This window comes from Zonotrichia leucophrys, chromosome 6, assembly GCF_028769735.1.
Source record: "Zonotrichia leucophrys gambelii isolate GWCS_2022_RI chromosome 6, RI_Zleu_2.0, whole genome shotgun sequence".
NCBI lineage: Eukaryota > Metazoa > Chordata > Aves > Passeriformes > Passerellidae > Zonotrichia > Zonotrichia leucophrys.
The window spans coordinates 6,094,548-6,166,636 of NC_088176.1; the positions used below are offsets into that span (position 1 = coordinate 6,094,548).

General features: G+C 40.2%; 1 protein-coding gene and 1 long non-coding RNA gene across 4 annotated transcripts in view; both read left to right on the top strand.

The window, feature by feature from the left end:
• The window catches only part of FAM204A (family with sequence similarity 204 member A), a 16,324-nt gene extending 11,235 nt beyond the window's left edge, over nucleotides 1-5,089 (top strand). For all 3 annotated transcript variants that reach the window (XM_064717254.1, XM_064717253.1, XM_064717255.1), the window contains exons 7-8: nucleotides 4,273-4,379; nucleotides 4,726-5,089. In XM_064717254.1, the coding sequence (XP_064573324.1) occupies nucleotides 4,273-4,379; nucleotides 4,726-4,777 (159 nt within the window). In that variant the 3' untranslated portion in view covers nucleotides 4,778-5,089. The remainder of the gene's footprint in view (nucleotides 1-4,272; nucleotides 4,380-4,725) is intronic.
• A 32,104-nt stretch (nucleotides 5,090-37,193) lies between these two features.
• LOC135449802 (uncharacterized) lies at nucleotides 37,194-48,924 on the top strand. Its single transcript, XR_010440845.1, has 3 exons — nucleotides 37,194-37,298; nucleotides 42,675-42,863; nucleotides 48,660-48,924. It is a non-coding gene; the product is annotated as an uncharacterized LOC135449802 (long non-coding RNA).
• Nucleotides 48,925-72,089: the final 23,165 nt, after the last annotated feature.

The window sequence follows — 72,089 nt, forward strand, 5'->3', positions numbered from 1 at the left end:
ATACAACAAAGGTATTACAAAGTATTTTAAAGGGGAAGTTGAGCACATCATTGAAAGGGGACAATTTTCACTGCAAAATCCACTCGGTATTCTTGTTTGCTTTATATATTTTATATACGTCAGCAATGGATAACATTCCATAACATAAAAGGAGAAAATCATTGCTAGAGGCAAGCCTGAAATAACTAGATTCATATTTGATGAGAAACTGTAACACTATATTAAAAGGCTGTTTGGCTTCTCTGCTATGATCACAGGATATTTCAGGACCTGTTTGAATATAGATGTTTTGTTGGAGCTTTTGTAGGTTTAATATTTTGTATTTCATACCTCAGTATTTCTGGAGCAGTTCTTGATTCCGTTGTCTCGTACTTGTATCGTTCAGCATTTACATTTTACAGTTCTATCTTAAAGGCAAGTCTTTGCTTTGTGATATTTAATGTTAAATGTCCTGATTTGCAAGGAAGTTTTCTGGAAGTTACAGTAGATTCTGTTGCAACTTAATAAAAATGTTTACTCTTCTGCCTGAACTTTACATTCTATTTCAACTTCAGCCATTTCTTTGCTTGTTTTAAAAGTGTTTTATGATGCTGTGCAAGAAACACTAGAAAGGGATAGCTGACAAGGAAAAAATTAAAAATTGGATAAAAAGTAAATGAATAATGTCATATTACTAAAAAGATGAGAGGCTAATTTGTGCCGACTTTTTGCTAATTTTGTTCAAGCCTCAAAATGAGGAGCTGTCACCCGTTCTGTGTAGCACTGATGACAGTGCCAATGATCCATGAAATAAGCTGCCGCTGGCTTTGTTCTGATAAGAATGAACAAATCTGCACAATGTACGGCTCCCAGAATCTCATTTTCATACTTGCATGCAGGCTAAAAGAAATAAGCTGTTTGCAGGCTTGATTAATCAGACATTTGAGGGTTTTTTGTCTCTTTGATCTCTTTCGTCTCCTAGGTAACTTGCTTGACATTAATGTTGAGCTTGAGTAAAGACAATCAGGAATTGTAGACCAAACTGATATAAAAATTAAAGACCTTAACACTTTAAGTACTCCAGTAATGGTTCCGCTTTACTTCAGAAAACATCTGTTTTCATTTAATTAAAGAACAAAAGAGAATGGCATAAATATTTTTCATACAGACCTGTTATTCCACAAAAAGTTAAAGTATGATAATTGGTATTTTTAAATAAATGCCTTGAAAGTGTTCAAAAAGAAGCAAAGCTTCAGATATTTGTTACAAGGTAACAATTTCAGATGAGTAGGAAATTTTCATTTATGCTGCATTAAACATCTAGAGTAAGATATTTGACATGATTATTGGTCAACTTCAGAATGGAAAGGGCTTTGCCCTGTCGAAACCAAGTTGTTTTTTAAGTTTGTCTCAAAATACAAATATATATAGTGTTACAAGGATGAACCATTATATCAGCTTTACTACCCAGTATGATTTACACACTTTAAACCTGTAAAATTGAAAGGAATTTAAAAAAAAAATGTCGCAGTGCGTTTGCTTGAGGTTATGCAGACGCTTTTACAAATCTTCCAAGTGGCTGTAAAGATGAATGCCTCAAGGGTCTAGCCAGGGCCCTGCTTTTCCAACCAGCTAAAGCCCTTATCTTAAATCCAAGCAAAGTACCATTAATCTTTTTGAAAGACCTTTTATGGCTTTTAATATATCCCAAATTAGAACATTTTACACCCTTGGTTCCTGAAATATGGTGATAAAAAGCCTTTAGAGCTTAATTTTCCTTACTGCGTGCTCTGACCAATTTGCAGTTCTTTGTGATAATGTTTAGACACCTTAATTAAAATGCAGCAAAATATTGGATGTTCTATATGGAAAATGCTGATACTTTGACTACACAAGAAATTGTTGTATATATTTTTATTCATGCTTTCTTACTTCTTTTAAGATTGTATTTTATTGAGTTATCTGATGACCTGAAATGTTAGTATGTTTTTTTTTTTTTAATGTAAAATCCATTGACCAAGCTTTTATGGATTTCTTTTGGGGGGGAGCAGGGAGTGAAGATGTGTGTCTGGGTTTGGGTGGGAGCAGAAGACATTTAATCTGACTAAAATGTTTGTGTGTGTTTATATGCAACATTTGTTTTCATATCTTGAAAATTTGACTATGTAGCCTAGAAATTATAACAATGCTGCAAAATGTTTCTGCATTTACTTCCACATGCACTGCAGAGGCTCTTATTGTCCTATTTTTTCTGTACTTTTCAAAGATGGAAGAACTCATTCCGTCTTCCAGAAAATGCAGATAAAAAGATTTTTCTGCAGCACTTGTTTAGAGCTCCCTTGTGTATATTTGTGTGTGTATAAGTGCTCAGTAGGCCACTGGAATATATTTTAAGAAGATTCTGTTATTCATCACACAGTAAAAGTTAATTTTCAAGTGTGTTAGGAGGTAAAATACCTCTAATAAAGGCATGGTTCTGCTGACTGACTTCAGCCATCAGATTGCTCTATTGTTTAAACTAATAATTACTCCTGTTTCAATTTAAAAGTAAACATTTTTTGAATATTTTAGGTGAGTTTTCTTAAGCATTTTTATACTGCAATTATATTAAGGTTAATAGCTGTCCTTAAATATTAAGTGACAATGCAAATAAAAGAATGTTATGTTTTAGTCTTTGACCTGAAATTTAGCAGTTCAGATGTTGGCATTGAATTACTGTTAATAAAAACCATTAATGCTCAGGGGAAAACTACATAGATAATATTAAAGTTTTGAAGTAGCTGATCACAATATTTTGTGCATGATGATGATTCCAAAGGTACATATTTAGGATCTTATAACACATGCAAATACTGGGTGAGACACTTGTTCAGTTTTTCCTTTTTAGATAGTATGTTTATGAAAATATCTATTTTCCTTTCAAACTGTTATGCTCAGCTCCTGTCTGCTTGTGTTGGCAGCATTTAGAGCCTCAAACAAAGCACAATCTGAGTTGTGCTTGCTGCCTTTCCTTAAAGGTTCCTTTCTTCGTTCTTGAACCCTTAGAGGACCATAGGGTAGAAAAGCTTGTTGTGATGCTGGTTTGGGTTTGTTTTTTTGCTTTGTTAACAAAATGATCACCTACCTATTGTGTGTTTGATGGGATTGTTGTGGAAAATGTGTCAGTGCATCTACACGTGCAGATGTGTTCTGAGTTCCCTCTCATCTTACTTGGGTAAAGCATTTCTCAGAGTAAATATTTCTCTGCACAGATGCTGCAGATTATTCAAGTATATTACCATTAATAGTGGAACTTCCAAGGTGTTAAAGAGTATTCTTCCCCTTGGGTCTCCCATTCTTTGATGCCCCCATGGCATTTTGGGGGACATTTAGAATATCCAGTTTGCTGGATATAACTGTTTGCAAATTTCAAGAGGTTTGGGTGTGGATTGAAGGAAAACCTGTTTGCCCACATCAGTTTGTAGCAATTTGGGGTAAATGAATTGCATGCTTGTCTTGGAGAATAGCAGTAACTTCTGAGAACGAATTCCTTCATAACTCATGTCAAGTCAAGGCAGCAACCACAAAATTTAACTACAAGTTGTGAATGTTGATTAAGGGAAATAAACTGGTCGTAGTTCACTGTGTCTTCTTCTATCTTTTTTACATTCCTCTTCCCTGCCTTTCCCTCCTGCGCTTCCCCTTTGCTAAAGTGAACTTAATTCTCACAGTCTGCATCAGTTTATGGACGTGGTATTCACCTACATGGAAAGCTGGCATATCACACCCTTGCAGTCTAAAAGCTTGTAATGTGGAGATGGACACTAAGAACACTACATCATGTATTTTTGGACAGACTGATTAAAACCTGTCTAGTGGTACTAGTGAAAAATGTGTAATGGTAGCAGCTCTTCCTGTATAAAAATGTCTTTTTGGGTGTTTTTGACACTTGTAAGACCTGATTCTATTTTGTTGGCATAGCTGAGGTCACAGACTGGTCCTGATAATGGAGACTGTGTATTTGGATATGTCTGTCTGTATAAAAAGGATCCAGTGAGCTGTTGCCTTTTGGTTTTGAAAATGAGGGATTTGGTGAAAAGGACTGCTTGCCCCAGGATCCTACACCTTTGTGTTTCCCTCGAGAGACATTCTTGTTTGTCCAGTCTTACAGTGCATCCTCAGCCTAATATTTGAAATATTTTAGTATCTATTGATTTTGAGAAACAATATCAGACCAAGTAATTTGGGAGGCTTAAATTTCATATGAGCCATTTGCATCTAATCAGTTTTCCTTTGTTCCTTTTCATGTCTTAGCTTGGTGTGAAAATTGCCAAAGCTGCCGCTTGCCGCAACTTTGTAAAAGCCAAGCAAGAAGCAGAAGCTGCCCAAGAAGCTCAAAAGAAAAAGAAGCTTGCTTGGGGGTAAGTCATTTGAGTATGGAATTAAACATTTGTGGTTTCGTTGGCACTAAGTGTGTACAATACAATCTCAGTTAAATGGGTTTTTTTAGTTGAAATAGGCTTGTGTTAATCTAATTTGTTTAGTTTAACCTTGTTGGGTTTTGCTGGGCTTTTTTAGGAGTGTATCAGACCTAAGTACAGAGGCTTTATCAAAAATAAAGTGGCGGTTGTGTGGCTGTATTTGTCTTCATGTCTTTATTACAGTATTAAAAAGAAGTTATTTTTGTTGTTGTTAAGAATAACATGGTTAAATACCTAAAACACATACCCTCATCATTTCTAATGTGGGTTTTGTTCTCCATTTCAGATTTGAAGCCAAGAAAAGATGGGAAACAAAAAGCAACATGGGATACATGTAGTCCATCCTGTTTTCCTCAGGAATAGAATACCTGTTGTTACTTGAAGAATGTTTGTGGGCACCTTATTAAATCTAAACATAAAACCCCCCAAAACACAAGGCATCAAATGCCTAGTATTTATATTAATGTTTTTAAACTGCACTGTCTTGTTTTGTCACTCTCTTATAAATAATACAGCAAAAATACTATCTGAATATCAATACTGGGTTAAACTTTCCTCCTTGATATGAAACCTAAAGATAATACATTTCAGGATGAATTTGGAGTCTGGTAGAGAATTCTCTGAAGTTGAAATAAAATTCTTGGTCCAAATGTGTTTTGTACTGTACTGCAATTATTGTGTGTGAGGAGAGGGGTATGTTTGCTTCTGGGGCTACACAGACTTAATGCAGTAATTATTTCTTTTCTACTTGTAAGGTGGGGAAAGACACTAAATAAAGAGCAAACCCAACCTGTCTTTTTTAAACCAAGAGCATTTATAGCCTTAGTAAATATAAATATATTTAAAAAAAACAAACAGGAAGAAGTCCATCCTCCCTCTCCTGGAAGGATCTGGTACTATTGGTCATATCCTGGTGCCATGTTCTTCCTAATATTTCAGATTCCCAGTTTTCTTTCCTTCCTAAGAACACAGGTTTTAAAAGTCCTAGATAAAAATATATAAATACATATCTTGGAAAAATATCTGAACTGTTACGTTGTACAGTTAACTGCACCCAAGATACAAATGCAGATTTTTTCCAAGTCAAATGTTTTACAGATCAATTAGGATTTGAATGTTTATGTTATAAGATTATAACAAGAATTGATGATAATGTTTCTTCAAAATTGTTCTCAGTGAAAAGTAAGTACACATTCAAAACTAATAACTTTTTTCCCTGAAGCTCTTGCATATATGTTTAGTCACCACAATGCCTGAATTGAATTGGTAATGTAAATGTCAGTTATTGTTAACCAAGATTAATATGTTTCAGGCCAAAGGTATGGTATTAGTGTAATGGTGATTTACTGTGGAAGTACTTGGGGCTAAAACAACTTGCCAACAAATAGCAATTTGAAGTTTTACAGCAGCAATTCGAAGAGTTCAGGTTTGCAGTCCAAGATGGAATAGTGCATTTTTGTTCATTAGCCCTCGGGATATTTGATTCTTTTTTTTTTAACATCATATTTCTTTCACACAGATGAGAGTTTGCAATATGGTAATCTGCAGTTAGCTGTAATTAGTTATGATGACAGAGCTGAATACAATTGCCAGGATTGTAAATTGGGGGCTAAGCAGGTTTCTGCAGTATAACGTCATAAATCTCACACTATGGTTTGCAAACTTTTGTGTGGAAGGAAGCAAGTGCTATCTCTAGTGAAGTGATTGTAAAGGTAAGTTTCATGTTTGCATGTGAAAACACACAGGTTACACCATGACCTTCATCAGGATCTTCCTCAGTTCCAAATGTTCCTGTCTAGAAGTTACAGGCAATCTGTCCATGATTTCTGGGGGTTTTTTTTAAGCATCTGGAAGATGGGTGTTAGATTCAGTTGGCCTTTATTATATACTGAAAAGTAGAATGATGCTGATAATTAATGGCAAACACACCAGCAGCATTCCATTAAACTTTTTAAAGTATCATTTATTAAATAAGCTATTTTCTTTTTTGCAGTAATTGTTCTTAAGAGTAATGGTATTTGTCAAATCTAGATCTTGATCTAATTGCAAGGATCAGTGTTCTTTGTTTTGAAAATGTGCTTTAACAGAAACCCAAGCACTCAAGAAACAGCTCTTGCCCAGCTACCTGTAATATTTTAGACTAAACCAATTTTTTTATGTTAGGCCATTAACAATAGAACTGTTTAGGAAGTATGCAGAATATTTGCTTTGGGTCACTTGTGTGATGAATTTAAAAATGACCACATTTCAAACCTCTTTATCCACCTAACAGGTTTGCTTAAAATACTCATGGACTTCCAGAATTATACCATGTTCAAAAATCTCTTAACAGGGAAAATACAAAAGCCTAAGACAGCGTTATAGAGTTCACATAAATACATAAGAAATAAATGAATGCAGAACTGTATCTTTAATAATCATCATCCTAAACTGATGATCTGTTTTTAGTCTTGCATTGTGCTGACACCTTTTTTTTAAGTTGTTCTGGTCTGCGATGTAAATTTTGGCCAAGCAAGTAAAAGTGCATTCTGCAACTAAATGTTTCATGTTTAACAGAGTTAAACCAATCCAAGTCCTTGTTTTAGTTAACTGAAAGCTTTATAATCAGCTTAAATATACAAGCTCTTACACTGATCTAAATTTGAGATGTAATAATTATTCTTTTAGCAGATGAAAAGTTTGCAGTATCTCTTTGTTTGGCTGAAATTACGTATCTAGAGGAATGTACGTAAATTATAAATATCAGTACAAATCTGTTGTGACGCCAAATATTTATTAGAAGTTCATTTGATGCTATCTTGAGCTGGGCAACAGTTCAAAAGCAGCCCTGCCAAAGTGCTTCCTCCCTCTCAGAAGTCCTGAAAACATAAATGCATGCACTGCTTTTATCCCAGTTTTTTTCTCCACCAATTTCATCCAGCATCATTCATGGTATTCTCTTGGATGTCCTGAGTAGCCTTAAGTCTTTTGAGGAAAAATTGTGTAACTTCCCAAGTGTGGCTCTATGGAGTAAACCACGAAGCTACCTGGAAATGTGCTCTCAAAATTTCTTTGTAGAAATTGTTTGAGCAAGGCTGTTTCTAGAGCATCCTGGCCTGCTCCAGCCTCGCTCTGTTGTGGGCTTTGTCAGTGTGGCCTCTGATCTGGGCTTGTCACTCAGGTGCTGTGCCAGGGTGAGGGGTTTGCTTTGGGGTTTTCAGCAGCCCCAGCCATGTCAGGTTGGGTGGCCCTGCACCATTTCACTGAGCACTGTTGATGCTCCTTGAACACTTCTCACTCGGCTGCCATGTCTTCATTTCTGCTCCCATCTCATGTTCTGGCAATTCTCTTGTGTTTTAAGGCCTACATGAGAAATACTTATATCAGCTCCTGTGATAAAAAAATCCAGTTTGAAGTTTGACAACAGCATACTAATACAATTACTTGTATTTCTTAATACTGCATTCCTGAGCTCCTTAACCAAAGAGTGGCTGCAGGGACAGTTTGACAGATAAAAACATATATATAGTTGTTAGAGTTTTAATAGTTTTTTTGCCTGCAACCATAATCTGTATCATTATTTTTTTTAGTTTAATTCGGTTGGACAAGTTTCAAAGATAAATGTGGTGTGTAATAAGTCTTTGCAGCCTCTAATTTGTGAAGGAGTGTCTGTCCAGTTAATACTTGCTCATTGAAGCAAGGGGTTTTGAAATAGCTGAAGTACGAACTGTAATTACTGATGTCTGTTTCCTATTCACCTATGGCTTCTGGCATTTGATCAAAAACTGTAATGTATTGCTTAATCTCAAAGCATTCCCCACTTTCAAAAATATTTACCTCATGAGAATTGCACAGCACTAAATGACCTTAGCAAAACCAGAGTAGATTTTTATTTGGCATTGATCATATGTAGCTAATCCACCAACAAGTATTTTTCCTGTTATTTTTGAGCGTTGGTAATTTAGGTACAGATGTGTCTGTAGTGTACCTTTAGTGCAAGCTCAAAGCATCTTAAAAAGTCTTAAATTTATTAATAATGGGGTGGGATTTTTTCTTCACAAATGGGGTGGCTAAAAAGAGGAGTACAAAGGTTGAGCAATTTATGTGAGGGGAAAACTCCTGGCTGGCAGCAAAGTGGCGAGTGAAGGAATCTCCTGGTTTGCTGTTTTGTCAAAGCTGAGAATAACAGAGAGAAATCAGTCTTGAACAATTTTGTGGCAGGTGCCTAATCCTCTTTGAAAGTCATTGGGAATTGGGCACCTCATTACCATCTCTCCCACCGAGAGAGTAAAAGAACTGCGATATTGAATGCAGATGTTCTGAGCATCACAAGAGTGAGTAAAAGCCCGAATTTCATTTGAGAAAAGTTGTCATTTTTTGTGTTGAAAAATGCCTGCATTGCTTTGATCTGTCTCCAGCTGTGTTTATTTTACCATCAAATCTTGTCTTCCCAGTTTCTGTCAGATTGTAACAGAGTTGAGAGGTTTCTATTTCTTTACTTGTAATTGGACCTGGAATAAAACATTTTGCCCTAAAAAGCATGGGAGCTAAACAGACACTAAGAAAATAAAACAGCCAGCTTTATAAAAGGAGTTCTACCTATTTTACATGTGAGTGTGCTTGCCATGCTTGTTCTCTGATACTGAATCATCATTGTGACTTTAATAGTATGTTCTTTTCTCTTGAGTTTCCCAGGTGTGCTGGCTGCCTCACTCACAGATGGAAGTGACTTCAGGCTGGCATGAGGAGACCACAGATTGAAATGAGCATTTATATTTCCATGTTATGTGTCCTAATGAGTCAGCCTTTGGCAGCTCTTGCTGTAACTGAGGAAAATAGATACAAGAAAAGATAGATACACAAATAAGGGTTTTACCCAAATGAGAACTGACTGCTTTCTGGTAGCCAGAGAGGGAATTCTGTTCATCCTTTTTTCACAGCCTCTCTGAAATGAACAATATATTCAGGTAGCCCAAACAGCAAATTCAGATATCAAGCAAAGTGTAATGCTGCCTGTGGACTCTCTTAGCTGGATAGTGTTTATGGTATTTTAAGGATTTCTCTGTGGAGAAGTGGTTGCTGACCTTGTCAGATCTTTAATCCTGAAATGCCAGTTGGCCTCTCCTGGTACAGACCAGTATTAATTCCAAACTAGTAGTGCTCTGAATTTACCAGTACTGCTCAAAGAGAAAGAAAAAGGATCTGCATCTTGGATTACTCTGATTCTGTCCAATCATCTGCACCTGTGATCAAAAATCATTGCATTCTTTTGTGAATTGAAAAGATTCCCAGAATAACCAAGGATCACTGAGATTGTTTTAACATTGATTCCTCTTCTGAGGAACTTATAAAAATGCATTTTACACAATTATATTTGAAGTATGTCACCAGCTCCTCAAAGTACACTTGGTAATAGCACAGGATTGTGAGAAAGCTCTGAGTAAAACCAGGTGTAATGTGCTGGTATAAAGTGTAAACATGCAAAGAACATCAGAAAGGTGACGTATGGCGTGATTCAGCTCCTAATTACCATCAAACAATGGAGGATGGAGCTTTTAGTTTTTGCAAGTTAATGAAGAGAATGTTGCGAGCAGCCTGCTAGCAAGAGCTGTCCTTCCTGTTACCTGCTGGAGGAGTGCACAAGCTGCAAAGTGGGAGAGACAGCCAAACGGGCATTTCCAATTTGAATACTTCCTCTTTTTGGAAATACGTTTATAAAATGTCCTCTACTCTCAGCTCAGCAATGCCAAGGGCCTTTCTCACACAAATACAGACATCACACAATGCTCTTTGTTAAGAATTACTGCCTTTGCTTCTCTTGCTGTGTTGTTTGTTTGTTTGTTTAACAAACAACACTTTAAAATATGCCTAGCTTTAGGTCACTTTAATTTTTAAAGATCAGCTCAGGGAAGGGATTTGGGTACACTTTGTTAAGCAACAGCACGTTTTTCCCTGCTCTGTGGGGCTGCTGTTTCATGCCATACTTTTAGCAGGCTTTTAAAGATCAGTGTCACATCTCACAGGCTGCTGTGCACTGCCTGTCCCGGGGTCAGGCCTCAAGGTGAGATATCAGGTGTGTTTGAGCAGTTGCTGCTTCCTTTCCAATCTCCTCCCTAAAGGAAAAGTGTCTTTTTTAAAGCAGTCCTTTTTCAGTGATCTGGTTTAGAATGTGCATCCGCAAATAATTGCACAGAGCTTATTGGGGGAGTGGTAGAGAATGGGTTGAGGACTGAGAGAAAAAGGATGAGATTCCTGTAGAGGAGGAAAGAGGGAGGGGAAAATGTCTTATACTGGCATTATCTCAGGTCATACTGTACTCTGAGGGCCCTGTGCTCAGTTTCAGTCTCACAGCATTCCCACTGGAGTCACCTTCATTGTTTTGGATAGCTGATGATAATGCTGGACACTGTTGTTGTTAAATATAATTATGGATTTGAAGCATAGAATTATCTGATGTAATTAATTTTCTGATTCAATCAAAAAGCCTTAGGTCTAGGAATATACTCCCAGATTCTTTCATGATGGAAGTGGCACAATTTAGCCACAGATCCACAATCTCTGGGGATCATATTCTGCTGCCCTCAATCAAGGAGAGCCTTTACTCCAAAATTTGTCAAACTGGAACAAATAAGGGTGACAAAATTTGTATGAAAACAAAAGACTGGAGACATGGACCTGCATTTGCTATGGGGTGTGGATATTAGCTGCTATTTCAATGCTGACTGCAGAAGGGTGTATAAATCTTTAAAATCTGAAGGCAACTGTTAGGTAGAGAAAATTAAGCAGGCAGTGCTGTACTTGGTGCTGCTAAACAATCTAGCACTTAAATGCTGACATAGCCTGTAAAGAAAGAACTCTCCTACATTTTAACCGCCTGCAGGTGCCTGAGCTCTTCTTCCGCATTAATTTTCAGTGGTCCCAACACTGCATGTTGTCAGAGTTCTAGCAGATGTTTACAGATCCTCAGAATGAGATTCCCAGTGGATTTAAAGGGCTCCATCAAAAATCTGTGCCTTAGCTCCGAAGTTTCTTGAATATATACTTTCTCATAGTCTTGAGGAAGCTGAAGTGGAATGAGTTCTGGAGAAGGGACTCTTGTGAGGTTTCCAGGATGCAGATCCTATTTCTTTGATGCAAGGAAAGGAGTGCACTGAAGCAGGGGTAGGAGTGGGGAGTCACTGAGATCAGAAAAGGCTGGAGACCAGAGATAAAGGCAAATGTCTTGTGGAAACTCTTCCAGCTCCACTGATGTCAATGGTGAGAATTTGTTTTAAAAAAAGCTTGGTTTCTACAAGTTGAGGGTGCATAATTAGTATTACTTAGGCACAGGGCAGTACTAAAGACCTTCCTCAAGCTGCCTGGATGTTTTTTAGACATCAGCTTGTGATCTCTGTGAAATTCAACACAACTGCTGCTGCCATAACAAAAAAAAAAAAGACCCAGAAATGCTTTTTTGTTCTTCAATGCGAGCTTATCACAGCTGACACATCCCTTTTGTTACTGTCACATAAGATAACCAGATGACTGCTACCAGAGCCTTACCAGTCACCACTGCCACCACTGCAGAGAGGCTGGTGAGGGCTGGAAAAGCTCCCAGACAGATCTTGCAGGACTCATTTTTGGTGCCAACATGGAGTGCATGCATCTTCATCAGCCGAGCCCCTTAATTTAGAAGGAGGAAGTTCATGGATTGTACAAACTGTTCAGGTCATCAGTGTAATCTAGTGAGAACATTTCTGTAAATGTCTCCCTGTGGTCATGCAGAATGGAAAATAAAGCTGTAGCAGAACCTCGTGCCTGAGCTCCCTCTGGTGTAGACAGAACATGTGCTGCTTGCACAGATGTACACTAAATTCTCCTGGAGCTGGATTGCCCAGAGTCAGTGCTGCTCATTCTTGTCACACTGGCCATGCCCACAGCTCAGTCAGGACCATTCACTCACAAAGACCTGAGTATTGAGGTGAAAACTCCTTTTATTCTTCCCAAAGAATAGCACAGACAGGTTAGGAAAGTTGGCCAAGGCTGTGGAGAGTATGACTCACAGGATAGAGAGAGGTGATCTCACCTAATTGTAACCAAGCACAGGCACCCTGACATTTGACTTGTACTCAGTGAAAACCTGGCTGCAGCTCTTGTGATTCACACCTATTTTCCACTGCTCATAACCCTCTTACACCTTCTGCCTACGTCTTGTGTTGAGTGTTTCAATTGACTTCATTATTGTCCTAAGTAAATGTTAACTAGAACTTTATGAGCCATCATGACAGAGAGGATGCAAAATTTCAATGAAATATGTTTTGGGGAATAATTAATAGACATGCACAATGTTATTTGTTGTGAAATTCATCCATTCTGATGACATTTCAAGAGCTGTTTAATCCTTGTTGCACTAATTTGCTGGTGGGATATGCCACAGACAAAAGATTTGCTTTACCAAGACTGAGCAGATGCTTTGTTTGAAATTTCTTACAGAGCCCAGTATTTCAGCTGGAGCATAATGGCACTGCAAATGTTAATGCACCTCAATTGATCCTGCCAGCACTGCTCAGCAATGCAATTCATCCTCTGAGCACAGAATCTTACTTCTAGAAAAAATTGAGTGCTTAGATCACATAGACTCCATTAGAAATAGGATGTCCATCTAATAATAGAAAAAAATGTGAGAATTGGTCCTGAGGATAAATAGGCACAGATCTATTGAAGCAAAGCAGTCTTTTTATGTAAGTGGACTTGCACATGTTTTCTCCAGGGATCAGTTCAGTCCACTTTGCCTTTGTAGTTTATGCTGAAATTCTTCAAGATAGGAAAAACTTGCAGAGTATTTGCATGCACTAAGTGCTTGGCATAGATCAGAGTCTTTACTTCTTACTTTTGCTAGCAGTACAGTCATTTAAAATTAAAGAAAAAAATAAAGCAAGTAATTAATCCTGTATGAATGTTCAAACATTTGGTTACTAAGAGTTATTTTCTCCCTCTAGACCTTGGACTTCCTCTGTGTATGATCCAAGAAGGCAAGTAAAAGTCCTTTCCAGGAAAATACAATTTTCAAGCGCCCTGATTGTGCTATGATACTTGCTCTACCTGAATCTTTTTAGATAAGAGGCATCATGCTGCCTTTCGTTTATTTATCTCTGATTGACGAGCAGGGGAACACAGAAGTGGCAGTCAAGGAACATGTTAGAGGTGTGCATACAGTTTGTGATAGTGAGATCAAGCAGAACTTGGAACAGGGAGACTTTACCTCATCCAGAAATTCAGCTGTGCTCATAATAAGATCCTCCCTCAAAAAATAAACAAAGAACAATCTGAAAAAAACCTCTCTTTGAAACAATAGTCTGATCTTGTTTTTATGGACTGGGACTCTGGATATTTTTCCATGGTCCTTTGCAGGCCAGACTAAGATCATCCTGTCCAAGCTGGCAAGCGAGCACCAGCTCCACTCCCAAGTCTGTGCAGCTCCATTTGTGTGCTGCTGTGTCCATTCCATTAAACCTTCTGACAGAGAGCCCCGAAACCTTGTTTGAAAAAAAAATCTGGACAGACATTCCTCAGAAGGGCACAGTTCAGCATCCAGCACTGGCACCACTTCACTGAGAGACCCTGGAGAAAGCTCTGAGCCAGGTTTGGGACACACAGAGCCCATCCCAGAGCCCACTGGTAAAATGCTGCTGCTCAGCCTTTAAAGGCTCAGCTGCAGTGTCTGGTTTTGCAGAGGGTGTGTGCAAAGCCCAGCTCTGACACTGCCTCACAGGGGCTGTGAATGAATTCCTACATCACCCTCTGAGTATAGATTCCAGAACATTCCAGATCCATTGGGAATTTAATTATTTACACAAACCAACTCAATGCATTTGGGGAGGATCAGTCAGCCTGGGATACCTGGTGCCTCAGTGGCTGGGAAATTTCCTTAGCTGTGGGAAGGGTGTCCTCCAGACTCCAGTATGGATGGGAAGCTCAAAATTCAACTGCACCTATAGGGAGAGCCCTGGTGAGGAAGGACCTCCTCTTTAGTCTGAGCAAATTTCCTGTTTTCAGATTTATTTGTATAATCTCAAACTGTTTTCCCCATGGTTGAGCTCTTCAGGTCCTCTTTAAGGGGGACTCACAGTGAATTCTGCCACGATTTAGACAAAAATCTGTGCAAGAAGAAAGGATTGAGTCTGCTTTACCCAGGGAGGCAAGTAAAGGTTTGTGGAAATCCCAATTTTCAAATCCTTCTAAAATGACATCTAAGAAGACTGCTTCAAAAATATGGCCTTTTACTTTTTTAAACAAACTTCTGAGTCATCATGAATTAAATTTTGGCTTTTCTTGTGTGGGAAGAAGAAATGTAAAGGCAATTTTTGGATATCATTATGCAATAAGTACCTCTGAAGAGGGCTGCACTCAGTTCAAAAGAGGCATCCACTTGGGAGCTCATAGGCCGTACTTCCAAACTGTATTACAACCAGGGTTTTAATTTTCTTCTGATTCTAAGGCAGGAAGATCAACAAGACAGCTATTTGCAGGAGATATTGGACATAGAATCTCATTTAGAAATATTTATCTGATCTCCTTATGCTTCTTTAATGATGGAGCTTATGGTTGAAGAAATCACTGAAAGGAGCTATTTTTGTGGCTGTTATCCTCCCTGAGGAGCCCAGCACTGCACAGGGAACAGCAGGGAGGTGCATATATCAGAGAGAGGATGGGTGGGGTGCAGGAGCAGCCAAATTTTTTGCTTCAGCACAGCCTGGAAGCAGCTGTGAGATGAGAAACAAAGGCTGTGGCTGGCCACACCTTGAGAGGACGGCAGCACCCACACAGAGCATGGCAAGCTCCAGCAGTGCCTCCTCCTCCTCCCTGCCCCTGTGCAGTGCAGGGATGTGCTGTCCTGCCTTCCCTGGTGGCTGCAGCTCTGCCATTGTCATTCTGCTGCAGTCGTGCATGCCATCGGAATTCATTTGCCATATCCCAGGAACTGGAATCCATCAAAGCGTAGTCACTGGCCTTTTAATTAGTGTTAGATTAGCATTTGAAGATATGGGTAAATTCCCAAGTCTAACTTTGTTTAAAGGTGCATATTCAATACAGTAGCCAGGAAATCGTGTATTCTCATGTACTTATTACCTTAGTAATGTAATGCTGGGAGGGAAAAAGGCAGATAATACTTCCGACAAATATTAAATGTTATTTGTATAGCTACTGTCTGTGAATTTAAACAGAAAATCATTTCTCATGCCTCGCCATGAAACACACACAAATTTCTTTTGTGGCTTTCATGTTTCATTAAAGCTTTGTATGTGGAGGAGAAGAAAATCTAAATTGCTACTTAATTAAAGGGATACTGTCAGATTAAATATATTTTGAAGAAATGAACTTTGCTTTTTTACCTGGGTTGTCAGTAACACCTAGGATTATTAAAAATGAAATATTTTTTAACATCTAATATACTTCTCACTATTTATCAAGCTGGGTCTTTTCTTCTCCTTGGCTGGTGAAACTAAAACAGTCTCTTGCTTTTCCCTGTAGTCAGCTTCATTGTCTGGATCCTATTAGCTAACCCAATATTGGAGAGCTTTAGGTTGTAAATACCACCAGGTGAACCTTACATCTCAACCAAAAAAAAAAAAGAAAACGCATGGCTCTTTCTTTATTCCATTAAAATATTTCTCTAAAGCTGGACATAATGTAATATACTCTCCCTTAATCACGTTTTCATCACCACACAACATGTGCAGAGTGGGTTAAATCCTGGAAAGTGCTGAGCAGTGTGCTGTGTGTGCCTTCCCCTCTCCCTGAAGGCCAAAGGTTCTAAAGGTGCTCAATTGCATGGAAAGGGGTCAGGCATCTCTGTCACAGTGTTTGGAAACCAGAGCCCAGCCCCACTTGGTGAGCTACTGACTGTTGTGGTGAAGGATTTAAATTAGGAGCAGGGCAGGATTGCAAAATATGTGGGTTCATCTGACAAGTGAAAATGAGAAGTGATGTGGAGCCCCTCCAGCACCTTGGCTTTCCTACAACATCTGCCTGGTCCTGTGTAGAAGGGCAGGCAAAATCTCATCCAGGCAGATGCCAGGTGCAGCTGTGGAGGAGGCTGGATTCTGCAGGAGCGGCTTTGTTGTTGGTTTAACAGGAGCTGCAGAAAGAGGCTAGAGAAGGTGTGCAGTATGGGTTAATATTATTATATTTGGACATAATAATGCATTCAGCAATCCCAGAACTCTGCAATATCAGAAAGGGCATTATTTACAAAATGGCCCTATCTATGTACACCAGTGAAAGCTGGTTTTGGAGTTTCATATTAATGCACATTAGCATCCTCATGAACCTATCTGATAATACTTATACATGGAGACTTAAGCTCCTTAAGCAATGTTCACACCTCCATGAAAAATAATACAGTTAAGTTCTTCCTTTAAATAAACTTTCTGAGCAAGTCTATTAACAGTTATCTGCTATCTGCCACAAGGGGAAACATGTAGACAGTTCTGTAGTGTCTTATAAATCTTGGGCTGCTGAGTATTAGGTAGTAAATTAAATGAGAAGCGAGAGCTCCTTTCACTAGATCCTCCTACTTCATTTTATCACGTGGGAATGTTTGAGTCCTGAGGAAACAATCTGCATCCCCAAGGGATATGTTCCTGCATTCTGACAAATAAGTCTCCTATGCAAAGAGCATTTTAGACTGCTTTTGTAGCAAAGATTTACCATGGCCTGGGTGTAAAAAATCCTGCCTCAGTGCTGTACTGTGTTGTACCATTTTAAGATGAGTGTGAGAGGTCGCTCACAAAATCTGACTTCAAATATGTGGAGATGTCCACAGGCTTCAACAGCAAACAACAGCCTGTGGTTTGGCTCCTGCTCGAGGGCTCAATTCCCAGGTCAGCCCTTTCCTCTGACTGAGCAATTCCCTTCATCCTGCCCTGCTCCACACTCCCCTCTCATGGGATGGTGAGGGGGTGAAGGAATATGTTCCTGGCCTTGCAGTGGCTGGGATGGCCCGGGATCTCCACAGGGGAAACTGTGAGAGTCCCTCTGGGGACAGAGGTTCTGGGCAGGGCCATGCAAGCTGGTGGGAAATTCTGTCTGCTGTGAAACGCTATCACATCATTAAAAAGCAAACTCTAAAGAAGGGCTGTCATTGTAAATGAAATCCCACAGACCTTTTGGGTGGTGTTTGATGCATTTCCATGAAAACTGACTGTTTTCATCCCATTTATTGCCGCAAAAACTTTCCACAGTGGCAGTGGAATTTCATTTGAATAAAAAAAACACCCTCAACAACTGGAGGATTTGGATTCTAACCATAAACGTTAAGTTAGATTTATAATATGCCATAATCAAGTAAAAATACATAAACAGAGAATCAGACATGTACAGACAGCACAGAACATGGATAATTCCTTTTAGGATTTAGCATATGGCCAGCAGCTGGCAGATCCCTGTGAAACTGAATGATAATGTAGACATCCTTTGCTGCATGTTCCTGGGTGACAATAACTGGTAGGAAGGAAAAGACTGGCCATTCATAATCTTTATTTTATTTAGTGAGACTTTTATTTCTGTTTTGAAAGGGAGAAGGAAGACATGGAGAGGCAGAAGCTTCCTGGAAAGCAGAAGCCTCTATAAATGGCACCAATGGGAAAAATAGGCTTTTATTTTCTTTCAAAGACATAAAATTAAACAGAACTTTCCAGCATATGTTAGTATTCATAACTCTTGCAGACCATGCATCAGAACAGAAGACTTGTGATGATTATGAGTGCTTTGTATTGCGGTAGGTCCTGGAGATCAGGGTACTATTGTGCTGGTTGCTCATAATTAGAGATTGTGTACTCCCTGGAGTAGGGACTATCTCAATAAACAAGACAAAAGGATGAGAAAAAGGAGTTGGTATTGTTCTCACTGCACAAACAGTGCACTGAGAAACTGGCACATTAAATAATTTGCCCAAGTTCATGCAAGATCTGGCAGAATTTGGCAGGAAAATTTACTTGGCTTTTTTGCCAGGTGGGTATTTAGTTGATTGATCTCCTCCTGCAAAAGAAGGAAAGCATGCTTTTAAGTGTCAAAATAATTTCAGATTTAAGAAATAAATTCATTTTGTTGTCCTCTAAATCTGTTATGTTCACATGAATGTCAGGTTTAAATTTTGAAAATTTTGGTTTTATTTTAAATTTCTCCAGTTTATTTCCACCCGCCTTTCTCTTTAAAAAGAGATGAGTAGGAAAGCTAGGAGAGGGAAGAGTTGAGACAGGGAGCACTGGGGCTCTCCCAGAGGAGTGGGAACAGTCATGGCAAGGTGCAGAGTGGCCTGGGCTGATGAGCCTGGGCAGCCTCGGGGGTGTATGGCCAAAAGGTTCTGCTGGCTTCCTGTCACACTGGGCTTGAGGGCTTTCCTGTATGTGGTAAAAGAAGGGATTTAAGCCCAAAATTCTGTCTTTTCCCTACCTGTGGCACAGGAGCTGAACCAGGCTTCTCACAGCAATTTCCTGCCATGTCTGCACCAGTCAAAACCTGCTCTCTGCTTGCAGAACTCTCAGGAGCTTATTGCACTCTTCCCGTTCCTCACAAGATGTCAAGAGTCCAGAATACCACAAGGAACTTCTTGTTTATGCTTTTAAACATGGACATGTGAAAGAGACAGGCTGGATGCACAGGGGAATGCTATCTTTATCCATCCTGTCTCTCCTTTAGTACATTGGAGGCAAATAATGCAGGTTTTTTCTTCTTACCTTGTTTCTTGCTACTAGAATCTCTGTGGAATGACTCCTGTGCTCATTCTGACGTCAAGGGTTTCCCCCCAAAGGCAGGGCTGGGGGTGCTTGGACATCATCCCAGAATGTCCTGCATCATAAACAAGTTTAAATATGTTCTGAGAGCTCCCATCATTTGAATGATAATGATGTAACGTTTTCATAACACTTAACAAGTTCAAAACCTGAAGGAAAAGCAACCAAATTAAAAAAAAAAAACAAAACCTTTTGCTCAGACTTCATACTTTTTAGAACACTAAGTTGCCATAACAACTTGATGCAAAAATCTTTGGTGGCAACTTTGTATTTGGTCCTACTGTGGCTAAAATAACCTTGCTCTTGTGTTAATACTTAGCCAGCATAGTAAATGCTATTGGTTACAGAAAATTAAAACTTTTAAATAGTGAAACTACTTTTACTGGAGTAAAAGAAACCTCTTAAATCTAAGTGTTTTTCTTCTTTTAAAAAAGCATAATTTGTCAGACATTAAAATAACAAAAGGTCTTTGAAAAAGGATTATGGTTTCTGATGTTTCACTACGAGAATGGATTTACTTTATATCCTACTGATGTTGTAATCTTGAATTCTGAGGTAATGTTTTAGCCCTTTCTTTTCACATAAATAAAGATTTCAATGATAGCACTTCATTTCTTCTGTAGAACTTTCCTTTATTTTTCAAACTACTCATTTTCTCTCGCTTAAACCATTTCATCAGAACAACATTCAAATTGGATGCAGTGCTTATTAGGAGGAGGGGAACAGTTAGAAAGGCAAAGCATTTCAAATCAACACAGTGCTGACTGTGAGGTAGATTTTAAATGAAGAATTTCCATATTCCTTATATGTTTCCCTCCAACGTGTACTTTTAAAAGAAGTCTTATTTTTAAGGTTCCCTTGTAAAATATGAAGGTGCATTTTTTTTTTAGCATATTGTGGGGTATTTTTAAGTCACTTGAACTTTCATTGCTATGGAGCACAAACAGTTGTTTTCCATCAGTAGTAAGCACTGGATTTTAAGAACCAAAAAGCATATTTGAGCATGGTAACAAAACACTTGCTAATCAGACTGACTTCATCCCTCCTTGAAAAACGGTGCTATATTTCTCTTTGGGCTGCATAGGTTTTAATTAACACTAAGTGTCTTTAAAGAGTTGCAAATTCCCACCCTTTCTGAAAGGAAATCCACTCTTTGCACACAATTGTGCTGCTTTTTGGTGTTGTTTAATATCTAATAGCTGGGTGAGTGGTGGAGACAGCAGAGCATCTTTAAAAGATAATTGTTTACTACCAAGGGAACAAAGAGTGCTCAGGGAGGCTCGACAAGAGATTTCCCTGCAGCAACTCCATCATTATTATTAGCCTTCTTTCCAAATAGAGACCATTCTCCTGACTCTCACCCTACAATCTGCCTTTGAAAGTATAGAAAAAGTGCTGTTTATAAACCAGATTTTTTTTCTTCTTTATTTTGTATGACGAAGTGAAGGCCAAAGCCTTTTCCGCTCCAGCAGAACCAGCAGGGAGGAAATACAAGCAGTAATTACCTTAAACAAGCAGGACATAAAGGCAGCTGCCTCTCCAGCCCAGTGCTCCAAGGGTATGAGGAAATGTCAGCACTCCCAGCCCACAACAGCTGGCTGGAAACCTGGCATCCCTGTGCTTCCCCAGCCTTCTCCTGTGGGCAGGAATTCTGCTTTGGATACTGCAGGACTTGGGTCCCCAGAAACAGTGGATGGCTTTGTCCAGGTGAGTAATCCCACTGATGGTCCTTGAGTGAAAGAAATCACAAAGCATCCTGGAAATCAGCTGTCGAAAAGGTAGAGTTTGGTTCAATCCTCTCAGAATAATTCTCTGTAGAAATTTTCAGTCGCCTCATTTTTTGTGGTTTTTTTTTCTTCCTTGAATAAGGATCAAATTGACTTTAATTTTATATTTAAGCACAAAATATTCTTCTTTCTTTTTTCCCTGTCTTCCTACACTCAGGAATTTGCTGTCAGAAGCAAAGCCACCACAAAGGACCTGGGCATGAGACATGGGCTGGGAGGTTTGACAAGGAGCACGTGGTGCTTTGTGGGCTCAGTGCAGAAAAAAGCATATTCCTTAAAAATGGTGAAGAGACCAGCTGGGCCCCACTCATGGCCTTGCTGCCTCCACCATGGGCCCCTCTGGACAGTCATGTCCAGCTTTGTGGCCATCACAGGTGGGATGGGAGCTGGATGGGTTGTCCCAATAATAGGATTTGCTTTGGAGGCTCCCACTCCAAACAGCCAGATCTTTGTTGCCCTCTTGAGATGTGTGGCAGATTTATTTCTACTAATGTTTTTAAGTACAGAGTGTATCTAGTGTACTTATTGCTCCTAATTAATGTGAGAATAAAGAATCAAAGAGGGCATTCCTCCAATGAGTTGTTTTTGAAGAGTGACAAATTAATCCCCTTGGATATGGCTGAAGCCAGGGAAGATCTTTTTGTTCCTCTAACAAACTGCAGCAATTAGATGTCCATAACTCTGCTCACAATAAATAGATTTTAATAACTATTTGTTCTCTTATTGTAGGCCCAAATCCTGGGCCTTGCATCCTTCAGCCACAGGTCCTTGCAGGTAACTGGAGATGTTGGAGTGTGTTCCAACCTGTGTGCACACACGTGTGTAAGACACAGCTATCAGGGGTTGCATGGAGCCATTTAAATTTTGTTAGATTTTCCCTTAGGCTCTTGTGAGCATTGGACCAAATCCTAAATTTGTGTTTTCCAGGCCCCATTTACTCACACAGTTACCTGTGCTCACTTTCCCTGAGCGTACATTTTGCAGGGAAGGATTTGATGGCTGGGTGTTTTTGTACGGCTGTCTCTGTAAATGCACAGTGACATTTCAAGGGGATGCTTGTAATCTGCTTTAATAAGGATCAGGTTTACCAGAACTCGCTCAGACTTCACGGGTGCAACTTTAAATCTCCCAGAGTCAGGGAGCCGGGACAGCCCTTGGGTTTGATAAGCCAGAGATGAGACTGACAGCTCCTTGTGCTGATGGGGGCTGGAGATAAGGGACTGGGGCATTTCCAGCTGGAATTGTTTCTCCAGGGCCAGGAGAAGGGGAAGGCTGGGAGCACCTTTGTGCTGGAGGGCTCAGAGCAAGGGCTCAGTCAATGCTATCAGCCTGCAGCAGGCCCTGCAGGGCTCCTGCACCTGCTGGCCCTGCTCCTTTGTGCTGGTGCCACGTCCTGCCTGACACCCTGGGGTGACACAACCACTGTGCCAGAGGGTCCCCCCACCACATGGTAATCCTCCAGGCCTGGCTGTTTATTCAGGAGGCTGCAAAGGGGAAGCAGCTGCCGGTGGTGGCCACGGATGTGCAGCTGGAGGTGGCCATGGCTCACTCTGAGGGAGGGTGGAAAAGGAATTTTCCCCTCATGCCTTGTTTCCTTTTGCTGGTTTCAAGGTTTTTTCTGTGGTGCTGATGAACCACAGAAAAAACCTCGTTGCCCTTAAATTGGCTAAATGGAATATCCTTACAAAGTTTCCTACCCAAGGGAAAGTATGGCCCTTCCACGCTCAAAGGGAGGAAGACAACATTTATGTTTCACTGCAGCCTTTCATGGCAAAATAACATAAAGTAAAATCTTTCTGCAGTGCTCAACTTCAGAAAAAAATGATATTTTCACAGGCCTTTCCTTCTTGGATATCAGACCCTTTTCAAATGGGAGCAGGCTGTAAATAGCTGTGAAAAATCATTGAAAAGGGGAATTTCTACGAAGCATAGTTTATGGTGCAGGATGTCACATGAATGCAGACACGGATATATAAGTTTGCTGATATTTATCTCATATAATCAATTTAATAGTTGGGTTTTTTATTACTCTCAGTTAATGAGGAGCTCTAAAACTGAATTCTGCTGTGAAATTCTAGCGCTATAAGAGTCATGCTAGCTCAAGTTGAGGCTCTATTCTGCTCAGTGCTGTTTGAAATATTTGGGCCAAATCTGAGCTATTCAGCCTAGGAAACCAAGGTAAACCAGCTTGGTGTGGTTGTGGTTCTATGATGTTGTGTGGTGCACAAAAGGAAATTGTGAGGTCAGAAGGGAAGGAAAATGGTTTTAGAGCCCAAAGAACCAGCGAGGCATGGATGGAAGGTCTAGTGGTGTTACTGGGGAGGGAGTGTCAGAGTGGGGACAGCCAGGTGGTGAAAGGCAAACCATGACACACAGAAACCCTTGCTCTTGTCCCATTCTTAAAGGAAATAATTTGCAAGGCTTAGAGACTGCAAGACTACTTCTTAAGACACCAAAATATCCAAACATGCCATACAGTCTTGGAAACAGAGAATGCTCTGATGCCTGTACCCAAGGCTGAACAGAACCAACTCTCACCTCCTCTCTGATTTCTCACTCTCACCATCCCAAGCCCACATCGATTTTCACCCAGATATTGTATAGAGAGGGTTGCACAAATCAAGATATTTCTTTTCTTCCTTCTACTTTTTCCCACCTGTGGCTGCTGTGGTTCACACTGGCCCTGCCTTTCCCTCAGCACAAATCCTCTATGCTGAAGAGCAGGGCTCCACTGCAGAGCAGGCACTTATCACTTTATTTTCTCCTATGAGCACCGAGTGGGAATGTCTCATCTGGTGTGCTGAACTCAGATCTAAGTGCTAAAATGTTTACTGCTTCCAGTCTGCCCAGCAGGATGCTCTGGGAGAAAGGGAGGCTTGTGAGCCTGCTGCTGAAGGAGCCATCCTCCTCACAGGGCTTACGGGGAAACCGTGCTGGATCGCAAACATTAGGCTTTTAATTATTTTAGGGGACTTGTTCCACAAGTACTTCTGATGCTTTTCTATTAACATTTGACAAGATCTCAGCAATTGAAATATAGTTAGTGAGATTGCAGGGTTTAGATTGCTATCTGAGAACTTCTGACCGAATTCTGCTTTCCCTAATTAATCCATTCCGGCACCTCCTTAATGACATTCATTTCAGCAAATAATTTCTCCTCTTCTCTAATGATATGCAGCATACTTGGCACTAGAGTACAGATAAATACATATATGTTTTTTCTGTTCTGGAGGAAAAATCCATATGCTCTGGATAATGAAGGTTAAGTGACAATTTTTCTCTACAACCACTCATGTCTTACAGTCTGTGAACTGAAAACTGGATTAACCTTTAATTACCCCCCATGATCTCTCAACCCTGAAACAACATTAGCACTCCTCCTAGTGTTATTTGCATACAGCATTTAATGAGAGAAACATCTGTTTGCATATTTCATATCATTAATATTATGCAGATGAGGTGAGTTTTCATGTTGCAGTGGGCAATTGTGCAGAAATCTCCTTTTCTTTCATTTTTGGTTTATTTCCCTCCTCCAAACAATTTGCTCTGACATGTATTAATTGGAAAGAGCTGCCTGGTGCCACCAGCCTTGCATATATAATGCATAGGTGCTATGTGGTCTGAGTGGCATCATGGCAATATCCTGATGAATTTACAAAATACTCAATATCTGCTTAATGCTATTGGCAAACCTGTTGATACAGTCTGAGGCAAATGTACTCTTTGAATAAAATGTGCTACTCTGGCTGAAAATTAAATGAATACAGGTAAGATTGCTAACAGGATCTAATAAGATGAAATATATTCCTTAGGTACCTGATCTGAGAGCCATTTGACTGATTGAAATCTAGGTTAGATTGCCATCTGTGCCTCTTCTCTTCTGAAATGTTTCATATGGCCCTGCAATGAAATCTTTACTTTGTACAAAGCCAAGACCATTGAAAACTGGTGGGGCCCTGCTTGCAGTGAGTGCATAAACCTGAGGTCTGGGAGAAGCTCCTTGTTTGTCTGGAGGAGTAAGGAAAATTTTCCATTTTGTTTAGCTGAATCTTGTTTTCTTGAAGGTGTTTTTAAGAGTTTAAGCCATTGCTGATATTAAAAGCATGGCCAGGGAAGGGAGAGGAAATGGGGATTGAACCATGAACAATAATTATAGGGGGAAACAGGGTATTGATTTTTAGTTTGCTGCTTAAAGTTCCCTAAGTCCCAGAGCTCACAATTTGCTGAATGTTTAGCCAGCCCAAGATGTGTGTCACATCCTGGATGTATTCCCAGTAAACAAGGTACGTTATCTTTAAAATTAGACTTTTAGCACAAAAGCTGAGGATTTGGTTAGACATTGTTCCCGTGCTGGTTTTGTCATTTTCTGAGGGAATTTACACTAACTCAAAAGCAGAAATTATTTTCCACAGAGGGAAATATGCAGAATGTTTTTCATAGATCCTAAATTTGTCTAACTCATCAAAAATTGCTTAAATTTCCCTTTTGTGCTGCTGAGCCAATGCCAGTGACAACTGAAAATTCACAAAACCTCTTTTGCTAGACTTTTATCTGGATAAAGCTGAGTCTGGAACAGCATGGAATTCACTTCATTGCCTAAAAGGACACCTGAGCTATATTTATCTCCCAAACTGTTCCTCTGTTGAAGAGAATTGATTTTATTTCTGGGACACAGAGTTCCTACAAATTGCTTGGACTAGAGTGCAGCAACAAAAGAGTTTTCACATTTTGAAGTAACTTCTATATGGAGACAACTTGTGGTTCTAATTGTCAAGGGCTGACAAACTTTCAGTGAGGAATAAAATAGAAATTTGAATAACCTACAGGCATATCTGCATAGCAAAAAGTCAGTGTGTTATGGAAAAATGGGATTACTCTGTAAAATAGGTGTTTATATCAGGATGATTTCTTTCCAAAACATTTGTGGTGATCCATGCCTCAGTAGCCTGGGATTAGCTGTGCCCACCTATTCCCAAAATAAAAGATATTCCATAGGTAATACATACTCTGTGACTAAATGAAGATTAAATATGACTGAAATGTATAGATTTTTTTTCCCCTGCTTATGCTGCAGAATAATAATATGCCTCACTTCTAATTCATGACACCAATTTTATAGGAGAAATTTGTGGAATGTTGCCTTTTCTGGTGGGAATCATTTTCATGACCAGTTACATGCTTTGTGAGAACATGTGTTCATTTAAAGCAGATTTTCATAGTTTAAGAGCTGCTTTAAATAAGTAAAGCTTGTTTATCTAGAGGTCTGACTTGCAGGTAGGATTACTGTGGTTTTGTACACAAGTCATTGCTTTGGCATCTACCAGGCCTTTTATACAAAAAAGAAAAAATCCTTAATGTATGCAAACTGTTGTGCATGCAAATTCTAGCCCTGTGTGTGGAATTTAGGCATGCAAAGGAGCACAATAATGCTTCCCACATGGAATTGCTCCTGCTTTGCAAATCCTCTCACTCCTGAGCACCTACAGTGCATGGACCAGCTCACAGAGCCAAGTCACTGCTCTGGAATTCAGATTTATTTGGGTAAACAGATTGTGCTGGTGGCAATCAAGATTTAGGCTGGCATAAAACTTTATTTCATAATTCCTTTCATTTCAGGAACTGCAATGCACAAGGAAGGAGTGCTTTCCATGGTCACACAGAGACCTGGAGAAGTAAAGGAAATTTGGGGCAAGGTTGTTTGAAATCTTAACAGAGTTTGGGAACAAGAGAATTGCTATTCCAGAGCTGTGCTTGTATTTCAGCTACACAAGCAAATTTTAAGTTTCCAAAAAATTTTGGATAAAAAAAAGATTGTAGCCTATCATGACAAGCTTTGTTTATGTGATATTATTTAGATTTTTCAGATATAAAGCAGATGGTCTGCCTTATAACAGTGCACATTTAATGGGTGAGGACTATCTTTGGGGCCCTGGAGAGGACTTAGAAGGCAAAGGGAGATTTTTTTTTAAATTGCAACTAACTCTTAGTGCATCCCAAGGCGCTGACACTTCCAAGGCAGGGATTCTTCCAATCACTGACTGCAATCCAGTGGCTTCTCAAGTGAAGTAAAAGTTGTTGATTGAGCTAGTTAAGAAATAATCCCCTTGATTGTTCAAGAGCTTTTGTCAACACAAGGTCAAATAAATTTTTGTTGGCGTGGCTCTATTTTCACACATTGCGACCAAGAAAAACAAAACCTGCAAGCGGTGGCTCAGCGCTGGCAAAACAATTCTTGCTAAAATCAGCAGCTTCTGTGCCAGGGTTTAACTGAACACAGGGTGCTTTTAGCAGGTTTTTGTTGGCATTTGATACACAGGTGCACTCTCATGCCAATTCATGGATGCATTTTCCTCAGAGCAGTGATATCATTGCAATATCTGTATTTTAACATGAATGAGATTATTTTGGAATTGCTGAAATATTTCTCCAGTTAAAAACTTTTTTTTTTTCATTTAGCTGCACAGCTGTTTGCCTGAAATCTTGTCTCCATGAAGTAGCTCTGTTTGCATGTGCCTAGAAAAAAATCACTAAACAAGAAAAACAAGAATAATATCTGTGTCATTACTGAGTTTAAATACAGCACAGTCTGTATTAACAGCAGCTTTTGTAGCCCCTAATATATAGTAAAATAAATTCTATCTTTATTCTTGTATCTAAGATAAACAGTAAGTATGTAATATATCAGTAATAGAAAAAGTTTTGGCATTTAAGAAAGAATTGAGCTTTAATGTAAGGACGTTTTTATACCTCAGTAATAAATTAACATTTCAAAAGTACTTTAGCCTGCTGAGATGGATCATTCTATGAGTATGGGTAACACCATGGACTCCAATAATTAGTGTAAATTGCCTTTGAATAATACAGAGCTGGGAACAACTTTCAGTGCTTAATGCCCCTTGCAGTACATGATGAAGAGTCCTTAATGGAGCTTGGAAAAACAAGTAATACCTATAAATCAAAGAAGAAAAGCCGTTTTTGATGCATTTGTCTGAGAGTGTGAGTTTTAAACCAAATTGTTAACACTCCTCCCTGCTGAGGGTCATGGATTAGCTAGGGTGGGAGTTTCTTATAGGATCTTTCACACTAACCAGCAGAGGTAGGGGGTTTCAAATACAAGTGTTTTCTTAACCCTAATCCCTGCCTCCCTGACCAGTAGAGCTCTGAATTTCTCTCTAATTAGGTGGAGAATTAGTAGGTGGATAAATGTGTTAGTGGATGAGGATGAAGTGATTAACTTGCCCCAGACTATGATAGTGAGTTCAAGGCGCTACTGAATTCATTTTGTTTCTAATAACTTTCTCCTACATTCTAGCAGCACCACGGCAGAGGACTTGCATTTATATCTATAATCTTACAGCAGTATATTCTCTTGCCTCATTCCCATGGCTTTATCTGCTATATTTAAACAGCAGTGCAGTATATTTCCCAATGTGCCAGCTCACATTTATGTGCACTATTTAATTATCTCAACAGTTTTGTAACCTAATTTAGATATATTTATGTTATAGTAAGACTCTGTGTATGAGGAAATATGAATTTTATTGCAAGATAATGAGACTGGAATACTTCCTCCAAGTGTTTGCTAACTGTACTTTACAAACAAATATCTGCTGCCTGCTTGCTGCTCTTTGTTCAGTGTGTGGGGCTGTGCTGTGGCTGAGGAAACACAATTTCACAGCCCTGTAGCCAGATGTGACTCTGCTAAATTGGAGTGGTGACATTTTCTGTTTCTGAAGATTGACTAAGCAGGGAAGGATTTGTCCTGGTGGAGGGCAGGATCTGCTCCCTGCCATCTCTCCCTCCAGCAGGGGACAGGCTCTGGCTTCACCTTGGAAAGCTGGTGTGAACTTCTGCCCTTTCACAGCAATGCTGCATCATCCACTTCCACCCTCCTTGTTATTCTCACTCATGGCCACCACAGAGTCTGAACCAGCCCAGCGTGCTCCTGTCCTGGGGTCTGCTCACACCTGTGAACTCACTTGGCCTCCAAGAATGAAGTGTGCTACTTGCAAAACAAGAAAACCCAGCAGGAAAGGGACAAGATTTCCAGTGCTGTGACTCAGACAAGCTGGGATCTGAGAAAAACTTTCCTGGAATAAAAGCCAATGAGTTTTTCAGGTGTATTCAGAATAAAGGAGAGTGCTAGAAGATGCCACAAATAGGAGTAGATCATAAATGTTTATTTTCTGAGAAAACAGTCTGACATCTACAACTCATGGCACTGGATGCTGACCTTAATCAGTAACTAAAATTAATTCATATATTTCACAAAAGATCTGGTGCTTCTCAGCATACACACTGAAGGGAAGTAAAAGTGCCTTGGGGAAATGCCAACCACTGTTATTTGTAAACAAATCAAAAATAGAGGCTGTAGGACATACCAAATAATCCTTCAGGTCTGCCCTGAAGTGCTGAAGTAACATGTTCAGACACACCACAATTCAAAATATGATGAGGAGGGAGAAAGGGAGTGTGGATGACCAGAAGTCTAAAAAAAAAAAAAATTGGGTAAAGAAGTCATGTTGAAGAAAAGGGAGAGGTTCTGTGATAGAAGGCAGATGTGAATGTGTGTGTGAAATGCAGAGATGTGTGTAAGGAGTACCTAAGGAGGTCCTAGAGGACCACAGTGCATGGGAGAAGGATGTTGCAGCTGACACGTGGAAAGTTTATTTTTGAGAGTAGCCAAAACACACTACTAATAAAAGGAAAATGAAGTCCTGCCTAGCTAGGATTGAAAGACAAAAAATAAGTTAATTTGAAACTTGCAGTGGCTTAGAATTAATGGTGTTAAATGATGGTTCTCTCTGCACACACAGAGGTGATACCCGGTGTTGTCTGACCTAGAACTAGACAGAGCTAAAGAATAAAGCAGGGATTTATTAGGAGGCCTTAATGGTTCCACCTTGGGCAGCACAAGAGCCCAGCCAGGGCTGGACCCAAGATGAACTAAAATGGTCCCAAAAATGGACAACTTGTCACGAGGTCTATCACTTTTGTAAGTGCTGCTTCATTTGCGTATTGGAGTTAATTGTTCCATTATAGCTGTAGGTTATGAAGTCCCCTCCTTCTTGTTTTTCTCTCTTCAGTCCACGTTGTTTGTGCCCTTGGACCTAAAATTTGGATAATTTTTCCTTGGTCCCCAGCAAGAGAAGAAATTATTTTGTCTCCGTACTCTGTGAAGAGAGTTTACTATCCCCAAATATGAAGCTCAGAAGTATACACTAAAGCAGAGCAGATTCTGAAAAATATAAAATCTAAAACCTGAGGCATCATTTCCCCCCTTTAGCTCCACCACTCTGTGAGAGGGCAGGCTGGGCCCGGTGAGAGGCCCTGTGGGTCAGCCAGGGTAGCTCAGCTTGCATGATTGAGTCATTAGCCAGGGCATTGTGTGTGTAGCCAGGAACTGAGGCAGGCAGGAAATTTCAAGGGAAGTATATTTTCTATGCAGTGCAATCAAAGCCTGTTTCACCCTTATCTCAGCTATTTGCTCCAGTGAGCACTGAGTGCCTGGGGAGAGCATGGCTGCTGAGGAATCTGAGGCCCGCAGGGTGCACAGGGGTGGTGCCAGGGTTAGCAGGAACCAGGCCTGTGCTGCCAGGCACAGCGTGTCCCTGGGGCTTGCTCCTTGCTAAGCCAAAGGATCTGGGTGCTGCAGAGACATTTAAAAGTTCACTTTTAGAGTGAGAGCCCAGTTACTTCAGTCCCAGGTGTCTGCAAAATCCCTGCACTGCACAAGATCCGCAAAATATCACGAGCAGCATAAGCTCCTGTGAACCTCAGCAAACCTTGAATGGGCTGCTATTCTCTCATGTTTCTGTTTCTTCCTGTACTTTTTGCTGGTAGAAGCCTCTGCCTAAGTGTCCTGCTGATAAAACTCCCAGGTACACATTTGGGAAGTAAAAAGTTGGGGGGTTTTGATGTGTTTATGACAGCGGTTGGCAAATGGTGCTGTGGGAGTTTTGAGTAGCAGATGGGAGCTGTGAGGTGCCAATGCACAGCTCCTAGGACAGGTAAAACTTTTCTTTACGCTCAACATGCTCAGTAGGTGAGACCTGTGTATCAGTTTAGGTTCAGGGTCAGCCCTCAAGAGGGTACTGCCCCTGCCCCAGCCTCCCCAGGTGGAAGGATTGTTTTTCTAATGTTCAGCTGCATCCATACAGTACATAAAAGTCACCCTTCATTAGCCAGGATTATGTTGTCTCTTGATCTTATCAGGTTTTGCTCTGCAACCTGCAAAGGAATGTAGCCTGATGCAAGCAGCAAGCCAGGAATCTCCACTGGAAGCAGGAATTTCACTGGCTGAAATCTCTCTGAAGTGACTCTCTACAGAGCTTATCTTCATTTTTTAACAGGGATACAGCTTCATTAAAGCCTTGGGAGCCAGAATTTTGCTGGAAAGATACAATTTGCTTCATTAAAAAATATATGTGGAAGTCAGTGAGTGATCCTGTTTCCTAACTGGCTACCCTACCCCTTGAAATAGTTTTATATATTTAAATGGACGAGGATGTAAATTACACTTCCAAACTATTAAAGCCAATGGCACACATTAAATTATGCTGTGAAAAGAAGATAGCTTCGGCCAGTAACTCTTAAGCCTAAATGAGTTTCTCCTAAGAGGAGAACAGCTGCTTAAAGTACATATATTTAAAATTAAATTTCTTTATTACAAGTTACTTAGTGTATTTTGGACTTATATGTTCTCTTCTTCTTCTTCCTTTTTTTTTTTTTTAATTGCACAAAGCTGTGGAAAATAATCAGAAACTCAGTTAGCATTACAAATTGAAAATCAGAAATTGCAGAGATTTTTTTTCAGGTTCTCAAGCTACATAGGTGTATTAACCCTCATTAGTCATTTTGTGGCAGTGAGAGATTTGAAAACAGAATTCCATTATGGTATTTATGGTCAAAATCTGATATGATCAAATAATAGGTTTCCCAATAGAAATGTCTATGTGCTATGTAGTAAACTTGATAATTGTAAGAATACATTTAATGCAGTAGAACTGAATACCGAACCAGGAGATTAACATTTCTGTTATATAATTACAAGTTCAAGGAGTTCAGCTTCTTATCATACTACAGTAAGTATAGAAAGTAGAAGTGATCCTCTTTAATTTGTAATTATTTAACTGAAATAGAATGTCTCCCAGTCTTATTCTTACTCTTCTACACTGAAGACATTGGTATGCAGAAACCATGCACCAAGGAATAGTACACTATCAGAGTAGGACATGTTTGAGTATTCTTTAAAACCAACTAAGAGAAGTTAATCTCATTGAACTTCTTTTTATTCAACAAAAGAGTTAGATGTTTCCAAGTCTAATGTGACTATAATGTTCATTAAATGGACTTCTTCACACCTTTAAATGGATTAACTGTACATCTTCACAGTCTAATTATTATACATGTCGCTCACAAATCACAGATCTAATTCAAAGCACTATAAAAGCTCTGTTTATGAGCATTAGGAAAGCAGATACAGTGAGAATTGAGTGTGATTTTTATCTGGGTCATATAAAAGAATGAGTGTCGTCCACATTAAAGAGTGCACCTTCACTTGTTGAGCTTTCCTTCAACTCTGAACTGGTGAGAGCCTTTGAAAAGTTAAGCCACTTTGTCATCTCCACTCCCTCATTTGTCCAGAATCCAAGATGATCCCTGACTAAGATCCCTGCAGCTGTGTTGTTCATCATTTTCAGACAATAGCTGTCAGTCGGATAAAGGATGATGTACAATTGTACCAGTATGGGAATAACAGATTTAGAGTCTTATCTGAAGTTAGGTTTTCTAGTAAGACGATATTAGGAGTGTTTTTATTGATCAGATTTTAAAAGGTAGCTAGGTGCCTGACTCCTTGGTGTAATCATGCCTGAACCCTTCAAAAAGAGCTTTAATTTGTATTTTTGCCATTTGCAAATTGCTGTCAGCTCACAGAAGTCAGTGGAGCTGTGCCAGGCTGTGGGTTTGGCTATCAGAGTGGGTAGTCAGCTGTAAAATAAACTTTACTGTCTGGGCAGTGAGAGCTTATCAAAAGTTTTGGGAACATGGTATGACAATATGGTCTTCAGTGAAGATACTGCTTCTGTAGTGGGAGCAAAAGTCAGGTGTTTGCTCAAATTTTCTCACATTTCCATCTGTAGAAGGAAAAAAGAGACCTCAAAATCATAATGATGTTTTCAGGATGATTTTAGGGCCTAACAATGAGAGGCAACAATAACAAAAGTTACATGTATTACAGAAATATGTTATATGAGATATATTTCCACTGAATCCTGACATGGCAAAAATATTCTCATTTCTCACAGACGTGTGCTGGCAGCAGTTGCAAGTCTGTTTATGTTTATAATGTGACACCAGAAATATCTCCCTTTTTCTCTCAATTACAAAACCTTAGATATTTCTACCACATTTCTCCTACAAGAGTGTGCACATTTTGGAGTAGATGAGAGTTCAGATAATTACAATTCTCAGCTTGAAGACCATCATTTCCCTGGGCAGGCTCACAGACCCTTTCAGCCTGCAAGGATCCAAGCTCTGTGACCAGCAGTGGTGTGTCTGAGGTTGTGCAAGAAGCATAGGTAGGTTTTTGAGGATATTACAGTGCAAAAAGCACAGACATGCCCCAGTGTGACAGGATGGAAAGTGATGAGCCTCTGTGTGCCTGTGGGTCTCACTTTTCTCCTGTGTTTGGACAGTACAGATCTGATTTCACTGGATCATCTGGCAGCTGCTGTGAAGCAAATCCCAGAAATGCAAAATGCAGCCTCAGCAGCTTGAGGTGCATCCCCTTTATATGGCAGTCACAACCACAGTGTTTGGGTATTCAGACTTCAATGGGCAAAGACTCTGAAATGGGGAATTTTGCACATGAGGGAAGTTGTTTATCCCTTACACAGCTACATCCAGGTGATTGAAATGTATTGTTACATTTCAATCTGAAATTTATGGCTGGAAATAGGCTTTTGCATTCTTGCCTTGTCAGACCACCTGCTTCTGTTCCTTTCTGTCCTGTGCAAAAGCACTTCAGTTCATAAAATAAATAACTACCTGCAGCTCTCCCTGCACAAAGGCTGCCCTGACCCCAGATATTGTCATGCTTTCTGCAGTGATTTTAAAGAAAGGTTTGCTCTGCTTTCCACATGTGCCTCAGTGTCCAGTGGCAGGTATGCTAGGGAGGATGAGAACCAGGTGTTCCCCCACAATTATTTACTTATTTGCAGACATGGGGGCTGCAACATCCGCTGGAGCAATTTGGCAGTGATTTACCTGCTGCTGCCAGCTGCTCTCTGCCTGTGGGGGCTGCTCCAGCTCCTGGGGCCAGCACTTGATTTCCTTGATTTGATATCTGAGCATTTTCTCTGTCATTTCAGTGAGAACCAGGCAGCTCTAAGCTCCTTCCAGTCTCTAAATCTATTGCAATGACTTTGCTGATGAGGTTTCCAAGAGCTTTTCTTGCCTCTGGTCTGAAGATGCAGCTTCCAAACTTTCACATTTCCACAGACTCCCACTGTAGGGGTGCATCTCAGCCTGAGACGATTGTCTCATCAAGGTGCAGCAACATTCTTGTGTGGAACTTTTTACTCCTGCAAAAAGATGTTCCCACAGGTAAATTTTGTGAATTTCTGCAGCAACTTATTATTTCTTTGGAAGTATCAGTGTTACAATGGCATCAGGATAAAGTATCACAAAGCTTTGTGAGCTGGATCTTGATGAAGGGCAGAAAGTATTTTTAGTTTCACTGCTATATATATATATATATGAGCAAATGTCTGGATACAATTCCAACCTGCTGGCTGTTCCCTTGACACCTTAGCTGAAGGAAATCCAATTCTTGCTCACTGTGCTCCTGCAGATGCATGGTGTGTGGCTGGGGACTGGTGTAATTGCAGTGGATTCGATTTTCAATTCATGGGGTTTTGGCAGGGAAGCAGCAGCACAAAGAATTAATTTTTTAGTGCTGCCATGTTTTTTGACTGTACCCACTTTGAAGCAAGTAGTTTTTCTCTTTTTTAAAAAAGAATTTCTTAAAAAAGGCCCTAAAAGCCAAAAACAAACTGCAGCATACAGCAAAGTTTCCTATTAGACTGAACCAGTTTAGATAAAATGATGTCTTTCAAACTCTGAAGACTAATTTCTTTTTTTTTTTTTTTTTACTTACACAGCTAAGTAAGCAAACAGATTCTCAGGTGAAGAAGTTTTTGGGGTTTTTTTCTGAGTAAGGATGGGGGTCCAGGAAGGTGGAACCTCTGCTGACAATGGAAATCTCTTCCAGAGATCAAGACTGAGAGGAAAAGAGCAGAGAACCTAAAGAAACCCAGGTCAGATTTAGTTAAAAATACAGTCTAAGGGAAAATATAGGGTGGTTTTCTGTGTTGTTGGTTTTTTTGGGTTTTTTTGGGTTTTTTTTAAACTAAAATGTCCATGAGAAATTTGTAAGATTGTGGGTTTTGTGTTTTACTAAGAGGATGGAAAGGTTGCTCACTCTTCAGACAAGAATTTTCAATTCTAGTTTTGTGCATGTGGCAAAATCTGGAAATATTTGAAGTAATTTTGGAGAGAAACAAGATCCCTTTTCCTGTGAATTCTCAGTGATTCAGGCACTGGAGATTTGTGCTGTGAGGTAACTTAGACTGTCAAAATCCACATGATTTTCCCCTACCAAAGACCTTCCCTGGTTTGCCCAATGCCCAGATCTCATTCTTCAGGAAGGGTAAATTAGGCCAGCTTGTAGAATATGCTCGCAAATGTTTTTTGCTGTTCACACTCCCAAATCTTTTAAGGAGTTTAATGAGTGTCAGTTTAAGATTAATGTTGACAAGGAAACCTGCTTATCTCTAGAATATCCATTCTGAAACAATGTACAGGAATAATCTGGGGGATTTTTCCCTATACAAATCCTGCCTTAAAAACATGGATGCCAGGTCACTTCTGCTCTGCAGGATTCTGGCCCTGCCCCTGGCCTTGTTAACCCAGCATGTGTCTTTATGATCAAAATTCAAATACATTTGCACCAACTGTTAAATAACTTGGATCCTGCATTTGAAACTGATCTCAGCAGAGATGTCAATTCAATTAATATTACATTAGTCTACCCACAAGACTATGCTAGCACAGAGCTGATGCTCCAAGTCAAGCCTGGGCTTGTTGTCTGCTACCTGACAAAGCTGAAAAAAGATGAATACTAAATGTAAGGTAACTCCATTAACTCTCTGTTTTCCTGAAGGCATATTCAAACACTTGAGTGCTGGGAGGCCTGCTTGCAATCTCAGTGAATGTTTCATTCTGACTCACCACTGGATTTGTTAAAGCTGTTTGTGGAGCAGAGGCATCTGAAATCACTATTCACTTTGGGAAATTCTGATATTAACTTGTTTTTATATATTTCACCCAAAGTTTCCTACAATATTGAAAGTGAGTGGAAAAAAAAGGAAAACACTTTTCTCCTGGGAATTGTAGCACCAACTGATAAAAACAAAGTTTCTTAGAGCAATGCAGGTGGAGAAGAGGCAGAGTGTCAAGGACAACTGGGGGAGAAGAGGACTTCTTCCTCTGTGGTAGTTATAGAAGATCTCATAATATTTGTCATTCCTGAGCCACCTGGGGCTGGGAAACTGTTTCATCCACTGTACTGACTGTACAGGACCTAAGGGAAGCAACTAAAACCAGAACACTTTCTTCTGTTGTCTGACAAGCCAAAGAACAACCAGTTCTCCCTTTGTAAATAACACACTGTGGGGCTCAAATCCATTTTTCTTCCTTGCTGACAAAACCTGGGGTTTATGGGTCTGTCATGCAGCTGCTAATCTCAGGGATATCTAATTGTGTGACATCAGTTCTCCCTCCAGCCTGCAAGGCAAAAGGAAAGCTGGAAATTGTGTGTGAACGTTTCTGGTTTACAAGACAGGCAACAAACAGGGATATCCTAATTATTGTTCCCTTGATTATTAGACAGAATTGGAGAACTATTGTTATGGTTCTTTTCCAAGATAATCTGGTTCCTATCACACTTTAGTTTTGTTTTGCAACTCTGACTGAGGAGTGTCCAAAACCCTGTGAATCTTGCCCTCTGTGTTCTCTCTCCAGTGGCTGGTTGGATACAAGTTGCTGGGTTTGGGTTTTTTCCTTCCATTTTCTGTATCATGATGAGCTGCCTTCTAGCTGTTTTGTCAACAGTGAATTTTTCAATAGGGATTTGCATGTTGATATGCTAATTGCCTTGATAAAATGTTTTATCATTTGGATTCCACCCAAAATGGCAGGAAAGTCTTCCCTCCTGCCAGAGGAACTTCCCATGGAAGAAAGAAAATTCTTTTCAGGTGAGATTTGATAAAATCCCAGGATGACTCTTTATAATTTCTTTTGGATCCTGAAATTTCGGAACAAAGGAATACAAATTCTTACTCTCTGCTAGACCAATGTCATTATGAGCTGAATGGCAGATGAGCAAAGGAACTGGGAATCATTTGATTTTGGTGTGTTTCTTTGAAAGGGCTAATACAACTGACAGGCACAGTTACAAGGAACTCCAGTTTTCAAGTTATTTAAAATGTTTGGGTGAACACTTTGATTTACTTGTTAATTACTTTCCTGTTTTTTATTGAGCATGAAACAGTCAGTGCAAGACTAGTGACTCATGGATGCCTTCAAAAAGCTTCAGGCTCAGTTTCAGAGCTGTGTAGCAGCTTACCCTGGCTCTCTGCTTGTTGACTTGGGGTTTCATGAAGTTTATGGAGGAGATTCAGCACATTTCAAGTTCCCTCATCAGGCTGCAGTATATTTTCTAAAGGACCTATTGGTATCTGAAGGTATCCAAAGACCTTTTTCAAAGCTGCCTTCTAAGCAGTGCCAGGACATCCAGAGGCTGCATCAGGTCTGTCCAGCTGTGGTCTTGCCACAGACATCTTTTATGAAAAATCCTTTCCTTAGGATTTTTTCTTCTGAGAAGCTGAGAGGCCTCAGGAACAAAATGTAAACATTGATTATCTGCTGCTGTGGGATGCAACAGGTGCATCTGTGATTGGCCCATGTGGTTGTTTCTAATTAATGGCCAATCACACTCAGCTGGCTTGGACAGAGAGTCTGAGCCACAAACCTTTGTTATAATTCCTTCTTTTTCTATTCTTAGCGAGCCTTCTGATGAAATCCTTTCTTTATAAAGGATATTTATAAAACTATAAGAAGAAACTATATTCTTTGAGTATAGTTTTAATATAATATATATAATAAAATAATAAATCAAGCCTTCTGAAACATGGGGTCAGATCCTCATCTCTTCCCTCATCCTAAGATCCCTGTGAGCACCACCACATGGTCTGACTATAATGGAGAGCTCTGGCTTGAAGTTGTATCCTAAGGAATAAAATCAAGGTTTTGTCAGTGATGATGTTACAGCTGCTGGCAGTACTTTCAGTTTCAAAAGTGAGAAACATATTCCACTTTTCCTGATTGTGGGGAACATGTCAGTTTTTGAAAATACGGTATTATTGGTGGGATATGGGAGCATTTAAGGGCTGAAGAGATTATGGCCTATTTAGTAGATGCTGAGTACACAATCTGTGCCATGGGGATGTAAATCTAATTGAGAAAAAAGTAAAAAAAGTAAGATTTTATCTCCAGTCTAGTACCTGAGGCACAAAGAAATGAAGCAATATGAGCAAGGTCTACAGCAGAACTGCTGTTCCTCAGGTCTGTAACTTTAACCAAAAGAGCATCTTTAACTTTGAGAGCCCTGTGTGAGCTGGATAACTCACCTGGCTGTCTGCTGTCCATGTCCAGAGGAAACACAAGGTGCTATGGTGTACAGGGATGCACCACACCACTCCCCCATGGGAAAGAAAAACCTACAGCCTTTGCTGAACGGCAGGTCTGGATGGCACACAGAGAATTATGGAGCACATTCCCTTGCAGCCAGGAAATTGGTCTTGCTGGGGGGCTCAGGGTTTGATTTATGGTGGCCCTGAGTCAGGGCTAATTGTTATTGGAACAGGCTCCTGGGATGGGCTGGGGGAACAGTGCTCGAGAGCCAGAGGCAGAGCAGAATGGTGGTGGGCACTGCCCTGGCCCACCCTGGCCCTGGCTGGGCAGAGAATTCCCCCTCTCCTCCAGATCCTGAGATTCCCAGAGAATTCCCCCTCTCCTCCAGATCCTGAGATTCCCAGAGAACTCCCCCTCTCCTCCAGATCCTGAGATTCCAAGAGAATTCCCCCTCTCCTCCAGATCCTGCTGGATGGGGCAGAGAGTGAGTGGGCTCTGCAGACACCCCAGGCACGAATGGCACAAGAAAGGACTATAAATAGAGTTGATGTGCCTCAAGTTTGGGTCCATTAAGGTAATCCAACACTCTGCAACTGCAGCTATGGGTCAATGAAAACAAATTGCAGTTCCTTCCCCAAACAGAAGCATTAAGACACAGGAAGCTGCTGAATGCTGAAGGTTCTGGCCTTGACTTCACAACCTGGCCAATTTGTGCTGCCTGTGGGGCTGTACAGCTGTCAGGGAGAAAACAAATCTTCTCATACAGAAGCTCCTCTTTTGCACCATTTTTTTTTTGCCCCAGACTCCAGCCTTTGTTTCTAGAGAAAAGCCCAAAACTATTTTGCATATGCTAAAAAGCAAAGGCAACGCTTGTGCTTGAAACTGTTTCAGTCAGGAACAATTGCAAACAAATGAATTTGTGAATGCTGAAGCAAATCCAGGGCAAAACCATCTGAAATGGGGATGTTGGAAAAATACTGGATATTCCTAAGGTAAAACCAAGGAGGGGCCCTACAGACCAGACCACCACAGTTTGCCTTTCTTCTTTGGCTGAGAAGGACCCTCACTCCAATGATGAGTGACATTAGCAGGCTGAGAGGTGCAGGGTTTTCAAAGAAAACCTAATTTGTAAACAATCAACATCTTAGCAAGCTGTAAACAGATGTCTGGACTTCTGGAAGATTTGAAAGGCTAAGAAAATCACAGTGTTTTCCTAAAACCTCCTTCATTAATTTGTGGCCTGGTATTCATTAGGACAACAAGCCTCGGGGGGCTACTTACAGCTTAGCTCCCCCCTTCCCATGCCCACATTCTGCTGGAAATTCAGTTTTAGGTATGTTCCCATCCAATGGGAGGTGAGGAACTAAAAGGAAAACAAACAGAAATCAGAGCACCACACACACAAAAAAGTGGTTGGTTCCTCCTGCCCCAAACAACAGGTCATTTATCACCAGTGCTCCTAGGGCTCTCATCATTAAATGGATTCCACAGTGATGCTTCTGCCCCATCCATGTGGGAAATCAAGGAAGGCAAGACAAGGCTTGTCTAGTCCTAAACTAGAGGGGATTTATGGAATTGCAGAGCTGGTACCAGTAAGTGAGAGAAGCACCTACACCCAGTACAGGAAACACAAACTGGTGCTCAGAGTGCAGGAAAATAATGAAATAATTGCGCAGGTAGCAATCAGCACCTGTGACTCATTAGCACAGCCCCGTTCCAGGCAGGATTTTAGGAGCTATTGGATAGATTTTGAAGCTGTGATAATACAATGTTGGTTATAAGGCATTATGAGAGAGGCTTTACATGCTGGAAACCTCCCCCAAAAGGTTGATTTAGTAAATTACAGAGCAAGGGGAAGCTCTGTGTGCATGCTGAGAGAAAGAAAAAAAAACAGACTGAAGAGAAATATGGGATGGTTTGTTTTTCCAGCATGTCTTAGGTAAACAGAAGTTTTTGCAATTAGATTTCTTCTTTCCAATTCATTAGGGTTAATGCAGTTTTAATTAGCACTTGATTTGCAGGCTATGAGGTATGGTTTAATGTGCCTTTTAGAGATTCCAAACCAAAGTACTGCAAGAATTGAACGCAAATGAGCAAATTAAGCTTTTTTCATACCCATTTTTGTTTGTGGATGATTTTCCCACCAGTTTTAATTTGTAGAAAAGTGATCCTAATGTAGAGAGCTCCGATTTTTTTGTGGAAGAAGTAATCAGTGCAAAATACTGCACAGAATCCTTGGTTCTGTGTCTGCTCTCACACACCAGCCTTGCCTTCTGCAGGTGCATTTTTTGGTCTCATTGCTAAGGCCACTTATCTTGCCCTGTTGGCACTGAAGACAGACAGATCTGCAGTGGTGACCTTGTGCCTGTGTTGATTAATTCCTCTCCCTAACTATGCCATAATTACCAACTTTGCAACTGAATACTGGATCACAGCCCAAGAGTTCCTGCTGAATGCAAAATACCAGGAATTCAGCGTTTGCAGTGAGTAAGTCTGAAGTAATCTACACAGGTGGTTCTTATATTGCACCTGCCATTGTGGCATCCAGCTCCTGCTCAGGAGTTTTCAAGTGTTCCCAGCACATTTAAACACAGACTGTCTCCTGCATTCCTTCTGTACTTTGGAAATGCAGGGAAATAACAATAACCAGGGGGGGTGTTTAGAACAAAGCCAAGCCAAAAGCAGCTAAAGAGCAAGAAGACTCTGTCCTGAGTGGTTTTATCTAATTTATGTTGAACAAAAAATATTTCTTATGCTAAAGTTGTTGTAGCCTAAATAATATAAAAATTTAAATGGGGAAATATGTCCCGAACATATAAAAAAAAATATATAAAACCACTGCCCTGGGGGTGAAAGGAAGGTTGGATGCTGAATGTTGAACTGTCAGCATTAACTCTGCAGCCCCACAGTCCCTGTCACTACCTGGGATTTGTAGGCAGCTCAGAACCTTGAAACCTCAGCATGTGAGGCTCACATTGTTCTTCCTTTTCCAATATAAAAAGATTCATAGGGAAAACAACAACAAAAAAGGAGTGTCAGCCTAATAAATCTTCAGTGTTTCTGCCTTAAAGGTCAGGACATATTGAGCATCCTCCAGGCACCCTCGGGAGGGAGAGGCAGCTCTGCTGGTCAGAGCACAGTGCTGGTGACACCAAGGTCAGGCTGCAATCCCCGTGTGGGCCATCCTCTTAGAGCTGGACTCGCTGATCCCTCTGGGTCCCTTCCAGCTCGAAATATTCTGTGATTTCAGCACAAATCCCAGTGATTTCCTGCCTGTGGCAGGACACACAGGCTCTGTGCCTTCGGCCGTGGTTGCTTGTCTGAGTGTTTGTGGTGGGGGCTCGGGGAGGTGTGAGGATGTCCAGGGATTTGGGGACAGCCCAGCCTTGGCACTGCCAGCTCCCACAGGACTTGGCATCCCTGGGTAGGAGAAGGAGAAGGAGAAAGAAAGAGAAAAAAGAAGGGGACGTGAAAGGGAAAGGAGGGAGTAAGGCGAAGGAGAGGGGATGGAGAAGGAAAAGGGGAAGGAGAAGGGGAAAGAGAAGGAGAAGGAGAAAGAAGAAGGAGGAGGAAAAGGAGAAAGAGAAGAAGGAGAAGGAGAAAGAAGAAGGGGAGGTGAAAGGGAAAGGAGGGAGGAAGCAGAAGGAGAGGAGAAGGGGAAGGAGAAGGAGAGGGGATAAAGCAGGAAAAGGGGAAGGAGAAGAAGAAAGGAGAAGGACAAGGGGTAGGAGAAGGAAAAGGGAAAAAGGGAAGGAGAGGGGACGGTCCCGGAGCGCCTGCACTACCCGCAGCCACCACTAGATGGCGTCTGTCCACCACGTCTGCTGCCGCCCCTAAATCGCCTTTTCCTGCCTGAAAAAGAACCCGACGGTCGCTCCCCGCTCCCAATCAAACTCTTTCAATTTATATATATATATTTGAAATTATATTTTTTACAGGGATGGAGCACAGGTGAGCGGAGATGCTGTTGTACTGAGCGGTTGAAACAAAGCAAGGATTGGGAATGTTAGATGCTGCGGTTCTCAACTTTGTGCACCTCAGCATCGTTGGTACCGTGCCAGGTTTTCACACCAGGAGAATTTCGGAGTGTCCTTTCAGGGATGGCAATCCCAGCAGCATCATCTTTTGTAAGACTTCTTTTACTTCAGAACACTCCATGCCTCGATTTTTTAAAAAGCTGAGTGCTGGGGAGCAGCAGCAGGAGCACACTCAGCCCTGCCCCAGCCAAAACAGGGTCAGGAACCCAAAGGGGACAGAAAAATTATACACTACTCCAGCCAGGCCACCCCTGGGAATGCATCCAGGGGTTCCAAAATACAGTTTTTATGGTCTAGCTCTCCATACTTAATGCTTCAGCTTCAAATAAGCATTTTGCTTTTTATTTTTGTTGTTGTCACTGTAGAAGATGGACAGGACTCTGCCTGGAGCGGTCAGACTCTGATCTCGCCCACTTTAATTGGGTAGTTAGTTCTATCTTTTCTTTCCCAAATTATTTGCAAGAAATTGTGATTTAATCCACTCTGCACTTAAGAAATTTAATCAATCATTAGAAATAACTGCCGATGATAGGAAAATATGCTAATTCATGTTATTTTTGCAGACAAAGCACTGATATAAACAAAACATAATTAAACATGCCCTCTTTATACACTTCATAAAAAGCCACAGTCCTTGGGTATTATAAATCTAAACTTATTTCTCTGATCTCAGGGCATGAAATGTGTTCTGTGAATTGTCTTACTTCTTGTAGGAAAACACTGATAATATTTGCCTCGCAGGCAGCATAAAACACAAAATGTAAAATAAAAATAAGTTATTAATCAGACTAACGGGCAACTTAAATGGAAAGCTGTCTTCTATGTCACATTAAAAATGATAATGAACAACATTTCACAAGGCAATATTATTAAAATTAAAAAAAAAAAATCTGTGTCACACACAGACTTCTCAAGCCATATCTGTGCTGTAGTCTCCAGCAAGCAAACGAGAAGGACAAGTTTTGCACTTGGTTACCATGGGTATGTTGCCTGAGGAGTGCCTGCATTTCCACAGAGCCATACCTAAAACAGGTGTTCCTTTTTTATCTGCAGCTAACCAAGCCCCAGGCAGCCGGGATCTTGTTTTTCCAAATTTGCATCTTAGTAGAAACAAAGTTTCAGCTCAATTAAATACCTGTCACAGGAGGGAGGGAAGAGCAGGGATATGTTGTGACGCATAAGAATATGTTGTGGTTTTGAAAATGGCCCTGTAAGAGGCATTTTTTAAAATGATCTGTGGCAAAAACAATGCAAAAAGAAAAACCCTGCCCTGAGGGCAAGTGTGTTGCTCTTTGTTTCTCACTCGGGAACTAAGAAACAGAATTTTGAATGAAGTTCATTGTCAAAAAATATAGACTGTTCCCTGGCTCATGTTGTAGGCACCTGCAGGTTGCTTTTGCTATTTTTGCTTTTGGTTTTGCTATTTTGGGGCAAATTCTGCCACCCTTTACCAGCATAATTTAGATTGACACCTGGCTTGTGAGAAAAAATCTTGTTCTAGAAAGGTTATTAAGGCTCTTGCTTTTCTTGCCCAATAAAAATAGATGGATTCTTTCATCTAACTAACCCTCTTGGGTGACCAGCTCGGGGCTGCCCTCTGCACAGGGTAGCAGGTGTGGATCTGGCAATTTATTTTGTGAAGTATTTTTAGCCCTTTAAGACTTTTGCCACCAGTCTAATGAGCAGTGACTTAGGGCTGCACACCGGCGTCTCCCTGACATGGAAACACTTCCCTTCTGTATTTCTGCTGGCTCTGGGCCCATCATATTCTGGTTTTGGGGCTGGGATTGGAAGACTTTAAGGGGCCTATCTTCATTAAAAAAAACCTTATCAAATATGCTTGTAGGTGCATTCAGCTTTCCCACTGCTGAAGAAGTGCTTCTACTTCCTGTACACAAAAATATAGCAAAGTTTACTTTTTCTATCTTGTGTATTTTTGCAAGAGGTTTTGCATGAGAGGTTTTGCTTATTGCTTATTGAGGTGTAGCTCCTTGCAAGAGAGTATCCTTTACAGAAATAATAATTACCTGATTGCCAAAACGCTTAGGCATAATACTTTATCCAGAAAAAGAATCCTCTCTTTCCAGCTCATCCCGGAGATCTCAGTAAAATCGTAATGCTGATTCTTTCTGGAGTGTCCTCCAAACCTCTCTGTGGGACAGTCCAGCTATTCAGGTGCTTTTTCAGCTGTAATTGTACTCAATTACAATTGTACTCAATTACAAAGGCTCAAACTCAGTGCTGGATCCTCCCTGCAGCAGGGACTGAACTCACTTTTCTGACATGCCTCGCTCCCCATCTAGCTCTGTGTTTGGTTTTGATTTATTTACCTTCTCATCCCATTTCTGCCCAAGCTCAGCTCATGTTCCCCAGCAGTGGAATTCCAGGGCCATGTCTGTGTGCTGTGCACGGGCTCACAGCTGAGATGCAGGGCCAAAATCCCAGCTGAGTGCCAGGATCCATGCTATGATCAATACACCAGGCTGGGGGAAAGGGATGCAAGTCCCAAACATCAATATCCAGCATATTTCTGTGCTACAGGACAAATGGCTGTAAAATTTTCAGCAGAAAGCTTTGGCAAGGCTGAGCATGGATTCTGAAACACCTCTCAGCACTGCTGAGTTAACTCTGTAGTCTCTGCTATCTTTGCATTGCCCTGTTTGGGGTTTCTTGGACAATCCCACAGGCTGACCCGTGCCTTTGGGATGACCAGACCCATCTCTGACTCCAGCCACCAAATAAACCATTTACTGCCTCCACCAGCACACTGCAGTGGATACGAAAATTCTATTTTAGAAGAAATTATGTGAGGATGAGAGTGGCTCTTTGGGTGCTGGGTCTGTAAGTGAATGTTGTGGCAGCTATAAATTATGGGTCTCAGGGTGATTGTTCATTCACTCAGTCCTTGAAGGAATTGTTCTAGACCCAGTTGTAAGAGACAAAAATCTACATGCTGTTTCAGAAAGAAGGAAAAATTATTGCTTTTTGTCTCTGGTTGAAAAGCCAGGTGGGACTAGGATTGACAAAAATCTGTCCACTGAAACATTCTTCTTAACTAAAATATAGTTTAATAATACTAATTTTTTATTTTATTAAAATGATGCACATTTTAATGAAAAAATGGGGCTCCTAATTCCCTCCCCCTTTTAAAATCTGGTTTTAGCTGGGAGATTTAAAACGTGGACTTTTCCCTTCTCTCTCTCTCTCTCTCTATATATATATATACATACATGTGTGTATGTGTGTATGTGTGTACACATTGCTAACTAAAATTATTTTTATATATTTTGGAATATAAGGTGCTAAAATTGTTCAATTTTCTTTTTTGATATCCCTTCCCCACACATCTTACAGGGAATGTTTTCCTGAGTTTTCTCTAAGAAAAACTTGTGTTTTCTGAGCAAATGTAGTGGAAGCTGGTTCTGATCCTGGTTTCTATCTAGAGCAATCCTGAAATCAACTGAGCCCTTTAGTAAAAGAGAAGAAATTGGCCCACAGTAGGAGTTTTCAAGGATGACAAAATTCAAATACTTCTTTCCATTTTAGTGGGTAGCCCCTGCATATGCATATATGTGTGTGTGTGTGTGTGTGTGTGTGTGTGTATATGTATATATATATATATATATATATATAGTTGTCAGGTGTGATAAAGAGGGGAAAGTGTGGTCCCATCAAGACCAAGTCAGCAGGAGCTAGACAGACAGAATATTCATGTTTTCTTAAAATAGGTAAAATTGGCAGCAAGGTCTGCATCACAGCTCAAGACTATATATAGGACTGTAAATTCAAATCATGTTCAATCATGTGTTGCTTTATATTTCTCCTCACTTAGCAAATATTCCTTATTACAGGTTCTAAATGCTCCTTGAATTGTGTCAGGTTTTGCTTTTATTTGTTGTGAAGTTGTTTTTCTTTTTTCCTTAATGATGATGTTGCAGCAACTTCTTAGGGGTTTTACTGTTTTAATGCCTTGTTCCAAGCCTGGAAAAGCAAATTAAAAATAGTTACAGAGAACTGAGTAAGGAGAGCCTGACTTTGAAAGACAAAGGAAAAAGGAGCTGTAAATGAAATGTAGGCTCCACAAGTGATGTATGTAATAAAGTGCTCAGGCCTGACTGATGCACAGCTACAGAATTATGCTTCTTGAGGATGAAAGAACTGACAAAATGGGAAGGACTTAAGCCCTCAATTAGTTTTGTGATTAAGATGTTCAAGTAACTCCACAGAACTCTGCAGCAATGTAGCATCAATAATTTCAGAGCAGTATATAAAATTAATGTAGTTCATGTTTTACTGCATCTCCTTCCAGGCCTTGGTTATATGGGGGCCCTCTTCTTTATGACTTATGTGTGAAATAGCTTGTACTTCTAAGAATAATCATTTGTGTTCAATGAAAAGCACAAGCAGATCGTCCAAACCCAGGAAAAGCAGGAAATCTGAACAATGTGCTTCCTATTCTTAGGGCTGTTTATAGAAAACCGCATTTGTGTGACAAAAAGTATAATTTTTTATTATATCAAACTTTTCACATCAAATACTACTAATGCATTTCAGTTCCTCCTGCTTTTCTGTCTAACCAGGACCAGCTCAGTTGCCACTCTCTGGAGTGGGGAACAGCCCAAAGCTTTTATCTATGGTTTCCTTTTTTCATTATTTTGCCATGCAGTGGAAGGGATCACAGTGAGAGCTCCATCCTGTGCAGAGCCTGCTGCCTCTCTCTGGCTGCTCAGGTGGTTCTCTTATCAATTTATCAATTTATCAGCCATATAAATCAGTTTTATTCCTTCTGGAGCATTGGTAAGGCTTTTACTGACAGACCAGGTATCTGTTTTTCAGTTAAGGACTTCCAGATGCATTCTGTCTCTCAAGTTGAAGGCTTTGCCCTCAAGAAAAAAGTTCTCCACAGAAATGTGTCTGTTGTTTTGGGGTGCTGCTGTGTCTCAGGTGTGATTTATAGTTCATTTGTACCATAAAGAGACTTCTGCTGGAGGTGCAATACAAAATGCTGTGTCGTGAATTATAAGACTAAGACTAGATCTTGAGAATCAATGATGGAAGAAAAAGAAGAAAACAGTGGAAATTATTCCCAAAAGGACAACTATAGATTTAGGGATATATCCTGTTCTTAGCCAACAGAAGTTCACAGAGATTAGAAAAAAAATATTTTTACCATCTCTATTGCAATTTCATGGCCTTTTTTGAGTAGTGTTTTGTAAGGCCTGCACACGTACAACTGAACAAAGAACAAGAGATTTCAAACTTGGATATTATGGCTGGTAAAATTCAACCATAATGATAAAAAAAGATGATTTTTTTAAAAAAATTGTATTTTCTACCTTTGGAAACCCATTCAGTTAAGAATAAAGTAGTTTAATGACAGTAGTTTTTAACATTTCTGACTTTAAAGCATGAGTTTTCTTGCAAGCTGTTTCTGAACAGTGGAAGAAGTTGTGGCAATCCTTCACCAGTAGTTTGGAGGATAAAGCCTAAATTTACAAAAGTTGCTGTCTTACAGAAGACAGTTCATGCAGCTCCAAAAGGCTTTGTGAGTAAAGTAATTGTCCAAGTTGCTGCAATTAAATAAAACCAGTGTTGTTTCTGCACTAAAGAAATGCTCCTGCGATGGGCATGCTTGCTCAGGGTTTACTGGTGTAATCCCCATTTTCCCTCTGGGAAGCCAGAAGGATTTTTGAAAACACAGAAGAAATCTTTCAAGCAAAGCTACTTCACATCACACTGGAATAAAAAGCTCTCTTATCCCACAACAGTTAATATTGCTGCATTGTGCTTTGGAGAGTCAAATAGCTTAAGGACATGGGGCTTCTTTCTTCTTCCCTGGCTGGTGTAATTCTACTGACATGTGTAATTTCTTGTGCTTTCTACCAGATCTGTTTGCACTGAGTCCATTTGGCCTTGCCCTGCTGTGGTCCCCCTTGGTGCCCCTCTCCTGTGCTCCCAGGACATCAGGGTTTGAAATGAGAGCACCATGGGGGTAATTCCAGCCCATCCACGGCCACCACCTCCCTTTTCCAACCAGAGCAAGTCCCAGAGACAGCAGGAGAGAGTGGTGGCACAGAGAGTGGTGGCACAGCCAGCAGCTCCCACAGTGACAGGCCACTGAACAATAAAGGGCTGCACATTCTAATGATGATTAATTACATCTTCTCCTATCTTTCCATCAATTAACTGGGAATGTTTCTTTGTTTTAATAATTGTCTTTTGGTAAATAAATGTGTAAACACTACTTAAAGCATTTTGGGGTCTAATTATACTTATCTGAAAGTTAACAGATTCAAGATGTGATTAGTGTTTTAATTGTTTTAAATTATGGTAAAACATGGTGTTGGGTACTGATTTTCTGTACAGCTGATCTCTGATCTGAGACAGTGAGGAACTACAAACAATTGTCTCTCAAACCTTGTGGTAATTGTAAATCAGGGTTCTGTCCAAGCTTGTGTTTGCACTGAGGTTTGTTGGCTTCTCATCTGGTCAAACCAGCCACCCACTGACCAGAGCCACTCAGCCAGTTTTAGATAACAGCTGAAAGGGCCTGCCTGTGGTTCCTGCTGGGGAACAGCATCACAGCCCTGGCATCCCCCAGTGTTGCAGCTTGAATTGCTGCTAGTAAAGTCCAGGGTAAAGAAGCCAAAAACCTTTTGCATAACATCCATAGATGTTTAATTCAGCTGCGCAGTGAGATGTTCTCCTTTCAGACACACACTGCCCCGCAAGGTCCCGCTCTCTCCCTCAGGGGCCTGCTGGCTGGCCTTGGTCTCCAGGCAGTATCAAGGTGAGGCCCAGTCAGGGAAAAGGCAGGGAGAGCCTCAGGAGCACCTATGTTCAGGCACAGGAACAGGGGAAGGAACCAATGGGGTGTAATTTAGGAGAAGCCCCTTCAAGGCCTCCACACCCCAGTGCTGGGGTGCTGGGGGTGCAGAGCCAGCCCCAGCCCCAGCTCCCAGTGCAGCTCAGTGCCCTTTGCAGGGACACAGCAGGGACAGCTCATGTGCCATGCCTGACCCTGGGGCAGGGGAGATCACAGCTAAATCCCTGTGGTTTAAATGAGCCAGGCTTTGGGGATGCCTCACCACACCCTTCCATGTCCCTGCCCTCTCTGAGAGCAGAGGAGCCCTGTGTCAGCGTGGTTTGTTATTCTTATCAGCTCCCATCAGTGCAACTCTGCAGGCTGGGCTGTGTCCAGCCCTAAGGAAGATTCCAAGGTGCATCCTGAGGCTGTGGAAGGGGAAGGGAGCACAAACCCACAACCCACAGAGGGAAGGGAGGCACCAGGGGCAGAACCAGCCAGCAGCACAGCCTGCAGCATCCCTGGTGGCTGGGGAGGCTGGCAGAGGGCATGGAGAGGAGGGATCTGATGGAGGAGCTGGCGTCCTGATGCTCTTGAGGTGCTCTCTCTGTCACTGTCATATTTTCTGGAAAAATCCCTTTGCCAGGATTGCTTCTCCTAGGAAGCTGAGAAGCCTCAAAGAAAAATGAAAACAATTCTCTGCTTGCTTCTCCTGTGTTTTGCTGCTTTGGAATGTGGTTGGAGACTGTTTATCCAACATGTGAATTGTTTTTACTTAATGACCAATCATTTAATGACCAATCACCATCAGGCAGTGTCAGACTCTGAGGAGAGAGTCACGAGTTTTTCATTATTATCTTGTTAAGCCTTCTGTAAGTATCATTGCTCTATTCTTTAGTATCATAGTTTTAGTATTATATTCTTTAATATGAGTACATAAAGTATTATAATACATAAAGTATTATATTCTTTAATATAATATAAGTATACATAAAATAATAAATTAACCTTCCAAGAACATGGAGTCAGATTCTCAATTCCACCTTCTTCCTGGGACCCAGCAAATGCCACATTCCTTTTGTGCTACCACAGAACCCACGCGGATCCTTGTGAGAGCAGTGCTGGGTCCTGTTTGCTCCTTGCTGCTCTGGCTGCTCTCTTCGGGGGCTCAGCAGCCTGGAGATCATTCCTCATCCAAGCACAAAGTGTGTCCATGGCCATGGACCTCTTGGGTTATGAGCCCTCTGTCCTAATTCCCCTCTCTCAGAAACAAGGGCAATGTTTCTGCAGTTCAGGATGATGCTGGAAGGTTAAAATCGCAAATCTTGAGAGGGGATCAGGCAAGACAGGATAAGGACAGCAATATAAGTAAAGAAAACAGTTCTCTGCTATTTTTTCCATATTCAAAACTTTTCTGAGTGACTTTTTTCAGTTAATTTCTTTTTTTAAGATAAGGGGAAAAGAAGGAGAGGAAGAAATATCATCGCACATATGCAAACAGAATTTGCATTTGACTGCATTAAATTTTTCCTTAAATTGCAATTAAGCAATAAATCTTCACCAGTTGCAAAAATAAAGAGAGTGGGGTGGGGGAAATTTATTAGATAATGTAATCTTTCAGGCATTTTTTAATTTCCTTCTCAGATCTAGAATATCAGCCCAAGTCCCAGGTAAAATAGGATTCAAATTTTCAGCCACAAGTTGTGACTCAAAGTGCTTAGCTAAATTAAACAGAACAGATGTGAAAAATAAGATGAGAGCTATGCAAGGAGTTCTCAAACAGCTGTCCCACCTTTCCCTCCATTGAAGAGCCCGGCCTAATTCCCCTTTGTTGACTAAAGTCTGCAATTCGATCCTAAAAGCTTGTCAGAATTAAGTACAATGCTTAATATAAGTTTACATTTTAACTGTTTTTCTTTGATATTTGACAAGGACATGGGAAGTAGCTCCAGAACTTTCTCCTGGGCCAATTTGGCCAAGGTTGCTGTGAACCATGCTTCCCCTCGGGCTGCTGGCCCCAGGGACTGCACTTGAGACCTGGCACCTGTTGGACACCACAGCAATTAATAATTAATTAAAGAAATAACCCCTTTGCATGTCACTGTGAAATCAAAGCTTCAGCATAAAAAAAGAAATTCACCTTTTAGGTTCCCAGAAGTAACCTCTGCCCCAACATTTGTGCAGTATGGGGAGGAACAGATATTTGCTTTTTCCTCAGAGAAGTGACTTTTAAAACAGATTTAAAAAAAAGGAAAGTAAAAGATAGGAAGGAAAGGTCAGTGTTGTTAAATCCTTTCTAGTAAACATAACTCAACTGCAACAATGACAAACAGTATGTGAACATTTAACGTCTAAACAATGACAACCAGTATCTGAACATTTAACCTCTAAAGAGAAAAAGAAATTATAGACATTCTTCTGGAAAGGAGGATCAGTGGAGCTTTCCAGCTTACATTTCTGTGTGCACCTTCCAGGATGCAGTACACTTTGTGTAACTGTTGGTATTTTGGTTTCAGATATGACAAGTGTATCATGGCCTTTTTTAACCTTTTTCTTCCTTTTTCTTTTTTTTTTTTTCCCCAAAAGGTAGCTGCACATTAAGGAGATAAGTGAACTTCAAAGGACTAAATACCAATCAGAAGATGGAAGATGGCCACACATAAAGCTGTGCTGCTTCTGCAAACCCCTTTAGTAGCCAGACAAGGTCACTGATCAGGGTAATTTGCAGGAAAAGTCAATTTCTCAAGTACCCAAGGCAGGTGTTGTGCCATTCTGTGACAATTTACTGAAACTAAATTGAGGAAGTTGAAAAAAGCAAAGGTCATGAACCATGGGAGCAAGGAGGGAAGCAAAGTCTCTTTGACTGTATTTTTAACTCCTTTTCAACCAAAGCATATTTACAAATTACTGAGCCTGTTTCCACTTAAAAAAAATCCCACTTGTGTAACTCAGATGTGTTTATGAAAACCTGCACTAAAACCTGGCTGCACAATGAGGAACCTTGAGGGGTGGCTAAGGAAAACACAGAGTGACTCATGGGGAACTCTTAGCAGAGTAAAGGGGAAAAGCAGAAGCTGTTTCTTGTTCTGAGAACAATTCTGAGTGTTCACAATGACAGAAAGCTGTGTGAAAGTAGACAGGATGGAAAAACAAAAACCTGTCTGAGAAATTTGAAGCAAGCCACTGAAATGACTGCAGAAGGACAGAAGGGGAGTAGATGCTACAAAAGGTCTCTGTTTCAATTGTGCCCCAAAATGCACTTCTAACACTTGGTCCTTCAGGAGAGGGCCTGGGATGGTCTCAGTGCCCAGGCTGTGAAATAAGGAGGCAGAAATAAAAGTGAAGCAAGTGTAGGACCCTGCCTCAGCAAACTCCCATGCCAAAACAGATCTCCACAAGTGGTGTTGACCTGGGATGAGGAGGAAGAGAGAAATCCAAGGCCTGGTAATCTGAATGATGTTCAGATGACAAATGGTGGAATTCCAATTTTATTTCCTTTTCCTGTTACCACAGGTTCTGAGCTGGTGACCTCTTACAGAGCAGGAGATATTTTAGTGGGAAAAGTCCAGTGTTGGTGCCATTTCTGGCACTGGTACGGAACACTCAGTGTTCAAACACTCCAAAACATCTACATCCACCAAGAAGGAGCAAAACTAAACCAAACCAATCCACACCAACACCTTCTTTTGCTCCCATCCTCCAAACTGAAGAAATAATTTTAGTTATTGTGTTGGTGACACAAATACACTTGCAGCTCTCCTTCCTCTTCCCTCTTACAAGATTATTTATTTTATGATAAATTCTCACAGGTCACTGGCGGTGCCTCTGTTCCAGCTGGGAAATTCATGGGGCAGCAGAAGACCATTCTCTCTACTTGTTTTTTGTGGGCTTGAATCCAAACTCAATCAGGACAAACTTCCCCAAATCCTTCCTTGAAGGGAATATTTCAAAAGAGAATAATATTAGTAATATTTTGAATAGGTGGACAAGGAGAAAATAGTTGTTGATATATTTATTTTAGAGCTATATAGATTGAAAAGAGAGAATTTGGTTGATAGAATCTGTAGGTGTACATTCCATGGAAGAGATGGACTTCTATGTGAACGTGAATAATCAGAAAATATTTTTGTCTGGGACTCCTGAAAGGGAACTTGTTTGTTTCAAATTCTGTGGGGTTTTGAGTGGTTTTTGCCCCTTTTCCACCCAGGTCTAGCATTGTTTCTCTGTTCAATGAAGCCCAGTAAAAGCCATTTTCTCATTGCAGGACCTCTCAGAAGCATTCTGCAATTTGGGATGTACTGAGCTGGGAGTGACTGGACTTTGTTTCTCTGCCACAGCACAGAAGGCTCAGTAGAAAGATTCATTTAAGTACAGAGAGGATATAATTAGCCTCCAAAATTACTCCAGACCTGCTGCTGCCTCACTTCAGCTGACTAAAGATCACTTTATGACCAGGAGATAACTGTTTTATGTGTTTGGGCTATTCCCAAGTGTTGCTGGTCAAACCTGCCCCTCAGTCAGATCTTCTAGAAATACAATCTGGGAGTTCCTTGTAAGTACAGGACTATTTTTATTTAGCTTTTTCAGGGCCCCATTGCCTGAAAACCAATCCAGTTGTTTAACTTTGAGGAAAAGAGCCCTAATCTCTCTTGCTTCTATCCCATGTCTTTTACATCCTGAGACTGGAAACAATCTATATCCTAAACACTCCGAGTTTCAGGAATGTTAAATAAGAAGGCTCTATCTGCACTGGGCAGGAGGACATGAGTTAGTTAGCCAGGCAAATAAACAAACACAGTAAAGCACACAAATAAAGCCACCACACCTGCAGGAATGTTAGATATGTTAAAAGAGGTTGCATCCCTAGGCGAGCCGTGCTGGTTCACTTTTCATCACCAGTGACCACGTTACACATGCAGCTGGTGACATTACTTAGCCTCCAGCAAGGTCAGAGCACGCCATGGAGTGAACAGAGAGAGAACTGTTCCCCTGTTTGTAGCAAAAACATGGTCAGGAGTGATTTGAACTCCAGCTGCAGCTCAGAGCAATGCTGCTACCAAGGGCTGGCTCCCCTCTCTTGTGGAAGCATCTCATTGCCACCAGGCCACCGTCAAAACAAAGATGGGTTTAAAATATATTTTTATCTTGTGAAACTTGTTTTCATATGCCTCCCTAAAGTGAATTCTAGGGAAATGAATATTCAGGAATGTATTGCAATAGAGGTTTTTGTGCACTTTGTAGGCATTGAAATGATGTTTTCTGTCTGGTTGTATCGTGAACTGGATATAGAGGGCCAGGTTTTGAAAATCCTTGGCAGCTCATGGGTCACTCAAGTGCCTGCTGGGGCTATCAGAAATGCCCATCCAGCTTACATGAAGGACACAGGCCTGTTAAAGATGTGAGCAGGTTTAAAATTTGGACAAAGATGTTTAAGAATGCTGTGGTAATCATCAAAGTGATTCCTCAAGATGAGAGAACTAAAAGATGAATTAAACTACAGACTGATGGTGCCACAACTATTTACATGAAATGAAATACACTGTATATAGCATATCTTTAGTGCAGAATTTAGTATTTATTTGATTTTTCATTAATAGTGATGCATAGGAATACTTAATAACATTGCATGGTCAATAGATTTAATCATAGGCACTACCTGAAAACCATGGTTCATTCTGAAAAACTTCAAGTTTTAGCAATTGCTAAAGGGGTTAATAGAGGCTGTGCATGAGGAAGATAACCTAGGTTTAGAAAAACTATAGTCATCATTGTTCATTTATTCTCTTTATTGAGGTAATTTAATTATCATATAGACACAAACATTTGCTCCCATGCTGGGCTCTTCACATCTGTTAGTAGAGATTTGATTAGGTCTACACAAATGTGCTAGATTATACCATCTAGTTGGTGAAATTCAAGCCACCTGGATATTTTAGCAACATCAATAAGAATAATTCTCTTTTTCCAAATCAGTAAATCCAAGATATATTAAAAAGAATTAATTAATGAGTACCAGATAGGCAAAACAAACATTTGACAATGAATCATATTATCAAAGGTTTTGTGGGAGATCCCTCTCAGCTTATGTTTAGATGTCAAATTATATTACCAAAACTAAACAATCTGTTAAACCGATCTCTTAATGCAATAAGTCTCCGCACCAAACTCTCTTTTTTTCCCAAAGTCCTTCATGAATGCAGTGCAGCATCTAAGGACAACAGTGCTTAAAGCACCAGCAATAATGTTACATTAACAAGTCATTAGTATGAAATAGCTGACTCCCAATATTTTTATTGCCATTAAGGGTTTTTTTTTGTTTTTTTAAAATCCTGTAGGAGCTGATGATGAGCACTGCTAATCACCCAAGGAGCCATTGTGGGTGTGAGTCAAGCCAGGGTGAACATTAACGCCCTGAGTGTGCATTTCTGGGTTATGCTTTTAGAAAGTGAATGACCCAAAGCTTCACAGGGAATTTGTAGTAAATATAGCTGTAAATAAGCTGTTAATATCATACAATGATATTAAATGTAAAGAGAGAGTAGAGAAAGCAGCTGTATTCCACTGGAGGACTCATCTCCAAGTTAGTTTAGAAACTTACACAGATGTGACATTATTGTTTTCCCCTTACTCCAGAAGGAAGCTGCTGAAATTAATTTAGGTAGAGGTGAAGTGCTTTTTTTAAGAAAATAACTTTCAGAGACAACAAGCCTTCAATCTGGAAGTATTTACGAAAATACTTTATTTTGGCCAATTAAATATTTGTGCAAACATAGAAAAATCTGAATTAACTTTTAGCAAGTCCTTCAGGCTGTGAGAGGAGAAGCACAGAGTGGTCAAAGAGTCAAGAGTGGTCAAACTGGTGAGTGAGAGCAGTTCCTAGACCCCAGGAAATGTGATTAGTGTGAGTGCCCAAGCAAGTCCCTGCTAATTCAGCTTCCTGTGCAGCTGACACCAGGCATCTAAAAGGGGCAATGTGTGTTTGCTTGGGCTTTGTGAAGCCAAATTGAGCAGAGTTCAGCTCCCTGAATGAAAAGCTGTCCCTCTGGGTGGGATGTGGTGGCAGTGACCATCCTGGGGAGAAGAGCCCTGTCCCATGTCAGGCTCCCTTGTGCCTTCCAGAGGGCTCTGTCTTTGTTTGATGCTGTTCTTTCAGAGGAAGGGCTGGAAATCCAGGGAAGAAGTGAAGTTCCTGACACATCCCTGCTCCCTGCACGTGTCCCACCAGATTTCGTGGCAGCTCAGGAACGGACCCAAAGGATTATGGTAACAAGAAAAGTGATTTTTTGGGTACAGCCTTCTCAGAAGCGGTGTTAAGGCTTATGTTATAACTTGTCACTGCAAGAGCAAGCTGGACTAAAAGCTTTCTAAATCCACATAATTGAGCTTAATTGTTTACATAATAAAATTATTTTTAATGGAGAACAATTGAATGCTGATGATTCAGTCACAAGAATTTGCTTCTAAATCTCCAAACTTTCCTCTGGGAAGACTCATCATCAGGAAGAGGGATGTGTCCTCACTCTGAGGTAGTTGGATGTCTCTGAATAATAATAATAAATAAATAAACGTAATACAGAAAGCAACTGGATGGCAAACCCATCCCACACCAGCTTAAGAACCCTGCACAAAATTTCCAGGCTTCTTTTGGCCTCTATATTCTATTGAATATAAAATAAATGGGAGTTATTGTTGTGAATCCAGAGGTTATGGAGAGATGCTGGAGGGGCACTAGAGATGCCCACGGAACTGAAACTGAGGTTGAAGCTTCATTTTTGTTGTTGATGAGGTTCAGCTCAGGAAAGGGGACAGATCTATGGACATTGATTTATGTTCTTGATATTCTGCTGATAACAGGTTTGGGGCAGAAACCAATCAATTTTCTGCTGATTTTCTGTGCACTTCTTAGAAAGTGATTGCTGGTTTCAAAAGTAGCAGGAGTGCTTTTAATATTTGGTGGAATAGAAGAAGAGAGATAGATTTCACATATTTTATTTCAAGTCAGTACTAAAATTTTAATAGTTTAATTGCCCTTGACTGTGTGCAATTCTTGTATCAAAACTGACCTGAAGAATTATCTTTTTAATTCACTCGTATTCTGAGTTGTGTTCCACAACACAGGGCCTAAGGTCCACAAAACCACTGGGTCTGTTTGGCACCACTTCAAGGTTTTTTTTCCACTTTCATTATAGCCTGGATATGACTTGAAATCATATGTTATTAGCCTGAGTGAGAATTACATGAGGAACAGTGTTATAACAGGGCTCAGCAATGAAAAGGCAGCTCCTCCAGGGCACTTACAGCATCTTGTTTTACAATATGTGATAGAAAAGTCTTTTTTGTGCTGTGAGCAGGTGATTTTCCCATCCTGTTTGACACAGCAGACTGCAGGTGTTGTGTGATCAGATGTGCTTCCTTCCTGAGGCATGTCCAGAACTGTAATTCCAGTAGTAGTAGTAATAATAATAGTAATCATAATAATGTAAAAGTCCACACTTTAAGGGTTTTTTTTTTCAAGAAAGGATTTTAAAATATTTTCTGCAGGAATTTTTATGTGTAGTATTTTCTCTGTATTCTGATGCATGCTTCCTTCTCCTCTCTCCACCTGAACACATCCCAGGAGAGTCAAAGTGCATCTTCCAAAGTGAAATGTTGATGCAGCTGCTTTTGTGAGATTCTAGCTCTTGCTCATAGGGCAGGTTGCATTTGAATAAATTCTGACAATGCTTTTTAGTGGCTGGAGATTACTTCATTTAATAAAGTAAAATAAGAGACAATTGAAACTAGGATGTTGTGAGTAAAAAAATCCTGAGGTGGTATAGAGAAGTTTTACAAGAAGAAATGGATTTGGAAAGATATTTAAAAATATTTAAAAGATTTGATTGATTGCTAAACTGACCCACAAAAAATCCTACAGAAAAATTAACTGGAGCTCCTCCAGTGCCTGAACCCAGGGCTGGATGGATGGATGTGCTCTGCAGATGGATCTGTGGAGACTTTGCTCTAGGAAGGCTCAGCACCTGTGCTTTGACAAAGTATTGCTAATCAGAGCTGCTGAAGCAATATTAAAATGCAAATGGCCCAATTTGGGTGCTCACTTTTCTAGATCTGCCTCAGAGAAACACTGCTGTGAGCTTCCCTTGCATGCTGATAAAGCATCCTGTTAATAAAAAGTTTGCTGATTGTCTGAAGCAAATGGGTGGTTCATGGGAGCATTCAGAAAGTCCAGAATATATTTAAATGGGCTACATATTGAATTCTCTAAATGTTTTGGCTCCCTGATTACTGAGGATCAAAGGCAAAAAGAACTGATTGATACTGAGCCCTTAAAAATCAATTCTTTAGGAAAATGTCTGCCCTTATTTAGTGTTTTGGAATAATAAATGATGAAGTGATTTCAGCTGTAGGAGACACATTGTGGGCAGCTGCTGGACATGAGTTCAGTCTTGTGCTATTGTTAAGAGGTAACAACAGCACAGATCTTAATTGAGGAATAACTGGGAAAAAACCCAGTTAAATATTTCTGTAAAAAAACTGTAGGCAGGGTTGGGCTGTTGACCAAACAGGCCACACCTAACCAGCATCTTGGATTCATTCTCCATTCCAAATAGCTTGGATGGTTCACACAACATGTTTATCCAGAGAATGGATTCATCTTAAATATCTTTTATATTCCTAACTACTTTTAAAAGTAAGCTGGAGAAGGGCTTAGGTAACTTGATAGTAATCTACAAAGACAGAAAATAGGCCTTACTGCCAGTTTGTGGTTAATTATGGTAAACTCCTATCTGTAATTTGCTCCTGCCCATAATGGAAAAGAGAGTTTTTCTTGAATGTGCATTGCATTACGTGGGGTTACATCCCATGCAGTGTGACATGGCATTGTGTAATTTCATACGCCCAGATCAAATGGGACATGTTTTTTCAATGCATCTGCAAAGAACCCAGGGATGCATTCTGGTAGAAAAGAGATTTCCAGAGGACCCAGTTCAGCAAGTGGGGTTTGTGCCAAACCCAGGCTCTAATGGAAATGTTAATCGCCATGTTTTTCTGCAACTCTTGCAGAAGCAAATCCAGAGTATCTTTTAATTGGGAGTCTTTCTTTATGGCCTTCAGATGTTTATAAATATGCACAACCTAATCTGATTAGGGCCAGACTCTACATGCTGCCTGCTCTGACAAAAGGGGAGAAAGTTCTTGCCTGCAGCCTGTGAATTCTGCTCCATTCTACGTCTCCTGTGGTATTAGAGGAGCTGAGCATTTTTAATAAAGTATTAAACAACAGCCAATCCTTTCTTCATCCATTTTCTGTTGGAGAAAGTAGTGTGTGCAGTAGTTAGTGGGAAAAGCTAATAGGAAACTCTTTGAGGGAACCTATTGTTTTCAACTACAGTTGAAATGAAAACATTTGATGCAATGATATCGATTTTAAGGAGAATATGGAGCAGAAGAAAAAAGTAAGAAGGAATTCTTATGAAGTTTGCTTTCATTTTTGAAGTGGAGATCTTTTAAATTCATGCTGCTTTCAGTATTGCAATAACCAAACTAAAATTTTTCAATGTAGGTGAATATAATATTTCAGTTAGTTAAAGGAAAGTCATGAGGAACTTCTAATTTTTCTGTCTTTCATCCCACATCTGAATTTAATCATATTTTAAAGTAGCATATTCCTTCATGAAGCAGAATGTCTCTCCTCCACACAGGTTCTGCCTGGGGAATTTCACTTACTGCTGAGCAGCTCTGGGCGATATTAAAATTGCCTAACTAACTTCCACAAAGGTCTCAGATCTGCTGCTTGGCTCCTTGCCTCCTGAACTGGCCAGCCAGTAGGAAACAGTAGACTTTGAATGTGAGTTTAAATTTGGGCTGTCTGGACACATCCTTGCTTCCCTTTTACAAGATTCATTCTGTGGCTCACTCACACTGACTGTTATTGAGTCCCACAATAGTTTATGAGTGAAACTTTGGCTCTCCTGGTTTAATGTCATCCTGTGAAACAAAAAGGACACATGTTTAGGTGTCTACATGTGGTTTGGGGTCTCTTTCCACCTCCTCACTTGTTGTCCCCAAGAGGTGCATAATATGACCAATGGCTGGTGGTGAAATCATAAAAATTCATCACTTGTTCGCAGTGTGGAAGTCAAGGAAGAATGAATGGTCAGGAAGACAATTTTTTAGTGTAAGGTAATGTTGACCTTTGTAGGAATAATTTGTGCCCTTCAGCATCTGCAGCTGTGTAATAGTCACCAGGGAGCTGTCTGACTCTGAATATATATGTATATTTTAAGAAGTGTCAGCCAAGTCAGAGATCCAAATGCAAAATGTATTGCTCAGGAACACTGGGAGGATTTGTCTCTGCCTCTGAAAAGCAGTGGTGTAGGGAGCACTGAGAGTCACAGATGTAACTGGAACATTTTCATATTCTGATGAGGACAGGCTGTTTGCAATGCTGCTCCAGTTAGGGGAGAGAAAATTGCTCTGTTTCTCTCAGACCTGCAGCTGCAATTTCACAAGGAGGAAAGTCTCTGAAGGGAAATGTGCTGAGAAACTTCTATAGGAAATGCTTGAGTTTTCACCCAAGACAAATGAATTCTGCAGAAACAAATGATGTTATTGTATTATAGAAATAGATAATGGTATTGCCTTGTAAACCTTTATTAGGTAGCTAAAACAGCTTTTACAGCATTGTAAATGAACAGAAACACCTGTCTATAAAATTCAGGAGTGTTTCTACAGACTGAGCCACATCCAGTGGTGGTGTTTGTCTCCTCTGTGGCTTTCAATGTCCTCTCCTGTCAGTCCAAACTGGGTTTTGACATGGCAGCCACTGGTGTTCATTGCTGAGCCTGGCACCAGGATGCAAAGGAGCCACTGAAACTCCAGAACATTCTGTACCTGATAAAAGTGATGTGCAATGGACTGCATGGTTTTTCAATGTGTTGTTTTCTCTCTTGAAAGTCACCTGTCTCTGGAAAGCTGACAGAAGCCAAGGTGTGATTTCAGCGTCCCATAAGCCCTGCAGTAGTGTTAGTGAGATTTAAGAAGAGCACAGAAATCACACACACCTGCCTGCACAAAGCTGCCTCTTTGTCTCAGGAGCAGAGTTTGAGAGACAGAAATGGGTGGAGAATCACACCCAGACAGAAATGGGTGGAGAATCACAGCATGAGTGATGGATGCTCATCAATTGCAAAGCTGTGACTCCTCTGCTCTACCCGGAAAGCAGCAATGAGACATTGAAGTGTCATCCCCACCTCACCTGTGAGATCCAGGTTTGTCAGACTTTCTGTTGACTCACTACCAACAACTCCACTTGTGACTGTGACTTTGTGTTTGTTCAAACACCCGGTGTGTGATCATGTCCTTCCTGAAATCTGGTGAATTTCTCATGGTCTGCCTTACTGCTTACTCACATTTCTGACCCCTCTTTTGGTATTTTCAGCCTAGCCAAGGAAAATTTGTGTGATATCTTAGTACAATCGTGAGTAGTTTAAAAGTTGTAATGTTTCCTGTTTTTAAACATATGTGTTAGAAAAATTATCCCAGCAGATAATCCTGGACATCCCAATAAAGGCATCACAATTATTAAAAATCACATATCAAGGCCCAATCATGGATTTTTAATGAGTATCATTTCTATATTTAGACCAGATCCATAGCTGCTGTATGACTCCACTGAAACAAAGGAAGAATTATCTCCTACTTCACTTTGTAGGCACAAAAATATTCATTTTCTTGTGCAAGGCATAAAGGATCACTGCATTAAAGGGCGTAATTCACAGGATGGGCTGTACACCCATATGAGGAGCAGAATTTGGCCTCCCATATAAACACAATTCAATATAAATACTAAAGAACTGCTTTTTTCTTCCCTTGATTGTTCTCCTGAGACCAAAAAAAATCATCAGAAGGTGAATCAGTCTTGCAGCTGATACTTGCCAAGACATGAAAATATGGGGATGGCCTGTGAAAAAAGAGGTAATGGGAATAAGAGTGAAAACAAAGGAATTGTTCAAAAACACTAGATGCTATTGCATGATAATGGAAAATACCAAAACCTATGAATGTTGCATCTGGATTGCTGTCTGCCTTTCACTGGGAACACTTATATGTGTTTAAAGTGGAAATTAATGAAGATAAAATTAAAACACTTGTAATGTAAAATATTACATGCTTTCTCATAGGATTGAGATGTAGCACTCAAGAGGATTAGCTTATAAAAAGTCAGATAATCCTCACTGGTGGGATAAATATAACTTATAGAAATTCCTGAAGCATGCTCTGCAGAAGCATTTCACTAAAATTAATTTAGCAATAATATTATAATTCCTGCAGACATATTTTTCAGAAGTTGTTAAAGATCCATCCAAGTCATGCAAAGCATTATTTTCTAATGTACCTAAATTTCTTCAAGGACAAAGGCTGTCCTAAATGATGAGGAATTAAATTGAATTGAAAGTTAAGGAAAAGAAACTTGGGTAAATAATCTGTATAGGGGTGTAGAGCCTTTTGTGAGCAGTCAGGTGTGGATGTCCAGCACACACAGCTGAAGAACTGGTTTGGACAGTGAGAAATAACTTTAATATTGGTTTAGCAGTGTCAGGAATGGACAAAATGGATGAGCTTGAGAAGCTGGAGCAGTTTGTAGAAGCAAGTAAAACACAGTAGGAAGGTAAAACAATAATGAAGCAGAAATAATGACTTGAACACAGGAGCTGGAGGGGAGGGGATGTTCTGGAGAGAGCACCAAAGATGAATGTGCTTGAGTTGTGATGTACATTGATGATGTGGGAAAGTGGGGAGAAAACAGAAGAAACATTGTGGGTAGAACTGGACTGGGCTCAAATCACTTTCCTGATCAACAGCAGAAAAGTTATTTGTAAACATATTGGAGGCTGACTCTAAATCTCATCTTTTATTTGAGCAGGGGTGACTTGAATCCAGTAAGATCTTGGTTTTGTGTGAGTGAAAATGAAAAAGTGGCTGGAATGTGCATTTTTAAGTCAAGGGGGAAAATGTCACAGGGAAATTTTCTGGATTTACTTGGTTGGGTGATGCATAGTCTGGAAAATATGATTTATACCAACCAATTAAAAAATATACTGCTTTATTTATCCAAAGGAGAATTAAAAGGTGATTTATGAAATGTCTGCATAGGGGGAAACAACTGCTCTCAAAATCCAGTATTTTAGTAAAAAAAGGTACAGTGACATCTAATGCTTAGAAGATGATGCTGAAAAAGTTCATATGAGAATGAAGGTGAAAGCTCTTAAGCAATGAAGAAAATAATTAATCTGAATAAGTATACTAACCCATTAAATTCATGATAATACTACATGTATTATCAACAAAATCATTGTTTTTACATTAAGCAAGGGTTGCAGGAATCACTAATTTATTATTTGCAAAGTTCTGATTTTAAAATATATTTTATAAAATAATTGGAAAGTATAACATGCACAAAATTACTTTTTTTTTAACACAAAAATTCTTGGGTAGAAATTATTTTCTTTTATGTGTCCTGAGAAATGGACCCTTTATAACATTGTGATAGGGATGATTTAAGCAGAATCTGAACAGAGCAACAGAGCAGGTGTGAGGCTGTGAGTACATTAAACCTATTATTGTTTATTGAAGCACTGATTTTTGCACTGAATTTCACTGAAATTCAGATTTCTTTACTTCTATCCCATGGCCCAGATTCCTCAGCTGTCAGTTTGACACAGGCATCTCAAACAATGGCAAAATGGCAAAATAATTTTTTTGTAATGACTCCCAACAATATTATACAATTATTGTATTATTTTTCTGTTCACTTACAACAGGACAAAATGGAGTTGATGGGTTGAAAAAATCTTTTATGCAGTGTAGAATAATTTCTTGTAGGCAACAGATTCATGTTTATTTTTCCCAGTATATTGGCACTCCTCTAGGTCAGTAAAAAGCCTTCTGTCTCTTTTGAGGAAAACCTCTTGCTGCAGCTGAGGAGTGAATCCCACCACTGAGTAAATATTTTATTTTCATATATCACCACTAGCACTGTAATACAAACTTTTCAAGGTAAATAGCTTCAGAAATTGCAATTGTGATACCTGAATGTGTTGGAGTCAGGCTCTGCAGTGCAGAATCGAAAGCAAATAGTGAATCCGAAAGTGCTTTGGATTTCTACTCGCTGTAATTTTGGTTTGACAGCTCTGGGGAAGCAGAAACCAGAGGTGCCAAGAGGCTCAAAGATGCTCTACTACAGCCTTAAGAGAGATGCTAAGCCTTGTGAGTGGTAGTATCAATTTTTTGCCCAGAAATATCGAGATTTTGTGTCTGGAGGAGCAGGATGAAGATTCAACCAGCAGCCACCTGGGCTGAAAGGCTTCCTGATTAAACCCAGGACAAAAGGTGAACCTGAGTTTGGCTTAAAACAACAACAGTTTCTTCCTTTTGGCATCTGAAGGAATAAAACCTTAGATAAGGTGTTTAAGTGCCCAACTCTTGCACAGAATATTCTGGTATTAATCACAAATCCAGCTTTGGCGCTTGGATAAATGGCTTAATTTTCGGAGAGGTTGGAACACGTTAATTTTTCCAGCCCAGATCCCAGGGTGAATGGGTTTTGCAGGAGGTGGGATTTAAAGAGAAGGAAGGTGCTCTGAGCAGTGTTCTGCCTGCTCTCTGTGGAATTGCAACACTGCAAGGGCAGCATCAGCCCCATTCTCAGAGACTCTCTGCAGCTAATGGAACAGGAAAACAGCCCAGCATGCAATGACTAAACCTTTAATTACCTCTCTGAATGATGGAGAGAGGCTAAAATCTGATAAACATGCTTAATTGCTGGCAATTACAAAAAAAAAAAAAGATATATTTTTGAAACACAAGCGAGTATTTTGCAATATCGTTTCAACATTGTGATGACAACTGCACTCCTCTCAGGAAAGGGGTTGACAGGAAATTTCTTCCCTCAATTTTAGTGGAGCAGGATTAGACCCAGTGTTGCAAGGAATGGACACCTTCAGCAAAAGCTCAGTGTGGGATTGGTGCAACTTGGAAATCTTTCTTTCATCCATTCTTTGGTTAAGGAGATCCCTGTTTGTAAGATGTGGCTTTTCTTTGGAAATAGCTGTGAGTTCTGCCAGGGAACCATGGCTTGTGTTTGCAGATAAAAGCAGTCCCCCGAGCTCCAGTAGGATTTCTTGTGGGTGACTAAGTAGCCATGGCTGTTATATTGCTCCCCAAACTCTACAGTCCTCTCTTGATCTTTACTCAATTTCTTAATTTCTTATGAGAAAATTCACTAATGCTTGTTGCAAAATAGTCTTAATAAATTATTGGTAAAACCTGAAAGAAGGATAAGATTTTCACTGATTTCTGTGCTCAGTGAGAGTAATAGTAATAAAAATGTTGTGTTGCCTATAAAATTGGCAAAACCAGAAAAAATAATCCCCCAGCTGATTTAATACCTATAGCCATTGATTCAACATCCCTAAAGTTGGATTGATAATGTAACCCATCAAAATCTTGTAGTGGGCCATCTAAAAGTGCATCTAATCTTACTGAAACCAGACACAATGGATTTAGAAGATGGCTGAAAAGTTCAGGGGTTACTCGGGAGAGGGAATGAAGCATCAGCTAGTGCCATGACTTGGGGCTATGTCCAAAAGGAAAGGCTTAATTAATATTGTTAATCTTTTCTTGCCTGATTACGTGAAAAATAAAATTTTTAATGGACATATAACCAGCCTGTTCTAAGTGTTTCCTGTATCACCACACACTCAAGCACCATCTGAGAACCCCATTACCTAATATATATTTAGTGTTTCAATGAAGTGGGAAAGAACTGACATCTCCAGATGGGGTTGGAGGAAAATGTTCTCAAATGATGAATTTAGAGATGGGGAGGAAAGTTATTGAGATACTGAGTAAAATACTGAAATCTGGGCAGAGGAAAGAAGTGAATCCAGGTGTTCCTGCCCTCTCACCTGCTCTTGTCTTGCAGGTGCCATTCTGCTGGGAGGTGAAATTCATCCTGCTGAAGTGACAGGACCAGGATGTGCAGGATCTAAATCCTTGATGTCAATTCAGAGTCTGCTGGCTCTGCTTCCTTTTTCTACTTCCTCCCACTAGATCAAGCCCACCTTCTGTAAAAACATGATGTGCAATCACAGCAAAGGAAGATTTTTGCGGATGCCTCATCAGACAAATGCTGGCATTCACAAAGGCATGAGACCACGCTCTGAAATGCACTAAGTTAAACACCTAGCTGGGGCTAGATGCTTCATCTGGCCTCTAAAGCCCTTCACCTGGTCGTCAGGTCTTTAAAAACCAGCAGGTGGCTCTTAAAAAGTGCCCTAGTGGTGGCTACAATTCCAGGGAGAGCCGTATGGAAAGGCTGAGTGGGAGAGAACGCAGTTTGTCAGGTGTTGCACTGGAGGGGCTGCAGGGTCCTTGGCAGGCACAAGAAAGGCGCCGTGGCTGATGAGGTGAATTTGCTTTATGTATTTTGTTCTAGGAGGAAATCAAGCTGGGAGCCTGAAGAGGAAGGGGCTGAAGGAAGCTGGAGCATGCTGCTGAGTGTGAGCCTGCTCTGTCTGCAGGGCTGCACCTGCTTGGAGGGGGCTCCCAGGGATCCCAGGCCAGGGAAAAGGAGCCTGTGGCGGTGGGAAGGACTGGCTGGGACACTAAACATGAGGCTGTTACATTTTACTGTGGTATATAAGATATTTAGTATGCTCTGCACTCAGATGAGATGCTGATAAAATGTCTGTGTTTCCTTGGGTTTTTATAAGAAAGAAAAAGACTTTGTTAAGTGTTACACAATGAACCATTACCTCAAGCTCAGTATCTCTAATTTCCACAGATGAGATGACAACCTGCATGTGCCACCTCACTTTTAATTAAAAAATCACTCATTAGGAGGCCAGAAGTTTGTCTAGTGCAGTATCTTGACCTCTATTTGCATCTGTTCCTTGGCACATCACATACAGAAGGCTTTTAAGTGGTGTGAACAATGAGTGCTGTGTGAAACAGTGGGGTCCAGGTTTGATGTGGTATCCTGGGCCGTGGCAAAAAACATAATTGTTCATCCCTATTTAAACACATCAATCTGTGCAATGGGAGGATGAGGGCCAAGTCCTCACCTGAAAACTCTTAAAACTGCCACACAATGTGTTAAAATTGCTCAAAGTATTGAAAACTTTCTGCTTCATTTCTTATTCTGGGTGGCTACTCCATGAGTGTCTCTTATCTCCAGCTAGTGAAGGCAAATGATTTTGTCCCCTGCACATCTGGATTTGTCTGCTGATGTAGCAGGAACAGCTGTGAGCTCAGACTGGCTGATGTTCAACCCCACTTACCTTTCCATCTGGGTAGGACTGTGTGCCCCACAAAGCAAACCTGTGCTTCTTCCAACCAGTGATGAGAAACACAGAAATTAACTCTGAGACTCTCATTCCTCCTTGTTTAGGAGGCTTGGGATTTATTTGTTTGGCTGTTGTTTCACAGAAACTGATTTTTCAGGGTAGCTGGGTGCCTGTGCCACTCCAAGGTCTTATGAAATATCAGCTCAGTTAAACCCTGGTGTCTTTCCTTTGACAATTCATGGATGCTGCTCCATTTATTCTAGAGTTTTCTTTTCATGCTTGTTTAGTCAGTGAGTGGTTGCCATTGATTTTGGTAAGAGAGGCACCCCTGCTCATTAATTCCATGTAGCATCACACAGCTGTCCCAGCTACAAGCTCATGAAAGAAGTGATGAAATGTAACTTCAAAATGAAGCATGATTTAAAAACAAACAAACGAATGCAACTAAAAAAAAAAGTCTGATTTTCTTTGATTTTTTATTAGTTATCACTGATTATTTCTAGAGTCTTTCTTAATTTGCACAACAAGAAATATTTACCTGACACCACTGCCACACACTTCACAATAACCTGCTCAGTACAAATACCAAGTGTCTGGGGTTTAGCAAACTCTACAGCCATGAGACATTTTTATTTCCCTACATGTTGTGGAAGGTCTTGTATTTCTTTTGGAACCCTAATGGAAAGAACAGATTCACAGCTTTGCAATTCATTCTTTCTTGCACTGAAACTGCCTGAATTTCATGACATTCAGACATGTAGAAAGTTCACCTTTTCTCCCTCAGGCACTGGAGAATGACAAATAACTTTGGTCGTGGTGGGGAAATCACTTTTTACTGTTATTATTATTACCTGTCTTACCAGTAAAGGTTTATATTAAATTCTGCTGCTTTTCTTAAGTTATTACTTGAGATTAGGGCTGTGAGAGGAGAAAAATGTCTGAAAATATGGTTTAGATAGAACCAAAAGCATTTAAATGAAAACCAAGTATTACCAAGGCTGGTCAAAGAAAACTTTTTCCTAAGCTAGTAATAAATTAGTTTTCTCCCAAGATGGGCATGTGCAATGAAGGTAAAGCACTGCAAACAGAAGGGCCAGACTTCAGTGCCTTTCCCAGAGTGACAATAATGCCTCTCTTCATTGAAATTGTCCATCTCACCAAGAACACATCCAGACATGGGTGATTTCAACCTGCATCTCCAGGTCACAAGGAAAATTAACTTATATGGATGGTAGGTGGTTGGAGGTATTTATGATCTTCTGTTCATGTTAATTTTTTCCTCTAAAAATGACTTGAGGAGATTGTGATTAATTTTACACTGATTGTCAGAGTATTCTCCTGTAAATTCTGTATTTATAGGGAAAAAAAATTTAGGATGGTTCATTTTTCAATAGTGAGAGGACTGAGTCCATATGGTTGGATGTTGTCACTGGGTTTTATATAACCCAAATAAAAGTGTACAGCTCTGCTGAGTAGTTATCATTAATAAAGCAGTAATGGTTAAGAATTCCCAGTTTTAGACAGAAACCTCTCATACTGAGTGCTCTGTAAATATAAACCAAGGACTAAATTCCTGCCTTTAGTCAGTTCTAGTCTAAGACAAGAAATAGAAGCAGGAGGTGCAGAACCAAAATAGTGAAGTTGTACCAGACAGACAGGGAGGCACAAGGAAGTAATTAGGGAAGAATAAGCAGAGTTTTAAAAAGTCTTTATATTCAGCACCAAGTGTTTTCCTGTGGCTATCTGAGGAAAGGAAACATTTCTAGCAGCATTTGAGAGAAAACAATGAATCTGTGAGAGATTCTTCCACCCATGAAGATGGAAGAATCTTCCATTCATGAAGATGGAAGAATCTTCTGCCCTTTCTCTCTGGCATGGGGGAAAGGGCAGAAGTGCAACAGAGAGGATGATGTAAGGCACCACTGGCCAATCCAAGGAGAGAGCTGACATGATGATAACACAGAAAAAAATGATAAGGTGTAGTGTGGATAGGTCATGAAGGGCCTTTTCAGTGAAGATGAATGGTGGATGCTTGATACAGTGCCAAGTTCACAGATGATTCACCGTTTTCCTTCTTGAAAGTTTAAATTTCCACATTATTTTTATTTGATTAATGCTATCGAGTGCTTCTGACTTATTTTCTCATAATAACAAACATTCCATTCATTTTACCAGGCATCTATTCAGAATAATGGATGGGTTCCTCTAGCTCAGTGCAGTTGATGTCGTGACGTGTTGGTACATTTCTACACTATCACTTACAATGGCTCAGTGCACAGAAAAGGTCATTGCAATTACTTTATATTAATTATTTGATTGTTCCTGGTTAAAGAACATCAAGCAGGTTGTGGTAGGCTTGAGATAGGTTATATTAATTTCCTGGAGAAAGCCTTTTAAGAACTATAGTTAAAGATTGAATGCTATCCAAAGGTAGCATCTGGTAGTTGGGTTTGTTCGGATGTGTCTGCCTTTTTAACCTGGGCTATTACACGAAGATTTCTTTTTATGCCTTTCCAGGAATAGAATTTTGGTGTGCAGAAGCTGATCCCAGGGTGCATTTTCAGTGATGAATGTCCAGGAGGAAACACTGGGTGTGCTTTCTCATTCTCATGGTAGCTGTTCACCTCCCTTCTCCGAGGGGAATGGGCAGACAACCACACAGTGATGGAATAATGTTTATTTACACCATTTTCTTCTACTGCCCAAGTGTTCAAACTGTATAATCATAATATTTTTTCACAACTCTACATGAAAACTACATTTCCATCTTGTTTGGCAGCTGGATTTCTGTGGGTTGCCTGTACTTGCAGTATCTCAAGTAACAAATCTTTGGTAAAACCATCTCCTTGGTACTTGAGAACAAAATCTAAAGCACCCAGGAATCTTAGTTTGACCAAAGATATCTCCACTCATATGAGCAGCAGGCAATGCTCATCAGTTAACATCTTTACAAAATGTCTAACTCCCCTTAAAACAGGAATTGAAAAAACAAGTGGAGCCTTGGCTTCCTGAGGCAGCCTATTAACCATCTCACTGATGCTCCAATTGCTGATAAAGTCAAAGAAAATGTTAAATATCTTCATCTGGGTAGGACAAAGCCTGTAATCCTGAATGAAAACTTATGCAAATCTTGGTGAGAATGTGCTTGCCAGCACTTCCATAGCTCTAGCTTTGTTCAGAGCGTAGCAATCAGCTGGAATTTATCCATGAACCCTCTTTATTAGGAGAATGGGAAAAAGATGTCTATGTGGCAGAGTTAGATAGCAGGGCACAAAAATGCTTTATTCTTATATGTATTTTGCATGAAAAATCTTCAAGCCATTCAAGCTTTTCAAAAGTGCCTGAGGAGCTTTTGCTGTCCTGACTTTGGACAGGTAAATTCTGCTTCCCTTCACATCCTGTGGCATGTGCCTGGTAGCAATGGAAATCAGGAACACTTTGTACTCTGAAAGTCCATGAGAAAGTAATTACAAGATCCTGACATTTGGAAACTTGGATCACAAAAATCAGGGGGGAAAATTTCTCTTTATTTTAGGAATACGTGTGAATGTGAAGAATCAAACCAAGTGTTCCCACAACATTCCTTAGAGCAGTGGGTTTACCCTCAGCTGCTGTAAGTTGATGAAATGACACTAATTTACACAGATCTAAGGCACAGTCCTTTGAAAAGGTGAATTTGTGACCTTTCCTTGATTGCCAGACATAGATTTAAGTACCAGAATGAAACATCCAATTTTAATGATTTTGGCATGTGCCTTCTTCTTTCTGGACTTCCACACCACCCCAGAAACAGGGAAACTCCTTCAATAAAAGTTTTTAAAATATAACAAGACCAAGATTCTTTTCTTTTTTAATATTTGCTTTTAGAGAGGCTTATATATAATCCCTTTTAAATTACTGTGCCTATGGAAGTTTGCATGATAAGGCACCTTATAAATTAGACTGTATTATGTTCTACTGGATGTTGAAATATGAAGATATATTGGTGAGACAATATCTTATAATTAGAGTTTGGTTTCATCATCTAAGTGTGCGTGTTGGCTGCTCCTCAGCCTGAAAGTACTGCTTTCTGCTTAATGTATATCCCTGTATCTTAAAACTCCACATATTTATAGGAATGGTTTCTAGCATGTAGTACTTGATTTACTTGATGTAGTATTAAAT